Below are 54271 nucleotides of genomic sequence, written 5' to 3'. Positions count from 1 at the left end.
AATGTATGTTTTGACTTGTATTTGGAGTTTGGGCTCTCTAGGTCACTACAATGCACCAAATTATGTGCATGGACTTTTTTTGAAAGGTAGGACACCATAACATATGGTACTGTGCATTGTGGGGTGATAAAATGCTTGTCTGTGGCAAGGCTGGTACATTGGGGTGTTATTAACAATGAATGGCACCACAACGCACAACATGCTAATATACACAGTCCTGGAGCATAAAGGTGTGAACCCAGCCACAAATGAATGGTGAGAACATATTTTTAAAGTGAACATTTGGTTTCTTCATGTAGGGCAAAGTAACAGCTTCACTTTATTGAACGCCCCACCAGCAGCACGCACTCCCCTTTGCTTCACTACTCTGTTATTTCATTTGGCCATCATTTTGCTTTTTATACAATATTTATTGTTTCTCTGTTTTTTTTTTAAATGCTACTTTTAATTTTTTTTTTTTACTTCCATGTGCATTGAACATTCCCAGGGACTTAGACTTTTGAGATATATTAATTAAACTTGGTGCTCAGCAAAAACCAGTGCTGAAGCAAAATTGAAAGGAATACAAATGTTGTACTGTGTAAATAAATTTGATACAAAGGATCATAATAATATCCCAAAATGTGGTATGTGTCCCAAAATCATAAATATACATAAAAATTATTTTTTTTTAAATTCAGAGGGTGACACCACTGTTCCACAGTGACACACCAATAAAGAAAAAACATCAATTCATACATTAATAAACACACCTACAGTTGCAAGAAAAAGTATGTGAACCCCTTGGGATTACGTGGAGTTTTGCATGAATTGGGCATAAAATGTGCTCTGAACGGCATCTAAGTCACAACAATAGAAGAACACAGTCTGCTGAACATAATACTACACAAATATTAGATGTTGCCATGGTTTAATTGCACATAACATGTAAACATTCACAGTGCAGGGAGGAAAAAGTATGTGAAGCCCTAGCTTAATGACTTCTCCCAGAGATAATTGGAGCCAGGAGTGAGCCAACTTTGACTCCAATCAGTGTGATGATATTGGATGTGTTGCTGACAGCTGTCCTGCCCTTAAAAAACACACACCTGTTTTGGGTTTACTGGTTTCAAGAAGCACTGTCTGATGTGAACCATGCCTCGCAGAAAAGAGCTATCAGAAGACCTACGATCAAGAATTGTTGACTTGCATGAAGCTGGAAAGGGTTACAAAAGTATCTCCAAAAGCCTTGATGTTCATGTGTCCACGGTAAGACAGACTGTCTACAAATGGAGAAAGTTTAGCACTGTTGCTACTCTCCCTAGGCGTGGTCGTCCTGTAAAAATGACTGCAAGAGCACAGCGCAGAATGCTGCATGAGGTAAAGAAGAATCCCAGAGTGTCAGCTAAAGACCTACAGAAATCTCTGGCACATGCTAACATTTTTGTTGACACATCTACAATAAGGAAAACATTAAACAAGAATGGAGTACATGGGAGGACACCACGGAGGAAGCCATTGCTGTCCAAAAAGAATATTGCAGCACGTTTGAAGTATGCAAAAGAGCACCTGGATGTTCCACAGCACTACTGGCAAAATATACTGTGGACAGATGAAACCAAGATTGAGTTGTTTGGGAAGAACACACAACACTATGTGTGGAGAAAAAAAGGCACAGCACACCAACATCAAAACCTCATCCCCACTGTAAAACATGGCGGAGGGAGCATCATGGTTTGGGGCTGCTTTGCTGCCTCAGGGCCTGGACGGATTGTTGTCATTGATGGGAAAATGAATTCCGGAGTTTATCAAGACATTTTGCAGGAAAACGTACGACCATCTGTCCGCCAACTGAAGCTCCGCAGAGGATGGGTGATGCAACAGGACAATGACCCAAAGCATACAAGTAATTCAGCAAAACAATGGCTGCAACAGCACAGAATACGCCTTCTGGAGTGGCCCAGTCAGAGTCCTGACCTCAACCCGATTGAAATGCTGTGGCATGACCTTAAGAGAGCGATTCACACCAGACATCCCAAGAATATTGCTACACTGAAACAGTTTTGTGAAGAGGAGTGGTCCAAAATTACTCCAGATCGTTGTGCAGGTCTGATCTGCAACTACAGGAAACGTTTGGTTGAGGTTATTGCTGCCAAAGGAGGGTCAACCAGTTATTAAGTCCAAAGGTTCACATACTTTTTCCTCCCTGCACTGTGAATGTTTACGTGTTATGTGCAATTAAACCATGGCAACATCTAATGTTTGTGTAGTATTATGTTCAGCAGACTGTGTTCTTCTATTGTTGTGACTTAGATGACGTTCAGAGCACATTTTATGCCCAATTCATGCAAAACTCCACGTAATCCCAAGGGGTTCACATACTTTTTCTTGCAACTGTATATGTAAATGTCCAAAAAAAGTAGTTAGATATGTGTAGGAGGGATCCACCATCATTGCAAAGCCTCTTACCAAGCAATAAGGCCCCAAATTATTGATGGTCTTATAGCTGCATGTTGTCAGCAATCATCCATCACCAGCCTTGGAACCACATGGCATATCACAGCAACAGGCTGTTCAATGGCACTCAGGAACTCCAGGGATTCACTGTTTGCCGCTCCATTCCCCCACATACATTAAGCCATGTAAGGGATAAGCAAGCGTTCCATACATTCCATAGTGCAGCCCGCAGATTTTGTGTAATAAATATCTTCCAGAGATAAGTTGTATGGGTTAATGTACATGGCGGAATATAGGTGAAAACAGTCAATCCCTGCTTTGTTTTTTTATCTTTTGGGTGTCACTTTGGAATAGTGGTGTCACCCTCTGATTTTTTTTTTTTTGGGATAATATTTTGATTCTTTGTATTGGGATACATATAGCTAACACAGATCTGATTTAGTAACACAGCACCACATTTGTATTCCATTTGAGATGTATTGCTTGTTACACTGAGCATGCCCAGGGACTTAGGGCTGGTTCACACCACACAGATGCAGTCTACATGCTTGTTGCAATACAGTGGCTAAGTGGTTAGCACTTCTATCTACCAGCACTAAGGTTATCGGTTTGAATCCCAACCACTGCACTACCTGCTTTGAAGTTTGCATGTTCTCCCTGTGCTTGACTGGGCTTCCTCCCACACTCCAGACAGTTGTTTTGGCTCCTGTCTACATTGGCCCTAGTATATGAATGTGAGTTAGGGACCTTAGATTGTACGCTCCTTGAAGGCAGGGCCTGATATGAATGTACAATATATATGTAAAGCGCTGTGTAAATTGACAGTGTTATATAAGTACCTTAAAGTACTAATAAACCCACAACAATAAAATCAGTCTGTATATGCAGTGAAGCATGCTTATTATACTCACTGTGGAACCTAAGGGGTTAGTCCTCCGCATTGTGTAAAAAGGCTGTTTGATCCTTTCTTCTCTGTTCCTCCCATTTTTCAAGCAACCACCACTTATCTCCAGACACTTATTTTTATATTGACCAACCTCACTAAGGCTGTTTTGATGTTTTGTGTCTGCTGTAATTGTGTGTTTTTGTGGGCATAGCTTCAAGATTGTGTGTATTTTTTCAGTCTGACCATACATTTATGGTTTGTCAGCATCTGCTAACCCTATTTGTTGCTAACAAATGCCAATTGTTCTACTTTTACAACTTCTAACATTAATATTTGTTGCATAATTATGCAGAAATGTATGTGTGTGGGGAGTGGTGGTACTATGATGTTGTGTGTGTGTGTGTTTTTTTTTAATACTGTTTTGTTTTTGAGAATATTGTACCTAACAAATTGTGGGTGGGGTGGTGAGATTTGTTGTACAATTACAATGTGTAGCCTGGTTAATATTAGCCTTATATTGTTCCCAGCTGTACACTGTGAAAGTTAAGTTGTGATCCCTTTTAGACTGTAAGCTCCTATGGCCAGGGCCCTTCTAACCCTATTGTAAGGTGCTGTGCAAAATATAGCACCAAAATTACTGTTGATTTTTACACAAGCAAATGAATGTAGCTAATTGTGTTGCTGCTGTCAAAATAAATGTAGAATATGAACTATTTCTGTGTTTGTTGGATTAATAAACCTTTTTTCCTCAAGTGGACTATATTGTTAACATCCATACAAATACCATATTTTTTGCTCCATAAGACACACCTGACTATAAGATGCGCCTAGGTTTTAGAGGAGGAAAACAAAAAAATATTCTGAACCAATGGACTGCAGACATAGTACAGGAGATGACCAGAGACTGCAAATGTAGTACAGGAGATGACCAGAGACTGCAAACGTAGTACAGGAGATGACCAGAGACTGCTAATGTACTACAGGAGATGACCAGAGACTGCGAATGTACTACAGGAGATGACCAGAGACTGCGAATGTACTACAGGAGATGACCAGAGACTGCGAATGTAGTACAGGACATGACCAGAGACTGCAAAGCTAGTACAGGAGATGACCAGAGACTGCGAATGTAGTACAGGAGATGACCAGAGACTGCGAATGTAGTACAGGAGATGACCAGAGACTGCGAATGTACTACAGGAGTTGACCAGAGACTGCGAATGTAGTACAGGAGATGACCAGAGACTGCGAATGTAGTACAGGAGATAACCAGAGACTGCGAATGTACTACAGGAGATGACCAGAGACTGCGAATGTAGTACAGGAGATGACCAGAGACTGCGAATGTACTACAGGAGTTGACCAGAGACTGCGAATGTAGTACAGGAGATGACCAGAGACTGCGAATGTAGTACAGGAGATGACCAGAGACTGCGAATGTAGTACAGGAGATGACTAGAGACTGCAGACTGTTGGGGAGTGGGGTACTCGAATTTGACAGGTACCTACTTCTGCTGCGATCGCCTCTCTCAGCACTTCTCACTCATGCGCAGTGGGCACCTGGCTATAAAGCCGCAAGCAGTCACAGCCAGGTGCCCACACTAGAGATGATGAGGAACAGGTAGGACTGAGGAGCAGGTTCTGCTGCACAGAAGAGCCGAGCGGCCGGCCTGGTATTCGCCGGAAGTGCAGTCAGCGGAAGTTGCATCATCAAACCTTGACACGTTCAATCAAAGATTGTCTTTAGGATCTGCATTTCCTGAAGACGATCTTTGCCGGGCAGATGCGCTATATTTGTAAGTATATACAACAAAATCCTCCTGCGCTAATAAAGGAAGTAACCCCTAATCAATAGCTGCTAACACTCTGAGCTGATGCCAAACCAGTGTATAATTGTTATAAAAAATTAGTGTAGCGCTTCTAAATACAAATGATAAAATAAACATACAATAATGTGCCAAAATAACTAGGTGCCTCAGGCACTTATGTGACTAGTGAAAGTGATAAATAAACATATATCCCCGTGACAAATAAATATTGTGCTAAGGTCATCTAAGTGACCTATACCAGTGACATATACAAAAAAACAATGATCAAGACCCTTATATATGGGAATGCCAACAAATAACGTGATAGTGCCACTTCAAATCACATAAAAGAACATTCCAAACACTCTGGTAGTCCAAAAATATATTGATAAGTGTTTCGTATAAACATGCAACGTGCAATTAGTGCTTAATTCGTGAAAGTGTCAGCACACTTCTTCCACTCCAGCTGCAGTGCCTCCTCACCTCCTTTCTGCGACCCCAAAGGGCCAGAAAGCCTTCAGGATCACCTTGGATCCTTCATAATACTGACTGATATCACTCCACCTTCAGTATCTCTCCAGAAAGTCTTCAGGATCACCTTGGATCCTTCACAGTAACGACTAATATTACTCCAGTATCCCTCCAATATAACCTCCAGAACCCTCTGTATAGGTACTCTGCAGAATATGTATCTCACCATGCCAGTGAGCAATAAAAGAGATACCCCGAGGAAGTCACGAGACAAAGTGACGTAACGCGTAGGTACGCCGATACGCAGCTTCCGGTATGAGGTGACGCACTTCCGGTGTAGGACGCCATCATAGTACACCTAGGAAGTACCGCATGGATGCAGTATACCCACACATCAGGAAGGGGACTGCACTAAATGTGAGTGTACTTTAAATTGAAATAAAGGACTGTTTGCTTATGAAATACTACTCTATGGAGGATCTCTTTTATTGCTCACTGGCATGGTGAGATACATACGGTGGGGCAAAAAAGTATTTAGTCAGCCACCAGCTGTGCAAGTTGTGCAATTGTGCAAGATGCCACAGGCTCCTTCAAATGTAGGAGATGTAAGGCATGTAGGACGGTTAGAGATAGAAGCAAAAGGATTGACAGTTTCGCATCATACGTGACAGAAGAAACATACGCTATAAACAAGCTCATCACGCATGATTCGAGATATGTCAATTATTTACTCACCTTCCCATGCAAATTGCAATACGTGGGCAGAACTAGGAGGAAATTGTCCACACGTATAGGAGAACACATCAAGGATATCAAGAATGATTATAGACAGCATAGTGTCTCTAACCATTTTCGACTGAAACATAATAGAGATCCCAGCCTTTTACAGTTTTGGGGAATAGATAAAGTCTCTAAACACTGGAGGGGTACAAATATGAGTATAAAAGTCTCACAGATGGAAACCCAGTGGATTCATAGATTGCATACACTGGACCCAAAAGGTTTAAATCGGGAGATGGATCTGGAGAGATGCGAAACGTACGTAGAAGCATGATTCTGTCACTTCTGGGTTCCGCTTATGTCACGTCTGGCTCAGCGAAAGCGAGGCTTGGAACACACGCTGCCAATTTTTGGATCACATATGCTATACAGACTGGTGTCGGTTAACAGGGCACCTTTACATGTGAGTGCATAGCTGTATTTTTATCTATCACAAGTTATTCAATAAATACTGCACTTAGAATGCATAAAATCTGATTTATTTTGAGCTGCTTGGAACATTCCTTCAATGGTAAGGAGAGCCTGATATAGAGAATCTAACTACTGTTGGTTCAGCTGGAATTATGATCATTCCCCTGGGGCCATTGTCTGCTGTGTTCCGATGACCGGGAGGAACACCCTAGGACAGTGTTTCTCAACTCCAGTCCTCATGGACCCCCAACAGGTCATGTTTTCAGAATTTCCATTATTTTGCACAGGTGATTTGATCAGTTTCACTGCCTTAGTAATTACCACAGCTGTTTCATCTGAGGGAAATCCTGAAAACATGACCTGTTGGGGGTCCATGAGGACTGGAGTTGAGAAACACTGCCCTAGGATAAGCTAGAGGCGAATCTTTCTGTACCTATTACAACAATGCGCTTTTGACCACCTTAACTGGGGTCAAATAAGTTTGGTGAGTAAGCAATTCACTTAATTTATCTGCATTAGGTGAAAGCACATGGATTTTTGGTTCACAGCATCACATCACAAAAGGACTGACACTTTATTAATATTTAATTCATGTCTATCATTGTTAAAAGGATATTATTGATAAGACATTATTGGGAGGATGTAATATTACACCCAATGATATCTGTCATAAAATGTAGAGAGATGTTTTGTTTATATGTTTTTTTTTTTGTTGCACAGCGCCTATCTATTCACAATTGCATATGTAAAATGAAGGAACGCTATCATCGTGTAAGTATTACAAAGAATATAACAGAATATGCAAAAAGGAAATAAAGGCCGCAAAAATTGATAAACTACAGATTACAAAAGACGGCAGGACAAACCCTCAAAGATTCTTTAAATATTTTAATAGTAAAAAGGTCCAGTCTGAGCATGTAGGCCCTTTACTAAAGTGGGTGACTGGGGACAAAGAGAGGGCAAATTTATTAAATAACTTCTTCAGCTCTGTGTATACAAAAGGAGCATGGGGGAGCTCTTGTCCATAATGGGCATGGTACTGACACAGCTCCAGATGATCCACATTGGCTCACAACTGATATGATCCAGAAATATTTAGACAGAATAAAGGTGAATAAAGCACCTGGACCGAATGGAATACACCCACCGGGCCTTAAAGAATTGAGCTCTGTCATTTCAAAGCCATTGTTTCTCATTTTTAGGGAGTCTTTAATGACTGGCATGGTACCAATGTGTAAGGCCAATGTGGTGCCAATATTTAAAAAGGGGTCAAAATCTTTACCAAGTAATTATAGACCTGTTAATTTAACATCTATAGTTGGGAAGATACTGGAGAGTTTAATAAAACACCACATAGATGTTTTCTTGCTGGAAGAAAATATTTTAAGCAACAGACAGCATGGATTCATGAAAGACAGAAGTTGTCAAACAAATCTGATTTCTTTTTATGAGGAGGTGAGCAAAACCTTAGACAGAGGGTTGGTGGTGGGCGTGGTATACTTGGACAGAGGGGTGGACGTGGTATACTTGGACAGAGGGGTGGCGGTGGACGTGGTATACTTGGACAGAGGGGTGGCGGTGGACGTGGTATACTTGGACAGAGGGGTGGCGGTGGACGTGGTATACTTGGACAGAGGGGTGGCAGAGGACGTGGTATACTTGGACAGAGGGGTGGCGGTGGACGTGGTATACTTGGACAGAGGGTTGGTGGTGGGCGTGGTATACTTGGACAGAGGGGTGGACGTGGTATACTTGGACAGAGGGGTGGCAGTGGACGTGGTATACTTGGACAGAGGGGTGGCGTTGGACGTGGTATACTTGGACAGAGGAGTGGCGGTGGACGTGGTATACTTGGACAGAGGGGTGGCAGAGGACGTGGTATACTTGAACAGAGGGGTGGCAGAGGACGTGGTATACTTGGACAGAGGGGTGGCGGTGGACGTGGTATACTTGAACAGAGGGGTGGCAGAGGACGTGGTATACTTGGACAGAGGGGTGGCGGTGGACGTGGTATACTTGGACAGAGGGGTGGCGGTGGACGTGGTATACTTGGATTTTGCAAAAGCATTTGACACAGTTCCCCACACATGGCTAATGTGTAAGGTAAAGTCTACAGGCTTGGAAAAATCTGCATGTAAATGGATAGAAAACTGGCTAAAAGATGGTATTCAGAGAGTAGAGGTTAATGATTCATACTATGAATGGTCTGGGGGTGTCAGTGGTGTACCCCAGGGTTCAGTGTTGGGACCCTTACTTTTAATATATTTATAAACAATATCGGGTCTGGGATTACAAATCCTATTGCAGTCTTTGCAGATGACACCAAGCTGTGCAGTGGAATACCGTCCTTACAGGATGTCTCCAATTTACAAGCCGACCTCAATGCACTGTTTTATTGGGCAACTATGTGGCAAATGAGGTTTAATGTTGATAAATGTAAGGTTCTGCACTTGGGGGCTAAGAATATGCATCATACATACTAGGGGGGTACAACTGGGGGAATCAATGGTGGAGAAGGATCTGGGGGTTCTGGTAGATCACAAGCTTAATAATGGCATGCAATGCCAAGCTGCGGGTTCTAAAGCGAGCAAAATCCTCTCTTGTATTAAAGAGGTATAGACTCCAGAGAGTGAGAGATCATTCCCCCGGTACAAATCATTAGCAAGACCTCATCTGGAATATGCAGTTCAGTTTTGGGCACCAATTCACAAAAAAGAACATTGGGGAGCTGGAGAAAGTACAGAGAAGGGCAACCAAACTGATAAAAAGAATGGATGAGTTCAGCTATGAGGAAGCATTAGAGGAACTGAATGTATTCTCTCGAGAAGAGGATATTAAGGGGGGATATGATCAACATGTATAATACATAAGGGGGATATGATCAACATGTATAATACATAAGGGGGGGATATGATCTCCATGTATAATACATAAGGGGGGATGTGATCTCCATGTATAATACATAAGGGGGGATATGATCACCATGTATAATACATAAGGGGGGATATGATCTCCATGTAGAATACATAAGGGGGGATGTGATCTCCATGTATAATACATAAGGGGGGATGTGATCTCCATGTATAATACATAAGGGGGGATGTGATCTCCATGTATAATACATAAGGGGGATATGATCTCCATGTATAATACATAAGGGGGGATATGATCACCATGTATAATACATAAGGGGGGATATGATCTCCATGTAGAATACATAAGGGGGGATATGATCTCCATGTATAATACATAAGGGGGGATATGATCTCCATGTATAATACATAAGGGGGGGATATGATCACCATGTATAATACATAAGGGGGATAGGATCTCCATGTATAATACATAAGGGGGGGATATGATCACCATGTATAATACATAAGGGGGGATATGATCACCATGTATAATACATAAGGGGGGATATGATCTCCATGTATAATACATAAGGGGGGATATGATCTCCATGTATAATACATAAGGGGGGATATGATCTCCATGTATAATACATAAGGGGGGATATGATCTCCAGGTATAAATACATCAGTGGTCCATATAGTGAACTCGGTGTAGAGCTAGTCACCCTGAGGCCATCACAGAGGACAAGGGGGCACTCTTTACGTCTGGAGGAAAAAAAAATCTAATCTCCAAACATGGAAAGGTTTCTTCATCGTAAGAGCTGTGAAAATATGGAATAGATTCTCTGAAGAATTGGTTCTGGCCAGCTCAGTGGATTGCTTTAAAAAAGGTCTGGATTCTTTCTTGGATACACATAATATAACTGGTTAATAACATTTATAGGTAAAGTTTATCCAGGGTGGGGATGGTGACTGATGTGCAACATGACAACAATAAGTGATCCTTCAGATTTGTATGGATTTCATGAGGGAACTCCACACAAAAAAACTAGAAAAAACGTGTTTGGTCCCCCCAAAAATCCACGCCAGACCCTTATTCGTGTATGCAACCTGGTTAGCCAGGAAAAGGGGAGAGGAGCATGCAGCACCCCCTCATTCCATCCCTGCCTTCTGATCCATACCAGGCAACACGCTCTCAAAATGGGAAAAGGCCTTTCCAGGGGGGACCCCCCAGCACAGCACCTTGTCACTAGGCTGATGATGTAAAGGGCCTCTTCTCCCCACTCTGGCCAAGTTGTTGTGGGGGTCTGTGAATGGGGGGGGCTTATTGGTATCTGGAAGCCTCCATTAAAAATTCAGGGGCCGCCAGAGCCCCCACCCCTTACCGGAATTATTGACGGGTACATAGTGCCCCTACTCATTCACAAAAAAACCCAAAATGTCCCATGATATAAACCACGGCAATCACATTATCCACATGCAGGGGCAAAATAGGGCACATTATGTGGGGACACAGTAGACACTTGTGATGTAACAATCATGGTGATACCCCCTCAGGGGACAAATGTAATACACCCTTCCGATGTATATAGTAACCCCCTCCCGCCTGCCATATAGTAATATGAGGGACGCAAGGTGGTTCTCTCGTTCTGGATGACGTCATATGACGTCCTCCCATTCTAACCGCGCATGTGCGGCTCCCAGGGCGCTCAGCGGTGCGATCGACGGTGCGCTGTGTCCCTCGGACACAGTGGATCACCGATCCATGGAAAGAGCCAAAGATGTCGGCTCGGTCATGTGATCAGCTGTGTCCAATCACAGCTGATCACATGTAAACAGGGAAATGCCGGTTATCTGCATTTCTCTCTCCACGAGCGGTCACGCTGACAGAGGAGAGGAGAGCCAGTATTCGGCTTTCTTCAGAGGGGACATCTACACAGATCATCAGAGCACTGATGATCAGTGTGCCCTGATGATCTGTGTAGCCCCATCAGTGCCACCTGTCAGTGTCCATCAGTGCCAGCTCTCAGTGCTCATCCATGCCACCTGCCAGTGCCCCTCAGTGCCACATTTCAGTGCCACATCAATGCCACATATCAGTGCCCATCTGAGCTGCCATTCTGTGTCACCCATCAGTGCCACCTATCAATGCTACCACTCAGTGCCACCTATCAGTGCTACCACTCAGTGCCACCTATCAGTGCCAGTCATTGCCGCCTGTCAGTGTGCATCAGTGCCGCCTATCAGTGCCAGTCAGTGCCACCTATCAGTGCCATATATGAGTGCTGCCTTTCAGTGCCCATCAGTGATGCCAGTCAGTGCCCATCAGTGCCTCCTCATCAGTGCCACCTATCAGTGTCCATCAGTGCAGCCTATCAGTGCAGCCTCATTAGCGCACATCAGTGAAGGAGAAAAATCACTTATTTACAAAATTTTATAACAAAAACGAAGAAAAAACGTTTTTTTTTTCAAAATTTTCAGTGGTTTTTGGTTTGTTTAAGAAAAAAATAAAAAACCCAGAGGTGATGAAATACCACCAAAATAAAGCTCTATCTGTCACAAAAAAATGATAAAAATTTCATATGGGTACAGTGTTGCATGACCACGTAATTGTCATTCAAAGTGCAACAGCGCTGAAAGCTGGAAATTGGCCTGGGCAGGAGGGAGTATAAGTGCCCGGTAGGCGAGGGGTTAAGAAAAAAAAAAAAAAAAAACTGACTACCAAATAACAGCAGTACACTCACTGGCCACTTTATTAGGCCCACCTTGCTAGTCCCGGGTTGGATCCCTTTTTGCCTTCAGAACTGCCTTCATTCTTAGTGGCATAGATTCAACAAGGTGTTGGAAACATTCCTAAGATATTTTGGTCCATATCGACATGTTACTGTCGCCTATCATCTCAAACCAGTCTGTCCATTCTCTGACCTCCGACATCAGCAAGGCATTTTTGTCCACACAACTGCCACTCACTGGACATTTTCTCTTTTTTGGACCATTCTCTGTAAACCCTAGAGCTGGTTGTGCGTCCCAGGAGATCAGCAGTGTTTGAAATACTCAGAACATCCCATTTGGCACCAACAGCCATGCCACGTTCAAAGTCACTTCAATCCTCTTTCTTCCCCATTCTGATGCCAATTTTGAACTTCAGCAAGCCGTCTTTACCATGTGTACATGCCTAAGGCTGGCCATACATTATACAATTTTCTTGAAATGTTTGGTTTAGATTTACCAAAAACCATATAATAGGAGGTCAAAACTAGAAAATCTACAATTTCTGGGGAAATTGTGTAAAGTGTTCTTGCAAGTAACCTTTACCAAGTAATGATGAAATGTAAGCAGTGCACATAGCAAGCCTGATAGTGAGAAATGGATTTTAGCTTGTATTTTGCAGCTCACAGTCCAGCCTGGTGACTCAGCTGCCTCTTGAGTGACCTTTGGTTGCTATAGCAACTCACTCAGTCAGGAATGTTAGAAGCTCTGTTCTAAACACACTGCTGCAACTTGCCAACTTCACTGGCGATTGCCATCTTCAAACGCTTGTAGTTTTAAAAGTATAAATGCTACTGCGAAAAGGTTGATATTTGATATAAATTTGATATAAATTTTGATGTATAGTATGTCTCTGAAAGATAAAAAATGAAGGCACAGTCGCAGTTTAAAAACGTCCCTTCAAATTTCAGGTGGCTGTGAGTGAAGTTTCAATGAAAGTCAATGGGAGGGGTGAGTTGCAAACAAATGGTCATATTGTGAAAACTATCAGGAGTATGTCCTAGCCGTGAACATTTTTAGTGACAGCAGGGTTAGCTGAACGTTTTGATATAAGATATGTGTAGGTGGGCTTAAAAATGACAGAGTGATGGCAGTTTACAAATCATGTTCTGATTTTTCCTTCCACCCTGTAGCTGTGCTCTGCTGCCACTCTAGTTGCGCCATTCATTCCTATGGGAAAATTTCGCCACAAAAACCGCGATATTTCTTGAACGATTCGGTGAAACGTTCCACAAAGTAATAGCAATCCGATCGGGAACAATCCGCACGTTTTGATATATTACTTGTCTATGTAGTGTAAAAACTGTGGAGGAGTTAGGGTGGTAAATTTGGCTATAATAATAAAAATAAGAATATATTTGTGAGAAAACAATAAGTGTTCCTGCTATGCAAGAACACTTAACTAATATATTTTCAATTGTATCCAATTAAGCAGGCCCTTGCACTACATAGTTGAAGTTAATCTAAAGGAAATTGGGCAGAAATTGGACAGAAAATTGTATAGTGTATGGCCAGCCTAAATGCATTGAGTTGCTGCCCTGTGATTGGCTAATTAAGTGTTCTTCCATGGCAGACCACTTACTGTTATCTCACATATATATTCTTATTATTATAGCCACATTTACCACCCTAACTCCTCCCACAGTTCTTACACTACATAGACAGTAATATACCGAAACGTGCGGATTGTTCCCGATTGGTGTGCTATTACTTTGTGGAACGTTTCGTCAAATGGTTTACGAAATATCGGCGTTTTTGTGGTGAAATTGGTCCCATAGGAATGAATGGCGGAATGTTCAAAACTAGAGTGGGAGCTGACAAAAGCTAGAGTGTGAGCTGAAAAATCAGGACATGATTTCTAAACTGCCATCACTCCCTCATTTTCAAGCCCACCTACACAAATCTTATATCAAAACGTTCAGCTATCCCCGCTACCACTAAAAATGTCCACGGCTAAGCCATAGTCCTGATAGTTTTCACAATATGACCATTTGTTTGCAACTCATGCTGCCCATTGACATTCATTGAAACTCCACTCTAGCCACCTCAAATTTGAAGGGCAATTTCTAAACTGTGACTGTGCCTTCATTTTTAATATTTCAGAGACATACTATACATCAAAATGTAGGTCTGGGTCTTGTGATTCTCACAATATAAAACTCTTCGGTGTAGGATTTATATTTTTAAACTACAACCGTTTGAAGATGGCAACCGCCAGTGAAGTGAGCAAGTTGGAGCAGTTTGTTTTTAACCGCTCTTCTCTGCCCTATTTGAAATCTTATTTTGAATTCGTGACAGTTTGGCCGGCTTCTGGTTAAAGGTTTGGAAATAAGTTTTCTACAGTAGAGAGTATTTAAGGTGTTTCAACGCCCACTCCAGTTGTAGACTACTGGTGGAGGCAAGAACACTTCACACAATTTCCCCAGAAATTCGAGCTTTTCTAGTTAGCAATTTGTGTTACCAAACAATTGAACAGGTGGACCTAATAAAGAAGCCGGTGAGTGCATATTAGTGATGCAAGGGTGTGGAAATTTTTAAAAAAACTACTTGTCCAGGGACTAAATTGGTGTCCCATTCTACTTGTCCCTCATGGCAATCTACTTGTCCTGATAAAAAAATATAAATTTTAACCAAAACTGTATTTAAATCTGCTTTAAGTCATGTTTGGGGCTTTTAAAAACAAAAGCGGCTTTATGGCGACTTAAACGTTTAATATTTCACCATTATCTCCTCCTCCCCTCCCTGCCTATCTCCAGCAAGGAGGAGAGACACCTTGCAGTGTAATGAACACTGATTGGGTGCTCCTCAGGAAAGGGGAGTGTCGGGCTTATCCTTTACTCATTTTGCTGCCAGAGCTGTTTTTGTTTTTTTTTTTTGCACACGTTTAAAAAATAATTTAAGGCCTGAAGATGACACAACCCCCCCCCCCCCCCCAACATTATATATTTTCTGAAATCAGAGATCCTAGAGAATAAAATACAATCCAATTATTTATTTCACACAATATTATCACAAAGGTCTAGGAAACACAAAGTTTCTGTAAAAAATACACTTAATTTTAGGGCACAAGAAACAATAAATTATCCAATTATAAAAATACGTAAAATATAGTAGACTATAAAAGACGAGGTTGCATCGAGTAAATAGATATCCAATATGTCAGACCTTAAATTTGGGCAACAAACTTTAGTACCCTATATTTTCTACAGGTGGCACTTTTAAAGCCCCTTATAGGTTCATCATTTCAGTGTTCCGGAGGAGGTCTGGTACTAGAATTATTGCTTTCATTCTGGCCTGTGTGGCAATATGTAACATGTGTATCGCAATTGACGTTTTCATGTGTAGGCGCCCCAGCGCGTGCTTTTATGTCTCTGCATGCGTACATATATGGGGGTGGGGGGCCTTGAAAAATTTTGGGGGTGTTATATGCTTGGGTGTAACTTCCATTTAAAAAAAAAAAAATTTAAACTTTTTTTTTTTATGACATAGGGAACAAAGAGTCCCCTATGTGATGATTTTTTGGTGACAGGTTCTCTATGCTCCACTGAATGTAATGCGGTGCACATTGCACCACATTACATTCTTTCCCGGCCTCAATGACCTGGAATCTGCCACACGGAAACCCGGGAAGTGACGTCACATCACTTCCGGGTCAGGACAAGACCAAGGAGCAGATGTGTCCGCTCTCCTCCCTCCCCTCCACCGCATCCCCGCGGCACCAACTGAACAGGTCCCGGGCCCACAGATGGGCAAGTGGAGCCCAGGACATAAGGCGGGGCGGAGGAGAGGCTGGCACTGTGGGCTGTGTGGAAGCAATCAGGCGGCAGCGCTGTCGCCCGAATGCTTCCACCTGACAGATGAGCCCTGCTGCTTGCCCACAGTAGGGATAAAAGGTAGAAAAAAACTACATGTCCCAGGTGATAGGAATTGCACATCCCTGTGATGGCAACATTCCACCAGTTTCTGTTGTTTTACAATATATACAATGCTGTTTATACATAGGAAAAACATTAGAATTTTTCATTATATATACACATTGGAAGGGTGTATTATATCACCATTATTGTTACATCACCAGTGTCATGATAAATTGATGATTTTGGAGGTTTAATTTTATTTTATGTTCAGTATACATACATTAACCACTTCATTACCGGGCAATTTTACCCCCTTCCAGGCCAGGCCATTTTTCAGGTTTCAGCGCTCTCACACTTTGAATGACAATTGCGCGGTCATACAACATTGTACCCAAACTAAAATGTTATCATTTCCTTCACACAACTAGAGCTTTCTTTTGGTGGTATTTAATCACCGCCGGGGTTTTTATTTTTTGATAAATTAACAAAAAAAGACCAAAATGTTTCTTTGTTTCTGTTATAAAAGTTTGCAAATAATGAATTGATCTTCATAAATTTAGGCCGAGATGTATTCTGCTACATGTCTTTGGTGAAAATAACCCAACTTAGTATTATTTAGTTTGTAGGAAAGTTATAGAGATCACAAACTATGGTATAGATCTGAAAATTGATCAATCCTGAAGTACTGACGGCCAATCTAATTTGTTGAGGTCCAAGAATGTCAGAACAGTACAGATATCCCCCAAATGACCACTTTTTGCGACGTACTTCATAAGAGGAATGGCAAGTTTTTTGAAGTTGTAATTTTTTTGTCATAAATTTTTGGAAATGAAGAAATAAAAAAAAAAATATTTTCACTATTTTTTTTTTTTACTCTGTCACCAGTGCAGTACAGCGTCATCATATAACTGGCATGGTGGTGATCAGGGACACTGACTGGTGACAGTACGAAAAAAAAATTTGATAATTAATTTTAAATTTTTTTATTACATTTTTTCTATTGTATAAGATTATTTTTTTGATATATAACTATGACCAAAGTAGTATAATGTTACCATAGTAACATTGTACTACTTTGGGGAAGTGATCAGTATTTTCTTTTTTTTTTATGCAATTTGCCTATTTATTTATTTCAGGTACTTATATAGCGCCATCAATTTACACAGCGCTTTACATATATATTTACATGGACATCAGCCCTAACCCTCAAGGGGTGTACAATCTAAGGTCCCTAACACATTCATTCATACGAATAATAGGTCCAATTTAGACAGGATCCAATTAACCTACCAGCATGTCTTTGGAGTGTGGGAGGAAACCGGAGTACCCGGAGGAAACCCACGCAGGCACAGGGAGAACATGCAAACTCCAGGCAGGTGGTGACGTGGTCGGGATTTGAACCAACAACCCTAGTACTGCCAGGCAGAGGTGCTAACCATTTAGCCACTGTGCTGCTCTACACTCTACACTCTCTAAAACACACTCTGCACTCTACAAAACACTCTCTGCACTCTGCAAAACACTCTCTGCACTCTGCAAAACACTCTACAAAACACACTCTGCACTCTACAAAACACACTCTGCACTCTGCAAAACACTCTACAAAACACACTCTGCACTCTACAAAACACACTCTGCACTCTGCAAAACACTCTACAAAACACACTCTGCACTCTACAAAACACTCTCTGCACTCTACAAAACACTCTCTGCACTCTACAAAACACTCTCTGCACTCTGCAAAACACTCTACAAAACACACTCTGCACTCTACAAAACACACTCTGCACTCTACAAAACACTCTACAAAACACACTCTGCACTCTGCAAAACACTCTCTGCACTCTGCAAAACACTCTACAAAACACACTCTGCACTCTACAAAACACACTCTGCACTCTACAAAACACACTCTGCACTCTACAAAACACTCTACAAAACACACTCTGCACTTTACAAAACACTCTACAAAACACACTCTGCACTCTACAAAACACTCTACAAAACACACTCTGCACTCTACAAAACACTCTACAAAACACACTCTGCACTCTACAAAACACACTCTGCACTCTACAAAACACACTCTGCACTCTACAAAACACACTCTGCACTCTACAAAACACTCTACAAAACACACTCTGCACTCTACAAAACACACTCTGCACTCTACAAAACACACTCTGCACTCTACAAAACACTCTACAAAACACACTCTGCACTCTACAAAACACACTCTGCACTCTACAAAACACACTCTGCACTCTACAAAACACTCTACAAAACACACTCTGCACTCTACAAAACACACTCTGCACTCTACAAAACACTCTACAAAACACACTCTGCACTCTACAAAACACTCTACAAAACACACTCTGCACTCTACAAAACACACTCTGCACTCTACAAAACACACTCTGCACTCTACAAAACACTCTACAAAACACACTCTGCACTCTACAAAACACTCTACAAAACACACTCTGCACTCTGCAAAACACTCTACAAAACACACTACAAAACACACTCTGCACTCTGCAAAACACTCTACAAAACACACTACAAAACACACTCTGCACTCTGCAAAACACTCTACAAAACACACTCTGCACTCTAGAAAACACACTCTGCACTCTAGAAAACACACTCTGCACTCTGCAAAACACTCTACAAAACACACTCTGCACTCTACAAAACACACTACAAAACACACTCTGCACTCTGCAAAACACTCTCCAAAACACACTCTGCACTCTACAAAACACACTACAAAACACACTCTGCACTCTACAAAACACTCTACAAAACACACTCTGCACTCTACAAAACACACTCTGCACTCTACAAAACACTCTACAAAACACACTCTGCACTCTACAAAACACACTCTGCACTCTACAAAACACTCTACAAAACACACTCTGCACTCTACAAAACACTCTACAAAACACACTCTGCACTCTACAAAACACACTCTGCACTCTACAAAACACACTCTGCACTCTACAAAACACTCTACAAAACACACTCTGCACTCTACAAAACACTCTACAAAACACACTCTGCACTCTACAAAACACACTCTGCACTCTACAAAACACACTCTGCACTCTACAAAACACTCTACAAAACACACTCTGCACTCTACAAAACACACTCTGCACTCTACAAAACACTCTACAAAACACACTCTGCACTCTACAAAACACACTCTGCACTCTACAAAACACTCTACACTACTCTCTAAACTCTCTCCTCTCTTTAAAATCCATGCCAGACCGGAAGGGTACTCCGGCAATTCTTTTTTTTTTTTTTTTACATTCAGTGGTTTCTCCACTGACAGCTAATGAGTCCTCGGTTGTTAAGGACGCAGGGCATGCACATGTCTAGTTGTAAATTCTCTCCCCCAAATCCCCTCCCTGCACGAATCTCCAAATTCCCCTTCTAACACAACCCCCATCTCAATCCCCTCCACATCCTCCCTCCTAGCACACAGCTGCAAAACCCTGACTGAAAAACACTGCAATTTTTTTTTCCTATAGTCTACTTTTCTACTCTCTTCCATATTCCATATTCATGGATCTTATATACATTTGGTTGCAGTAATCTTTGCTCTTCTCTTGCCCTCTTTGCTCTCACCCTCCCCTCCCTCGCCTTCTCCTCTGCTCTTGCCCTCCTTTCTCTCTCCCTCTCCCCGTCTTCTTTTGTCTGCTTTTCTTGCTCCATGTCTTCTCTTGCCCTCTCCTCTCTTTCCTCTTTCATTTCTTCCTTTTTCACCTCTTTGTTTTCTTTCATTTTGTCAAATGCCCATGTTATCTGTATCTTCCTTCCTGGACTCATCATGATCTCTTGTTCTCCGCTTTTTCCATTTCTGATGTTACTTTGCTATAAGCAAGCATTTATCTGAATGACATCGATTCATTCAGGTTTGTTTTTTTTTTTTGTGCTTAGCTGTGATTTGACCACAGCTAATCACATGACACGGCTGGGCTGTGATTGGCCCAGCTTGTGCATGTGATCACTGTGACCATTCACAGCTAGACACTCTTGTATACAATGGATGGCATGAAAGGAAACTATCCATTGTATACAACTGTCATGTGACCTGCTGTAATTGGTCACAGTAGGTCACATGGTACTGGCAACGGGACCGATACACAGATCTGTCATCGGCCATGTCCGAATTACACGGCTGGTGACAGATCGCGCTTCTGCGCGGCTCTGCAGGTGTGCAAACTGCGCATGCCTGGAAGGACGCCATATGGCGTCCACCCGGAGGGACAAGGTGTTTTGCCATTTTTCTTGTGGTTACCTATGACCCTAATACTGTCAGGTGGAAGTGCTAATCATTTAGCCACTGTGCTGCCCCAATAGATGTTTTACTGCATTCTAAAACACCTGTCGCCACAAGGGCACACAGAAAACAATTGTGTCCCATTCACACTGCAACGCAGCCCAGAGTGGTGCTGCAAATGTGATTGCAGTGCATTGTACAGAAGCACAGCACATTGCGCTGCTGTACAGCCAAACATATTGGCAATCACATCGTCCAGCGATGTAGATCCTCATCAATTATATCTTCCAGTAATGTAGACGCTCGTCAACTACATCTTCCAGCAATGTAGATCCTCATCAATTATATCTTCCAGCAATGTAGACGCTCGTCAATTATATCTTCCAGTAATGTAGACGCTCGTCAACTACATCTTCCAGCAATGTAGACGCTCGTCAATTATATCTTCCAGTAATGTAGACGCTCGTCAATTATATCTTCCAGCAATGTAGACGCTCGTCAATTATATCTTCCAGTAATGTAGACCCTCGTCAACTACATCTTCCAGTAATGTAGATCCTCGTCAATTATATCTTCCAGCAATGTAGACGCTCGTCAATTATATCTTCCAGTAATGTAGATCCTCGTCAACTACATCTTCCAGCAATGTAGATCCTCGTCAACTACATCTTCCAGTAATGTAGACCCTCATCAATTATATCTTCCAGCAATGTAGACGCTCGTCAATTATATCTTCCAGCAATGTAGATCCTCATCAATTATATCTTCCAGTAATGTAGATCCTCATCAATTATATCTTCCAGTAATGTAGATCCTCGTCAATTATATCTTCCAGCAATGTAGATCCTCATCACCTACATCTTCCAGTAATGTAGATCCTCATCAATTATTTCTTCCAGCAATGTAGATCCTCGTCAACTACATCTTCCAGTAATGTAGATCCTCGTCAGTTATATCTTCCAGTAATGTAGATGCTCGTCAACTACATCTTCCAGCAATGTAGACCCTCATCACCTACATCTTCCGGTAATGTAGATCCTCGTCAATTATATCTTCCAGTAATGTAGATGCTCGTCAACTACATCTTCCAGCAATGTAGTCCCTCATCAACTACATCCTCCTAATCTCAAATTATTTACACACACACACACACACAAACACACACACAAACACACACGTTACCTGCACCCTGCCTCCTCCAAGTCCTGGCAGAAGGAAATGTGTGCAGGTAATTAAACTATATGCAGTCCTAGCTAGCGATCCTGTGTGTGATGTGTGTAGGGAGAGGGCACAGCCCCTCTCCTGAACACAGATCGCTGCACTAGGCTGTGCAATCACATCCCGGGCTGGCCCCAAGTGGGGGAAGGTACTCGGCCGTCAGCCAGGGGGGGCACAACAGATATCTGGGGGGCTCAGCCCACCCCAACACCCCCCTAGATCCGGCCATGTCCTTAAAGTGGAACCATACTCAGCTCCGATCATGCAATGTGCTGTCCCAGAACTCCCTGCTTGGCCGCTGACATCTTTGGGCGGCTAGCGGCCGAGTCATTGGCTGGGCGGGGATGATGTCACTCCCGCACATGCTTTGGAGTTCCGTCTAATTCGGCACTGCCGAATTGGTACAGTGAGCTGCGCCTGCGTGGCTCACTTTACGGAGGTGGACAGGCAGTTAGGTAGCTTTAATGCCTCTGCATTAAAAATCCTGCCTGTCTGCGCATTTTTTTTTTTAACTTAAGTTCCACTTTACCAATCAGCTATTCACTGGTTAAGAACACCAGCGGGTGCTCCTTGACCAGCAACCATGGACTGGCTTTTCCCGGACTGGCTTGCATTGTGGTAATTTGTAGCAGGCTTTTTTGGATGGGTCATTTCTGCTCCTCCCAAACGGTTCCCTACTGCATGTTCCACACCAGGCTGTTCCGGACAAGTCCAGCCAGGTTCTTCCAAACAGTTCCCTACTGCATGTTCCACACCAGGCTGTTCCGGACAAGTCCAGCCAGGTTCTTCCAAACAGTTCCCTACTGCATGTTCCACACCAGGCTGTTCTGGACATGTCCTGCCAGGTTCTCCCGAATAGCCCTCTTCTTCATATTCCACATTAGACTGTTCTGGATAAGTCCCTTCTTGTTCTTCTGGATCACTCCATTCTCCACTTTCCAGGTCAGGCTCTGATTTCATGCGTTTCAGCCGTTGTCTCTGATAAAATGAAAAAAATAGACACAATTAAAATCTGTTTTTTTTAAAGAAATAAGTAGTTCACATATAAAGGTCTATTTCTGCACAAAAAAAAAAATTGGTTGAACGTCACAAGCATTCACCCAGCTGTCAAGAATTCTGACCACATTTTGATGTCCTTTGATCATCAGCTTCATTTAGTGGCTATAATGCTTTTATTTTTCAAATACCTTAAATCTGGAAAATACTGCATTACCACTAGATGAGACTATGAAAATCAGCATAGTAGGCAAAATATGGTCACAATTCTTGATGGTTGGGCAAATGCTTGAAATAATAGCCCCCAAATGTTTTTATAAACAGACAACATGATGGTAGAAATTAATACTTACGAAGTATAAGAGGGTAAACAGTAGAAAGACATTGAAGATCACGTAAAGCGATCCTGATAGCAGAAGTGCATTATTAAGGTAGGATCTGATGTTTTTGGCAACGTTTTCTTCCTTCGAACCAATATCACTCTTGAGCGCATCTGTTAGTGAGGGCTTCTGTTTTGGTCGCACTGTGGAACAATGAAATAAATACAATTAATACAATCTTTCCATGAGATACAATATGTACAAACAGATGTACATAGTAAATACAAATACATTTATATTTATCCAATTGTGCGATTCTTACCAGGCGCTATATTTGAAAATGACGGCCTAATGGGTTCTGTTTCTTCTGTTTCTTCAAATTCCTCAGAAAAGAACTTCTTGATTTTGGAGATAAATCTTGCTTCTGTAAAAGAAAAAAAAAAGTTAGAAAACTGCTTTGTAAGAGGGCAAGATTCAGTTTAATGTGAATTTGTCATCACCCTATTTCCTGCTTTCAGGCCGCTTCACACCAGGAATCGCACAGGAATGCACTCGCGTTTGTGTGATTGCTGTGTGGTTAGAGTGCAGTGTGTTTTCAACCCATTCATTTGAATGGGCTGAAATTGCACTACACCGCACCAAAAGTAGCGCATGATCGAATTTAAAAGGTACACTGCAACCAGATTGCAAGGTACTACATTGTGTGTTTCCCGCACTACATTTAAAATGCACTGTCTTTATGACCTGCAGCGGGTTTCAAAGCAGTGCTTACGACACCCCAAACACTGTGCATTTACCTGCTCCGGATTGCACAGTACAGAGGTGCCATGTAATCCAGTTGCAGTGCGTTTTTTAAATTAGTGCATGTATTACTTTTGGGGCGGTTAATTCAAATGAACGGGCTGAGAAAGTTCCTGTGCGCTTCCTGGTGTGAACCAGCCCTAAAGCTGAACTCCAGAAAAAGTACAAAAAAAAGACCACTTTCAGTGGGCCTGCCTCAGCTCTGCAAGTGTTGAATGCTTTTTGAGGTCTAGGGGAACAAAAGCACTTTTACTTACCCGATCCTCAGCTCCCGCACTGCCAGTCCCCACAGCAGCTTCTTCCCTATATTCCAGCATTCAGATGCCCTCGGACATCATCAAGACCAAAGCATGGCCCATAGCCCTGCACTGGACGTGAAGATGGCGAGGGATAGTCGACTGCCAGAGCATAGTAGAGCGCCGCCTACCAGGGTAGCGGAGAAATGAGTAAGTAAAACTGCTTTTCCTGTCCCCTAGACATAGGCGGAGGAGCCCTTCCACAAATTATAGAATACTCTCAAAAAGCTAAAAGAAAGGGATACTGACTCAACTCCGCCTCCTAATTTTGAAGGCATGATTGAATGTGGAATCCATCCACGGGTTGCAGGAAAGAAAATCACTTGATTCCCCCTTCAATGCAGTCAGTGTTGATGGGGGAATCCCTCCTGTGGAGCCATTGTGTGCTCCCAGCGGGGAGGGGGGGGGGGGGGCACGGTGATTATTGCTAGTTATTATATGCTGGTTGTACTAAAGTCGATCGATGGATTGACTTGGGTAAAATCAGCCTGCCCATACATAGATTGAATTTTGGACGGTCCCTGCTGAACTGGTTGAGATTCGAACCATCTATGGCTGGCTTAAGATATCTCTTTTGTGGCATCAACAACCAGATATGCAATGAAATATTCAATCAAAGGCATTTTGAATTAAATTTTGAATTTTAAACTTACTTTTTGAACGTGCCATCCGCTCTTCAGGTCTCAGAACGTCAGGTGTTGTTGGTTCTATAAAAGAAAACAAAACAAAAAGATTAGAAGCTAGATCATGTAAATGAATTACATTTGAATTGTCAGCATTCATTATTCACTGTGAGCCAGAGGGAGATTTACTAAAACTGGAGCACGCAGAATCTGGTGCAGCTGTGCATGGCAGCCAATCAGCTTCTAACTTCAGCTTGCTCAGTTAAACTTTGACAATAAAACCTGGAAGCTGATTGGGTTCTATGCAGAGCTGCACCAGATTTTGCACCATGCAGTGTTAGTAAATAGCCCCCAGTGTGTCTTTATGGCCTCCTTCATGTGAGCGGTTCAGTCAGGTCTGCCTGTCCATTTTTGGGGTGGACCTGATCGGACCTTCCATTCACCTCTATGGAGTTGTGGATGTAAACAGACTAGTGTCCATTGACACTCGCCTACCTTTGATCCAATCCTGCAAAAACAAACAGAAGGGGATCCGTCCCCCTTTGGCCGAATCGGATCAGAAGGCAGACGGACATAAACAGACAATCAGTCCGTTTACATCTGACTGCTCATAGAGCAGAGTGGGCTGTGTCTGCTCCGCATAAGTGTAGCGGTCACAGGCCTGTCATCTGCCCGCTCTGCTCATCGGGGGATCAATGGATAGATCCCCTACTGAGCAAAACAGATCTGGCCGCAGTGAAAGTGGCCTATTTCAGCACTGAGCTGCCTGCCCTAAGTGATGGTATTAGGAGAGGAAAGGGATGAAGACATTGCACTGACCCCCTATACACCAGACACTTCACACTTTCTTCCTAAAGCTGGCCATAGACAGATAGAATTTTAAATAAAAATCTTGGGAAAAGTCTTAGAAAAATTTGTACGAAAAATGTCAGAACGCTGCAGTTAAAAAGCGAACATCGATTTGATCCGACTTATAGTTAAAAATTAAGAACTTTCTTAGAACCTTCTTTTCCTAATTTTTCATTTGAAATTCTACCCTGGACAGCTTTACAAAGGTAGTTGAAAATAGTCAAATATGAGGAAGGTTAGTTATCAGCGTGAAAGCAACCTTTTAGGGGGCTCAGGACAGTAAAGGCTGGTTTGGGGGGGGCAGTAAAATCCGCCGAGTTGAGACCAGTTTTTACAACACCCCCCCAACCACTGGTGTAGTGCCAGAGGTTGCATTTGCGACCTGTAACACTGCACCAATCTGTTTTACACTTGGACAGGATGGGCGGTGGGGGGGGCGGTATATACAGGTACCTCTCCATTTACCTCCTGCAACTGCTGAAAGCCGGCTTTTCTCCCTCTCTCTTCCACCGGTATTAAGCAGCTGCATGAGCTAAATGTTCATTATGCTATTCAAATTAAAAATGTGAAGTTCTGGACCACTTCATTTCATTTGGACCCATGACTGGTTCTCAGACAGACGTCTTGCCACAGATGTCACCCATAGGATTATTATGGGGCATCCGTTGTTGGCTCCCCTGAATGAAGCCAGCCACTTGGAGCCACATAACTAGACTGAAGGTTAAAAAGGGGGAACCATTCTAAGCTCACTATGATCGAGGCTGGAATTCCACCTTAACCTAGGAAGCTAGAGATGTAACGTCATAGTGATAGGACGCCAAGTGTACATATAGCACCAGTGGTGTGAGCATGATGAAGTCACGCCGTCACTACAGGGTCCTGTAGAAGAAACACACACACTGTGGATTCTCTCGCTCGTACTTCACTGCTGGAAATACATGCCGGCAGATGGAACCACAGCATTTGACCCAGCAGCTAGTGGAGTTTCAACACAAGGACCACTGGAAAGGTAAATCTATAGCCTATTTTACATGCACGGCTTCTTTACAATTTGAGGAAAGTAGAATAAATTAAAATAATATATTTACCATCATCATCATTATAGGAAGCTGTATTAGCTGGTTGCAGCTCTCTCAGGTATGTACCATCCGAGCTGTTGTATTCATTCTCTTCTTTGATGTACTCAAGAACATCTTCGTGGTTTTTCTTCCAAGCTAAATAGAAAAAAGATGCCATTAGTATTACAGTACATTTTGCCATCATATGATAAATAAGTATCTTTTGATTTATTAACTATTAAGGGCTCATTCACATGGCTGTACACCACCCAAAACAGCTTCATTTTGCAGCGGGTACGGCCAGGTGTCTACGTTCAGCCGGTGATAGGAAGCCTGTATAAATCGAATCGATGATGTGGTGTCTCTTGGCAGCTTGTATTTTAATATGGAAATATGTGCCGGCAAATGGTACCACTGCATGGGTTGGGGAGGGATTGGGTACAGGTATTTGACCCGGGGCTAGGGATCGGCAACATGGTGGAGTTTCAACACACCCACCACAGGAATCGATGATGTGGTGTCTCTTGGCAGCTTGTATTTTAATATGGAAATATGTGCCGGCAAATGGTACCACTGCGTGTGTTGGGGAGGGGTTGGGTACAGGTATTTGACCCGGGGCTAGGGATCGGCAACATGGTAGAGTTTCAACACACCCACCACAGGAAAGGTAGGTATACAGCCTCTTCTTTTACAGACATGGCTTCCTTAAAGCAGAACTTCACCCACAACGGGAAGTCCGCTCTTCCCCCTACCCCCCCCCTTCCCCTGCTATATTTGGGATATTTTTTGGGGGGGGAAGTGAGTTGAAACGGGTACCTGGTTTTGACAGGTACCTGCTCCCACTTTTGGTTGGATTGCCGCAATTCCAGCGGAAGTTCTCCTCTACCCCTCCCTGCCTGCAACCTTTTGGTCCCAGGTCTCAGAAGGCTGTAAGACCATTCAAATCGCAGCGCGGTGGGCAGCCAGAAAGCCACAAGCAGTCACAGCTGGCTGCCCACAGATAACATGGGACCTGGGACCCAACGACTGGAAAAGAAATAGCTTGGGTGAGGAGGCTGCTGGTTCTTTGAACAGGTAAGTGTCTGTCTGTTAAAAGTCAGCAGCTACACTTTTTGTAGCTGCTGACTTTTAATTTTTGCAGACCTGATTGAAGCTGCTCTGAGTTTTGTGGGTCATTTTCAGCCTAGTTTCACATATGTGCGGTGCAGGAAACACAAATCCTGTGTGTTTCCCTACACTGTGTTCATGCGATCTTCCCCAACACCCCCCAAACAGGTCGCAAAACACGATTGCCAGAATTGGATCGCATGGGTGTGAACACTCATGCGATCAGATTCCAGTGCGGCAAAAAAAAAAAACTGCCTGTCTGCACCTTTTCTTGTGGGTGCGGTGCAATTGGAGCCATGCAAAATGAATGAGCTCAAATTTCACTGCAAAAAAACGCATGTGATTTGAATAATAATGGGGTGCGATTCCTATCGGAATTACATGCAGTGTCCTGCGCCGTACATGTGTGGACCCAGGCTAAAGAAATGGAAGGTAGAATAAAGAATAAATAATCTTACCATCTGTGTCTTGTTCAGATGCACTATGGTTACCAAAGTTGTCCTCATCTACTCCTAAGGAACGAAGCATCCCACCGAAGAGTTCATTGGGTTCTAAAAGAGAAAAAAAATGCCGTTAGTATTACAGTACATTTTGCCATCATACGCTAAATTAGTATCTTTTTATTTACTGCGGGCTCATTCACTGCCCAAAACAGCGTATTTTTGCGGCAGGTACAGCCAGGTGCTTATAGTCGGGTGTTGCCAGAAGCCTGTATAAATCAATTGCCAGGTATATAGTGCCTGCTGCTGAGTTTCTCTCACCTGCTGCTGTTTTTCTCACCTGGTGGGGGGCAAGCATTTGACCCAGGGACTAGGGATCAGCAAAGTGGTGAGGTTTCAACACAACCACCATGGGAAAGGTAAGTAGATAGCCTCTACTTTGACAGGCATGGCTTCTTTGAGTTGTGAGGAGCACTTTAAAGAAATGAAAAGACAAATAATATCCTTACCATTATTGTAGTCATCCGATTCCTGCTGTCCAGTCTCTTCACGCAAAATGGAACGAAGTAACTCTCGAACAGAATTTTCAGAATCTAAAATAGAAAAAAAGATGCCATTAGTATAACGGTACATTTTGCTACTGTATGCTAAATTTATACATTTTTATTTATTAACTTTTATGGGCTAATTCACATTGCGGTACACCTACGAAAACTATTTTTGTGGCGAGTGTATACTATCTGAAGTTAATGCTAAGACATGTCGTCCTCCTGGAGGAGCCTGCTGAACCCTGTATACTACCAAAGCATGGTAATCTTCCTGGAGGAGTTTATTCAGCTATGTACCCTGTCATACAGGGAATGCCATATATGTAACCCCAACAGTGCAGAGCCTCAGTCTGTAGTACTACCCCCCCCCCAGCTGCAGAAACAGACAGGCCAAGATGACATGTACTTACATAGTTGGACATAATTTCTATTGTGGTGTTCTTCCCCCTTCATACATAACACACTGGGTGCTGCACTACAAACAGTCCAATGGGAAACGCAGTACCAGTTCACGGCTAGCAGGGGGCATCCGTCTGAGGCAGGATGAGTAGGCAGTGCATGGAGAAGGTGGGGATAGTGTGCTGTAAATACAAATCAAGCCTGGCTCACTCATCCGCCGCGTAATCCAACCCCCAACAGGTCATGGACTGGCACCAGTCTGCATCCTGGGGGTTGGGGACTTCTGCATTAATTGGTTTTCTTCCCTGCAACCATGGGTTGCGGGAAAGAAAATCACTCGATTCCCCCATCTACACAGTTAGTATGGATAGGGGAATCCCTCCCGTGGAGCTTTTATATTCTGACATCGGGAGGTTTCCCAGCTGTCAGGAAACAATGATCACTGCTATAGCCATCAACAGTAATGGAACGAAAATCGATCAACTTTGGTACAACCACCCTGACCCAGGGTTCCTGCTGAACCGGATGAATTTTGATCTGTCTCTGGCCAGCTTTATAGGCATGGCTTCTTGAGTTTTGAGGAGAACTTTAAAGAAATGGAAAGTAGAAGAAAGAGAAACAACATTCTTACCTTCTATTTTGGAGAGATCTGCATCTTTAGTCGTTTGTAGCACTCTTTGGGGTGTAACACCCCAAGAAGTATAGAGGTCTTCCTGAGTTGGTCTTGGCTTTTCTTGGGATGTAACACCCAAGCCATAGACTTCCTCGGATTTTCCAAAGTCATCATACTTCAGGTCTTCCATTGGTACACCAAGAACTAAATAGAAAAAAAAAATATTGTTAGCAACAAATTCCTACAGTACATTTTGCTACCATGCATTCAATTCTTACTTTTTCATTCATTAAACTTTTAAGGGCTCATTCACTTGACTGTTTATGACCCTACACCATCCAGATCAGCGTATTCCTACAGTGGGTACAGCCATGCATTTATGCTAAGCTGTGGCAGATCAACCAATACAAATCAATGGCATGCTGAAGGAGCAATTACATGCAGCTAGGGACACATGAGCGGCTTGGTACGCAAACGGTTTGCATCCAGGACCTGTTATTCTCTGCTATCAATGGAAGAATTGCACTTGGCTTCAGTGGGTGACTTAGGCCTCATTCACTCTGCCACTGTCAAATCTGACAATTCTAAATGGATATAAACGCAGGGAATGACTCTGGAGAGGCCAGGAGTGGTAGCAGGGGACTCAAGGAGGATGGGGGCTGCCCCCTATGTAAAACCATTCCACAGACCGGGCAAGTATGACATGTTTGTTATGTTTTTTATGTTTCATTTTTACCCTTAGAATCAGAGTATAACCGCATGCCGCCCAGCCACTGTACATATACGGCGGCAGGGCGGCACTCGCAGGCAAAACCACGTTTTAAAACGTGTGTTTTGTAAACAAATAGGGAGGGTGCGCGAGGCGCGCCGCCGCCCTATTTGTCCCGCGGATCACCGCCCCAGATGTCAGTCGCTGGGTCACAGCCGCTCCTTAGCGGCTATCTCCCGGCGAACGGCGGCAAACAGTGACAGAGAGCACAGCTGCAGTAGCTGTGCTCTCTGTCACTTCCCTGTCAGCTCGAGGATGAGCTGATCGAGAAATAACAGTTTCTCTTTCTCGATCAGCCTTGTCCCGCCCAGTACACACCCCCGCCCCCTAGTAAAACACTCCCCTCACTCCTATAACCCTTCCCTGCAAAATAAAGTTAACCCCTTCCTCCCCATTGCCATTAGTACAGTGTCAGTTTTTGTTTTTTTTGCATTGATCACTGTATTAGTGTTTTTGGGGATGTCAGTGACCCCAAGTCAGTACCCCCCAATGTCAGAATGTCCGCCGCAGTCCCGCCATAATTCGCTGATCGCCGCCATTATTAGTATAACAAAAACCCCTAAAAATCCTAGTATCTTTCCCGCCATTTGTAAACGCTATAACTTTCACGTAAACCAATTAATTTACACGTATTGGGTTTTTTTTTAGCAAAGACATGTCGCAGAATGCATTTTGGCAGAAATTTATGACTAAATTTGATTTTTGCATTTTTTTTTTACTGGACATGTTTTATAGCAAAAAGTCCAAAATATTGTTTTCTTATCCTCAAAATTGTCAGCCTTTTTTTTTTATAGTGCAAAAAATAAAAACCGCACAGGCGATCAAATACCACCAAAAAAAAGCTCAATTTGTGGGGAAAAAAAGGATGTAAATTTCATTTATGTACCATATTGCATGACCGCGCAATTGTCCGTTAAACTAGCGCAGCGCTGTATAGCAGAAAAATGGCGTAAATTACAGTATTTATACCATAGTTTGTAGACGCTATAACTTCCACACAAAGCAATCAATATACACTTATTGGGATTTTTTTTACCAAAAACATGGAGCAGAATACATTTTGGCCTAAATTTATAACCAACATTGAGTTTACTATATATTTTTTATAGCTGAAAATAAAAAATATTGTTTTTCTTCAAAATTTTTGGCCTTTTTTTGTTTATAGCGTGAAAAATAAAAAGCGCACAGGTGATCAAATACCACCGAAAGAAAGCTCTATTTGTGTGAAAAAAAGGACGTAAATTTCGTTTGGGTGCAGCATTGCATGACCGCGCAATTATCAGTTGAATTAGTGCAGCGCCGAGTAGCAAAAAGAGGCCTGGTCATTAAGGGGGGTAAATCCTCTGGAGCTCAAGTGGTTAAAAACAAGATCACCTAGGGGTGTCCTTTTTCCAAAAAAGGGTCATTTTTGGGGGGGGGGGGGGCGGACACTGTACTGTTCTGGTATTATGACAGAAGTTAATGGAATCTTTCTACATTTTTGGCCATTTTTCCTTGAAAATAAAAAACCCAGAATATAGCAAATACCACCAGAAGAAAGCTCTGTTGGTCTCAAATCAATTACTTTGTGTACAGTGCTGCATGACGGAATCATTGTCAGTCAACCTATCACAGCCCTGGAAAATGTCTGTGACGGGACAGGGGGTGTAAAAGGCGGGTAATGAGGTGGTAAAGGGGGGTTTTGCTTTCCTATAGACTTGCATGGGAATGTAAGCAACGCCTGCCATTCACCAACACAGGTTCACAGGCAGCCATAGCAGCTGGCAGTTTGGAAACTAGCAACAGGAGTGGGCAGAGAGGAGTAAACAGTTGGCAGTTGGTAACATATTGAAAGGTCAAGCTGGAGAGGAGCGTATGTCAAAGGAGAGCTCTGGGGGTCCATTGGCAATGGGGGGGGGGGGGGTTTGGTGACCCTGTCAGAGCCCCAGCTTTCCCTTGAAGGAGGTGGATTGGCAGGAAATGGATTGGACTTCATTGCTGCCATAAGGTTGGTTGGGGCTCATTCACATCTGCCCGCTGGCATGTCATGTGACTTTTTTTTTTAATTTAAAGATCTTTATCATGGGATTTTAGCTCTGAGATCTGAATTTATATTCCCGATTCTACCAATCTAACCCGACTAAAGAATTCTTATACCAACATTATAATTCTGTGTAATAATGCTTCATGATGCTTTTCTGTGGCGTTTCATATCAATTTTATAGAAACCGTAACATCTCCATAAAATCTATATGACATTATGTGCCGTAGAAGGGCATTATGAAGATTGATAAACGTAATTATAATGTTGGAAATACAATTTACTAATAAAATTCTAATTGTAAAAAAAACTTACTTGGTCTCCCGTAGGAAGGCTGGAGAAATATCAACGTAGCTAAAAAGAAAATCGTAATTTTCACGTAGCAAGTCATCTTGAATGTGGAGCAAAGCCACTGAACACCTTCACCCTCTCACGCCTACAGATGTTCTGGGGGCAGCTAGAGTAAGCTCCGCCCAGTGCACACTGTGATCACAAGCCCCGCCCACTGCACACTGTGATGTCATAAGCCCCACCCACTTTCCCTCAGCCTGCTCCTATAAGCTCCGCCCACTTCCCCCTGCTCCTATAAGCTCCGCCCACCAGCTGTGTGCTGCAGCCTGATTGGCTGGTTTAAAAATGCTCCCAGAAAGAGGCTGCATGACCGCACACACATCTCATTATACAGTATAAGGAATGGCACACGGCTTTTATTATCACAGGAAATAACGTCGTATATATTTATCTTCATTTCCATATTTCTGTCTCCTAATTAATAGATATTGATCTAGGATTAATCACACTAATCAATATAAAATAGCCTGGAGATTATAGATGTATATCACAGCTTTGGCTGAAGGATTGAATGAGCTAAAAATAACTCATCAAAATAACGGATTTTTTCCTTCAATCTGTGTGTTAGCCGAGTGAATGAGCCCCATATGGGGTCTTATGTGACCTTCCAGCTGAACGCAGGCAGAATGTGAATTCCACAGATGATATACATATAAGGCGGCATTTATACTTCGCATTTCCCTGTGTGTTTTTATTCTGCAATTTTTTTTTTTTATCAATTTAGTGAGTGAAAAACGCACGTAGGTAGTTCCTGTACCCCTTTTTTGGAGCCGGGTCTGGCCCCTTCCTCATGTTTCTACACCTTTTTCGCATGACAAAATGGCCATTATATAAATATGAAATACGGTACCCAATAAATCTACTAAACTATCCCGATATTCATAAAAAAACTTTCACCCTTGAAAGTGTAAGTAATCATATAGCAATGTGAATGAGTCCCCACCTTATAGAATCCCCACCCTATAATTAGTGGCAAACAAATCCTAGGAAATAAATCTCCAAAAATTACAAATACAAAAATAAATAAATAAAATGAAATAAAATAAATGAATGAGATAAAATGAAAAAATGAAGTAAATAAAGTCCTCTTCACACATATAATGAAATTAATACCCAGTGTCATTAACCATTTCAATACCGTGCAATTTTACACCTTCCTGCCCAGGCCAGTTTTCAGGTTTCAGCGCTCTCACACTTTGAATGACAATTGCGCGGTCATACAACATTGTACCCAAACTAAAATTTTATCATTTTCTTCACACAACTAGAGCTTTCTTTTGGTGGTTTTTAATCACCGCTGGGGTTTTTATTTTTTGCTAAATTAACAAAAAAAGACCAAAAATTTTGAAAAAAAAAACACATTTTTCTTTGTTTCTGTTATAAAAGTTTACAAATAAATAATTGTTCTTCATAAATTTAGGCCGAGATGTATTCTGCTACATGTCTTTGGTGAAAATAACCCAAATTAGGATGTATTATTTAGTTTGTAGGAAAGTTATAGAGTTCACAAACTATGGTATAGATCTGAATATTGATCAATCCTGAAGTACTGACAGCCAATCTAATTTCTTGAGGTCCAAGAATGTCAGAACAGTACAGATATCCCCAAATGACCCCTTTTTGCAGAGTAGACAGTCCGACGTACTTCATAAGAGGCATGGCGAGTTTTTTGAAGTTGCATTTTTTTGTCATAATTTTTTGGAAAATGAAAAAATTAAAAAAATTATTTTCACTATTTTTTTTTTTACATACTGTCACCAGTGCAGTACAGCGTCATCACATAACTGGCATGGCGGTTAACAGGGACACTGACTGGTGACAGTATGAAAAAAAAATTTTTTTTTTTTAATTTTTTTTAATTTTTTTATTATTTTTAATTTTTTATTACATTTTTTTTTATTTGTTTTAAGATTTTTTTTCATATTTCACTATGACCAAAGTAGTACAATGTTACCATAGTAACATTGTACTACTTTGGGGAAGTGATCAGTATTTTTTTTTTTTTTTTTTTTACACAATTTGCTTATAGCAAAGAATTACTTTGCTATAAGCAAGCATTTACCTGAATTAAATCGATTCATTCAGGTTTTTTTTTTTTTTGTGCTTAGCTGTGATTTGGTCACAGCTAACCACATGACATGTGCATGTGATTAGCTGTGACCATTCACAGCTAGGCACTAGTATACAATGGATGGCGTGAATGAAGCCATCCATTGTATACAACTGTCATGTGACCTGCTGTGATTGGTCACAGCAGGTCACATGGTACCAGCAACGGGAGCCGGTACTCGGATCTGTCATCGGCCGTGTCCGAGGTGCACGGCCGGTGACAGATCGCGCTGCTGCGCCGCTCTGCATTAGCGCAAACTGTGCATGTGCGGAAGCACGCCAAATGGCGTGCACCCGGAATGCAGGAACACTTTTGAAGCCGCCAAACGGCCATTGGCCGGGCGGCTAATGGTTAAAGATGTTAAGCCCTTCCTCTGGCTCCCACGAAGTTGAAGAATGCCTCAAAGATAAACAAACTCACAATAGTGTATTACCTCAATACCTAGTATATATCAATATTCCATATCACTCTATTTAGTGCAAAAAAAGTGCAAAAAACAAAACATTTTTTGTGAAATAAACCAACACTGTGCAAAATCAGTGATGTGCTTCACTCTGTGCCAAAAACAACTCCAGTGATGTGTCACCTCTACTGAAATCAGCAAATATACCCCTACCAGAAATCATAAGATAAAACGCCTTGTAAAGCAATGGAAGGTATCATCAGAAACGCTTCTTCTCCTCTCCTCTACTCCTGAAGCTTTCCACTTTGATTACCTTCCCATCATGGTCCCACATGAGCCTTGCCCAGATCTCATACAGATTCCTCCAAATCGTATATAGGTGAAAAGCAATAGTATAATAGTATAACACCGTTTGGAAAATGGAACAATACCTTTTAATCAATCTGCTTACATCAGACAAATAAAAACAAGTGTAGTAAGTGTATTCCCAGTTCAAAGGGTTACCAGGCAGCTTCCAGGTGGATTTATCTGCGGTTTCCAAACTCTAAGATGGCCGCCGTACCACTTCCGTTTCCTGCTGTACGTCCGACGTCACTTCCTTTGACGCGTTTCGTCACATCCGGGACTTAGTCATAAAGGATAGCGCATCTGGGGTGCCATTAAAGGAGAAGTACAACCAAAGCTTTTTTGACTGCACTTCCCCTGTGGATCACAGGAGTGCAGTTCGTTCTGCACTCCTGTAACCTAAAGTCCGCTGTCAGCTGACGTCACTCAGCCAGTCCAGGCTGGGGTAAGATCCCGACTTCACAATCGGGATCCATCCCAGAGTCTGGAGCAGCACCTGGCTTAGCCTGACAGCAAAGTGCTGGGAGCCCGAGCCAGCCGCTCCCTCCACAGCCCAGCACTCCAGTGAGCGCGGGGGGGGGGGGCGGGGGGCAGAGCAGACAGTGGTGACTGACAGTCCCAGTCTCCGCTCAGAGCGGCCGTGAGAACTCGGTGATCATGTGATCACTGAGTTCTCATGCTGACGGGGGACAGATGCTGCATCCACCTAGGTAAGTATAATGGGAACACCCCCCTCCCATACTTCTTTTAGGAATGAATGGCTCCCAAAAGGTGTGTTCCCTGTATTTGAGCTTAACCACTTCACGCCAGCCGAACGCAAATGTGCGTCCTCCCGGCGTTTGGGCACATTTGCGTTCTATTAAAAAAGGATATATGTGCCGAGCGTGCACGCCCTGCGCGCTCCCAGCATGCTCCCAGCACACGTCCGGTATTCACGGAAAGGTCCCGATCTTCTCTTTCGATCGGGACCTTTCCCGATCATGTGACTGCCGTGACAACGTGTCATGACGGTCACATGACCCTATACCCCTCCCGGCTTCAGAAACTCTTAAAGGGCCGCGAGGCGCCGGCGTGAAGGGGTTACGAGAAACACGCGGTTTCCCTGCACTCAGGTGTGAACAAGGAGCTTTTTTATGAACAGCCCTTTATAGCACATTGGGGGTGAACGCCACCCAAACGTTTCTTGAGCGCAGCAGAAATGCGTGTTTCTGCTACACTTGGGAGGGGGGAGCCTGAATCTGACTTTGGCCCATTTTTGAACAGCACGTTTTTGCACTTTTTATGTTTTTAATACATTTTGGGTGCATTTTTGTGTGTTTTGTCACATGTTAAACCGCGTTTTTTTTGGTGTGCCATTAAGAACATGCATTCCATGTTTTGTTAATTTTTTTGAGCATATCAGAACAGGTCCGAAAGTGGACTTTGGCACGTTTTTGAACAGCAGTTTGTTGCGCATTTCATGCATGAAAAAAACTTTTTAGCGCGTTTTGGGGTGCCATTAAGGAATAGCATAGAAATGCGCAGTTTGCTGTGTTTTGAGTGTAACAGAAACATGCGCAGAAATGTGTGTTTTTGCGTGTGATTCCGTTAGACTCCGATGTGAAGGGGGCCTTAGGGAATAGTTTTACCTGCCAAAGGACTTGTATTCAGTTCTGAGATTTGTCTGGTGAGGAAGAGGACCTGATTTTTTTTCTTTTGCGTGGGGGGCTGAAAACATGCAACTGAGCTGTGCTTTTACCACTCCCCTTTAAGATGCAAAGACAAGCAGCTTGCAGGGATATACACATTCCCCAATGTTTTGCATCCCAGTGTTGCAAAAATGATCTGTAAGAAAGTGCAGCGCTTAAAAAAGAAAAAAAAAATTGCGGAATGGTAAAATGCAACACATAAAAGTGCAAAAAACATATTTTTTTGCACTTTTATGTGTTACACTTTACCATTCCGCAATATTTTTTTTTTTTTTTTTTTTTTAAGCGCTGCACTTTCTTACATTACTATTGTAAGGGGATTGTTACCTTCACCTTGTGTGCTAGCTGCTCCCCAGATACCGCCAGCGCTCACCTATATATTAGATTCTGTTACATATGCAAAAATGATCTGCCCTGATTTGTTCATGGTCAAATGTGACCCATCCAGCTGAATGGGGCTGCTCCAAAACTGCATGCATTGTGTTGAGGGTTGGGAGTTAAGGGTTAAAGCAGGTGGTAGGGGGCAACATAATGCCCTCTGAAAAGCAATCCACCACACACTGAACGCCTATAATGAAGTTTAAATGGTGTTACCGCTCTGTAAACGCCCCGCAACCGCGTCGCAAACGCCGGCCGGGCGTTTGCGGAGAGGCACCATAGATTAGAATAGGAGGCTTCAGCACCTCCTGACTCGACCAGAGGCGTCCGTTTTGCCGCGTACCATGTGCTGCAATGTGCAGAATTGTCCGAGGCGTTTGGGAAGCGGTAAAAACGCTTCCCAAATGCCTCTCTGCCGCCTGCTGACAACGATAGTGTGAACGTAGCCTAAGGCTGGCCATACTTTATACAATTATCTTCCAATTTTCTGCCCAATTTCCTTTAGATTTACCTTCAACTGTGTAGTACAAGGGCCTGCCTAATTGTATACAACTGAAAGTGTTGTTTAGGTTTGTCCTCCTATTATATGGTTTTTGGTAAATCTAAACCACAAATCTCCAGATAATTGTATAATGTATGGCCAGCCTTAGAGGACATTTTTACATTCATATAGATGCAGACAATTTTTTTTTTATTGGTTCCATTCAAATTGAGTGTAAGGCTGGCCATACATTATACAATTATCTGGAGATTTTTGGTTTAGATTTACCAAAAACCATATAATAGGAGGACAAACCTCCGTCTAGTGAGAATAGAATTCTGTGCATCCGGATCACAATTATAATCTCTAAATGCATGTAAACGCATCTAAGGTCTGGTTCACATCTGTGCGGTGCAGTTTTTCCGCATTACGTTTTTACGTGTGTTTTACAGGCGCTGCCATTAAACTCTATTACAATACGCATTTTCATGAAAGCGCATCAAAATTCTGCATGCTGCCTCTTTCTTTGATGTGCTTTCATAAAATGCATGGACATTCTAATAGAGGTTCATGGCAGGGCACCTAACAAGTGTAAAAAGCGCACAAAAAACGTGACACGGAAAAACCGTACCGCACAGATATGAACCTGGCCTGAAGGTGTCTAAAAGGGCCCAAGCCAGCTTTAACCACTTCCGACCGGCCGTTGCATATAAACCGCTGGACGGTGGCAGTGCAGGGTCGGGTGGCCGTTTATAAACGGCCTCCCCGCACCCTGCTTGTGTGCGCTCCCTGGGAGTGCGCAGCACCGTGATCCGGTGCCCGCTGTGTCCTCCGGACACAGTGAATCACCGATCGTCGGACGGGACCTCTGTGCGAGGTCCCGATCATGTGATCACTGATTGGCCAATCAGTGATCACATGCAAAGTAGTAAGCAAGATGTCACTTGTGACATCATTGCTTACTACGTGTGAAATCTGTGAATGATCACAGAGGTCACATGGTACAAGGCTATTCGCAACAGCCTTGTACCATGTGACAAGCTGTGACCAATCACAGCTCACTCAGTACTTCTCAATGAGTGCAAGAATGCACACAGAGAGAAAGAGAAATGATTGCTTTTACATCCTACATGGGTGTAAAAGCAATCAGTGTAAAAAAAAAAAAAAAATCATCACCCCCACAAGTAGTACAGTGTCACCATGGTGACACTGTACTGCTAGGGTGACAGTATGTAAAAAAATAAAAAATATAAAAAAAATGTAAAAAAAAATGTTTAAAAATTATAATTTTTGGTTATAAACTACTTTGGATTTTTTTTTTTACTAAAGAGATAACGGAATACATTTTGGCCAAGATTTATGATGAAATATTATTTATTTGCAAAATTTTATAAAAAAAACACTAAATGAAAAAGTGTGGAGTGCCAATGTGAATGAGGCCTTCAAAGGAGAAGTAGCAGACTAATGAGCTAATCTCTGTCACTCTGCTCACTCCTCCTATCAGCAAGTTTATTGCAATGCAGCACAGCCTATGGCTTCTTATTCTGCTTTCTTTTTCCCCCAGTCTGAGCTCTGCTGTACAGGGACTGCGAAAGGCTGATCTTGGGTCACATTCAGGTACTTACACTGCTTGCATTGAAAACGATACCAAACGTTTAAATAGATACCCATGCACATCTGGCCTCTTTTTGTTGCTATATTATAGGGGGTGGTGTTTTGTAGTTCAGCATGTGTGAACTGTGGCAGGGATTACCATGCAGCAGAGGCAGCATGGTCATCTCACAACAGGAAGTTTGGAGGCAAAACATGGGGAAATGTGCCCATATTGCAGAGATGTGCTGGATTTTTTTTCTTTGAATGGAACCTGTATGACAATCTGTATAGCCCATGCATGACATAGCAACAGGTTCACATAATTGCCATCATTCCAAGCTGCACATACCCTCACTTCCACGGGCGGATTGAAAACTCATGGGGCCCCTGGGCAATAGGGATCTTGGGGCCCCTGTGTCCTCGTCCACACTCAAACCACACCCAAAAAAGCCTATGAAAGGTACCAGGGGCATCTCATGGGGCCCCCCTACTGACCCTGGGCCCTCGGGCAGTGCCCGAGTTTCCAAATGGTCAGTCCGCCCCTGCTCACTTTTCTCCATTGCCGCACTGTTTGACCATTAGGAGTCAGAACAGAAATACTTTGGGGTTGATTTACTAAAGGCAAATAGACTGTGCACTTTGCAAAGTGCGATTGCTCCAGAGCTTAGTAAATGAGGTAAAGCTCCACTTTGCAAAGAATACCCAATCACATGCAAGGAAAATAAAAAAAAGAGACTCTTTTTTCTTGCACACATTTAGATGCTGAAAATAAGCAGAGCTTCCCCTCATGTACTAAGTTCGGGAGAAAATGCTCTTTGCAAAGTGAACAGTCTGTTTGTCTTTAGTAAATCAACCCCATAACATGGAGGGGCATTTAGAGGCAGAGAGGAAAAAAAAGTCAAAACCCTGTAAACCTGGCATGTTGAGCTGCAGTGAGGATGAGGCCCTACTGTGTTTGCAGTGCTTTAAAGAGACAATACATGGGGAAATCAGCATGTATTGCAGTGATGTACTGAATACACATATATATATATACACACACACACATATATATATACACACACACACACATATATATATATACACACACACACACATATATATACACACACACACACACATATATATATACACACACACACATATATATATACACACACACACACACATATATATATACACACACACACATATATATATACACACACACACATATATATATATACACACATATATAGCAAAATGCTGCTGAAAAAGACATAGGTGTGAACTTAGACTAAGGCTACTTACAAAGTCCTGTTCATTTCTATGGCCCTTGTTTACATATGAGCATTTCCTCGCCTATAGCAAAACGCTTGACGCTCAGAAAAGTACTTGACTCTACTTTTCAGGCACATCTGAGCGTTTTGTCCCCATAGACTTGAATAGGCTTGAATTTTTCAAGCGTTTTTTTCAAGCGTTTTTTTCAAGTGTCTTTTCAGGCATTTTCAGCTCAAACAGCAGCTATTTCTGTTGGCCACAGCAAAAACGCCTAAATGGAAAATGCCTATAATTTGCAAATCTGCTAAAAAAAACTGCTCAAAGACCCCTAAAAAAAAACTCAGCTCAGTGTGAATAGAGCCTAAGGCTACGTTCACACTAGCTTTGTCAGCAGCCCTCACACAGGCGTCTGGGAAGCATTAACGCTTCTCAAATGCTTATGAAAATTCTGCACATGGCAGCACACAGTGCTGTTCACACTGAAGCGTTAGCGTCGCGGCAAAACGGACGCCTCATGTCTAGTCAGGAGGAGTTGAAGCCTCCCATTCAAGTCTATGGTGCCACTCCTCAAACACCTGGCAGGCGTTTGAGACGCGGTTGCGAGACGTTTGCGGAGCGTTAATACCATTTAACTTAATAATAGGCGTTTGTGGTGCGGTTTTAACACTTGGTAAACGCCTATCAACCGCCTCAAGACCGCGCATAGGGCATTTGGGGAGCATTAAAAATGCTTCCCTAACGCCTGTCAAACGCTATAGGGGGCGTTTGGCAAGAGTTAGAAATAAAGTCAAGTGTGAACGAGCTCTTACTATATGTCAGCCTTAACCCCTCACGCCGGCGCCTCCCGGACCTTTAAGGGTTCCAGAAGCGGGGAGGTGGGGCGGGGTTTAGGGTCATGTGACTGCCGTGACGGCGGTCACATGATGAGGAAAGGTCCCGATCGAAAGAGGAGATCGGGACCTTTCTGTGAGTACCGGACATACGTGCTGGCAGCGCGCAGGGCGCGCGCTCTCGGCACATATGGCCTTTTTTAATTGCACGCAAATGCGCGGCTGCTCGGCGTCTAGGCTCAGACGCCGGGAGGTCGCACATTTGTGTGCAGCCGGCGTGAAGAGGTTAAAGGACAAGTTCACCTTTTGGGGCAGAATTTCACTTTTCGTAATATTTAGAAACGTTTTCCAATGCCATTTCTGGCCTAGCCATCCCAATGTGCTTCTCTCTCACCTCATCCACACGCCGTTTCATATTTTTGTCAGTTTCTGTGAGATTTGAACAGATTTTCAGATTGCATCATTTCTTGTCGATGGTCTCTCAGCATTCACTTCCTGTAGGCCTCTTCCCAGAAGCCTTCACTTCCTGGTTGCATCACAGAAGAGGGGTGATAGGGGGTGTTCACCACTCTGGACTTCCTCCCATCAGTTATGTAGTACAAGGGCCTGTGTTTCTGAGACGCATGGCAAAGTGTGTATTTTCTGTGCCGTCTGCCATGCGTTCGGAAACACACAAGATGTGAATGGAGCCTATTCGGTGTAAACGCACCGATTTCACTTTCAGTAGAGGGAGCGAGTTTTTTTGGTATCATTTTTCCTGAGACACACATAGGACAGCCTGTTGATTTCAATGGGCTGTGCTACACACGTGGCAAAGTGGCTCATGGAATATTTTGGCGTGTTGCACATTTTTTTTACTGCGCGTTTTGCTGCATTTGTCACCCGTTTTTTTTAAATGACAAAATGTGTGTTTGGTGTGCTAACAATTAATGACACTGATAACGCAACTAGGTAATTTTAGGTGTATAAATGTGGGCATACACTATACAATGTGATTGTACAATCTCCTTTAGGTTTACCAAAACTATATGATATGAGGACACCGCATCTATCCAATCAAGCAGGCCCTTGCAGTACATCAGTGGGCTGCATGCGGCCTGAGCCCATCTGAAGAGACGCTGGGGTAGCCAAGCAAATGCACGTGGGAAGAGATACCAGGGATGCTGTGAAAAATAGTTGATGGGTGTGCGCTAATGAGGTCAGTGCGGGATGTGCGTGCTAATGATGTCAGTGCGGGATGTGCGCGCTAATGAGGACAGTGCGGGATGTGCGCGCTAATGAGGTCAGTGCGGGATGTGCGCGCTAATGAGGTCAGTGCGGGATGTGCGCGCTGAGGTCAGTGCGGGATGAGCGCGCTAATGAGGTCAGTGCGGGATATGCATGCTAATGAGGTCAGTGCGGGATGTTTGCGCTAATGAGGTCAGTGCAGGATGAGCGCGCTAATGAGGTCAGTGCGGGATGAGCGCGCTAATGAGGTCAGTGCGGGATGTGCGCGCTAATGATAGTGCGGGATGTGCGCGCTAATGAGGTCAGTGCGGGATGTTTGCGCTAATTAGGTCAGTGCAGGATGTGTTTGCTAATGAAGTCAGTGCGGGATGTTTGCGCTAATGAGGTCAGTGCAGGATGTGTGCGCTAATGAGGTCTGTGCAGGATGTGCACGCTAATGAGCTCAGCTGGTAATCTGCTTCTGGGGTCCTACTGGTCCCTCTGTCCTCCGTCTACATTCCAGGAATTGAAAAAGCTTTCTAAGAAATTCACCAAAGGCTAAGGCAAGGCCTTGTTCTCCAGATCAAAGAGAGCTTGAATATTTTTACAACTGAGGTACGATGATGAAATATCGGTGCATGGGGGAGCTGGATTTTATTCCTAAAAAAAAAATTGTGAACTTAGCCTTTAACCGCTTCCTGACTGCCCTATGGCAGAAGTACTGGGGCAGGGATGCGCAAAATCATGTGTATATGTACGTGATTTTGTTTTGCACGCTCCCTACCCACGGCTTCTCGGCATGTCAATCACTGGGTCCCGGCCACCAATTCTTGTCCGGGACTAGGTGATCGTCAGAGGAGCTGACGAGAGAGGTCTGTATGTAAACAACGAACATGCTGCTTTGTATCTCTGCACAGCATGTCTCCCTAGTAAATCGCACACAGTACATAATGTAAAACACACACCGCACACAGTTATCCCTTTGATCGCCCCAGATGTTAACCCCTTCTTGCCCAGTGCAATTAGTACAGTGTCAGTGATTTTTATTAGCACTGATCACTGTATTGGTGTCACTGGGGATGCCAGTGGCAGTTAGTCAGTCCCCCCCCCCCCCCAGTATCAGAATGTCCACCGCAGTCCCACTATAAGTCGCTGAAAATAAAAATCCCAGTATATATACTGCCATTTGTAGACGCTATGACTTTCATGTAAACCAATTAATTTGCACGTATTGGGATTTTGATAACAAAGACATGCAGCAGAATACATTTTGGCCTAAATTTATGAAGTAATTTTATTTTTAACATTTTTTTACTCGACATGTTTAATAGCAAAAAGTCAAAAATATAGGTTTTTTTTTTCAAAATTGTTGTACTTTTTTGTTTATAGCGCAAAAAATAAAAACCGGACAGGCGATCAAATACCACCGAAAGAAAGTACTATTTGTGGGAAAAAAGGACATAAATTTAATTTATGTACAGCGTTGCATGACCGCGCAATTGTCAATTAAGGTAACGCAGCGCCGTATCGCAAAAAATGGCCTGGTCAGGAAAGGAGGGTAAATCCTCTGGAGGGCAAGTAGTTAAAGCAGAACTAAACCCTCCTATCCTGTACAGCCAAGGAAGCTGCTATCTTAGCCTCTGTTTGATCTGAGGTTGCCATGGTGATACACATGTCATCATTTGATGTCTTGACAGTTTGGTTGAGAGCACAAGCAACTTATCATTCGCAGCATACCTCGAATGTAACTTTGTTTTTGGAATACCGTTGAATCAATGGGGTTAGCTCCACTTTAAAGCTGAAGACAGACAGCTAAATACAAAGATGAAATACACAGAGGGCTGATTCACACCAGATGCAGTCCTGTGCGTTTTCAATTTGCATTAAAAAAACGCATGAGCAGTGTTTTCCATGGATTCCAATGACCCTAGTTCACAACAGTGCAGTCAACAAAAAAATTCTGTATAGAATGCAGCAAAAATGAACCAGAACGCATGTCTTTAGATTGTAAGCTCCACGGGCTGGGCCGTCACATTCCTTCTGTACTGAAAGAATTGTAATTGTAATGTCTCCCTTTATATTGTAAAGTGCTGAGCAAACTGTTGGCGCTATATAAATCCTGTATAATAATGTAAATGCACCAAAAACACTCCAGAACGCACATTGTTTGGAATTTTTCAAATGTCAAAATAAAAAAAGAGGAAAATAATGCACTGGACCACATAGAAAACACTTCAGCAGTATCTGTAGATGTGAATGCAAAAACATTAAAATTGCGGTGTGAACCGGCCCACAAGTCCCTGATCACACCGGTGGGACTTGTCATGCAATTTGATAGTTTTAAATCGCATGACAAGCCGCACCGTATTGTCCACAATGGAAGTGATCAAATAGGTGCGACTCTGATTTTGCCAGTTCAAATATCTCTCTGACATCCGACTTTAACCGTTTCAATACCGGGCAATTTTACCCCCTTCCTCCCAGGCCATTTTTCAGGTTTCAGCGCTCTCACACTTTGAATGACAATTGCGCGGTCATACAACATTGTACCCAAACTAAAATTTTTTCATTTTCTTCACACAACTGGAGCTTTCTTTTGGTGGTATTTAATCACCGCTGGGGTTTTTATTTTTTGCTAAATTAACAAAAAAAGACCAACAATTTTGAAAAAAAAACACGTTTTTCTTTGTTTCTGTTATAAAAGTTTACAAATAAATAATTGTTCTTCATAAATTTAGGCCGAGATGTATTCTGCTACATGTCTTTGGTGAAAATAACCCAAATTAGGATGTATTATTTAGTCTGTAGGAAAGTTATAGAGTTCACAAACTATGGTATAGATCTGAAAATTGATCAATCCTGAAGTACTGACAGCCAATTTAATTTCTTGAGGTCCAAGAATGTCAGAATAGTACAGATATCCCCCAAATGTCAGAACAGTACAGATATCCCCCAAATGACCTCTTTTTGCAGAGTAGACAGTCCGACGTACTTCATAAGAGGCATGGCGAGTTTTTTGAAGTTGTATTTTTTTTGTCATAATTTTTCTGAAAATGAATAAATTAAAAAAATTATTTTCACTATTTTTTTTTTACATACTGTCACCAGTGCAGTACAGCGTCATCATATAACTGGCATGGCGCTGAACAGGGACACTGACTGGTGACAGTATGAAAAAATTTTTATATATATATTTTTTTTATTATTTTTTTTTTCATATTTTACTATGATGAAAGTAGTACAATGTTACCATAGTAACATTGTACTACTTTGGGGAAGTGATCAGTATTTTTTTTTTTTACACAATTTGCTTATAGCAAAGAATTACTTTGCTATAAGCAAGCATTTACCTGAATGACAGCGATTCATTCAGGTTTTTTTTTTTTTTTTTTGTGCTTAGCTGTGATTTGGCCACAGCTAATCACATGACATGTGCATGTGACCTGCTGTGACCATTCACAGCTAGGCACTAGTATACAATGGATGGCATGAATGAAGCCATCCATTGTATACAACTTTCATGTGACCTGCTGTGATTGGTCACAGCAGGTCACATGGCACCGGCAACGGGGGCCGGTACTCAGATCTGTCATCGGCCATGTCCGAGGTACACGGCCGGTGACAGATCGCGCCGCTGCGTGGCTCTGCAACCGCGCGGACTCCGCATGTGCGGGAGGACGCCAAATGGCATGCACCAGAAAAGGTAATACATTTTTGCCACTGCCAAACGGCTATAGGCCCGGGCGGCTAATGGTTAAAATCATGCGACTTCAAGTGAATTTGCACGATTTCAAAGTTGGATTCAGTGTGACGGAAGTCTAAGGGCTCGTTCACACTTGACTTTTTTTCCAACTCTTGCCAAACGCCCCTATAGTGTTTGACAAGCGTTGGTTCGGCGTTTGCGGAGCGTTTTTCACTCTCTGCAAATGCTCCAAAAAGCGGAGGTTGCTAGGCGCTTGCCAAGCGTTAAAAACGCCCCACAAAGTTTTTTGTTAACGTTGTGCAAATGCCTCGCAACCGCACCGCAAACGCCAGTCGGGCGTTTGCGGAGCGGCACCATAGACTTGAATAGGAGGCTTCAACTCCTCCTGACTCGACCAGAGGCGTCGGTTTTGACGCGACGCTAACGCTCCTGTGTGAACAGCACTATGTGCTGCAATGTGCAGAATTTTTCGAGGCGTTTGGAAAATGGTAAAAATGCTTCCCAAACGCCTGTCTGCCGCTTGCTGACAAGGCTAGTGTGAACGTAGCCTAAGGGAGCAGTTTTGTATGCAGTTCTGGGATTCGCCCGGTAGGGGAGGGGACATGCTTTTTTCTCTCCTGCAGTTAGGTAAGGCTAGGTTTACACTTGCAGGGGGGTTTTCTGAGGAAACACATGGCACGACCCCATTCAGTTGAATGGGTAACATGGGGGTTTACATATGCTGTGATAGTTTGGCAAAAATGATCCCCCTGTCATGTTTGGTGAGCAGTACTGCCTGTTCTCTGGACGTGCCGCACACAGCTCTCCATTCAGATGGATCAGAACATATGGCTGTGCCTGGCTATAAGCCGAGCTTTGTGTAACGCACGCACATGAATATATGTTCTGAATCAGGGGCGGACTGACCATTTGGAAACTCGAGCGCTGTCCGAGGGCCCGGGGTCAGTAGGGGGCCCCATGAGATACCCCTGGCAGGGGCGGACTGACCATTTGGAAACTCGGGCACTGCCCGAGGGCCCGGGGTCAGTAGGGGGCCCCATGAGATGCCCTTGGTACCTTTTTCATAGGCTTTTTGAAGTTTGGGCAAGGACACAGGGGCCCCATGATCCCCTATTGCCCGGGGACCCCATGAGTTGTCAGTCCGCCCCTGATTGCGACCCATTCAACGAAAAAGGGGCCATGCTGCAACCGCATGCATTGCATGGTGGGGGGTTTTTAGGGGTTAAAAAAAGCAGTGAGGAGGTGACATAATCCCTCCTCACCACCTGTCTAACGCCCTCTGAAAAGCAATCCACTGCCAACCAAACACAGCACCGGCATGCACATGGACGTACGTTCTGAACACAGATAGATTCTCTCTCCGAGCTTTATGTAAAGCACACACATGAACTTATGATTCAGAACAGGGGCGGACTGACAACTCATGGGGCCCCTGGGCAATAGGGGATCATGGGGCCCCTGTGCCCTTGCCCAAACTCAAAAAACCTATGAAAAAGGTACCAGGGGCATCTCATGGGGCCCCCTACTGACCCCGGGCCCTCGGGCAGTGCCTGAGTTTCCAAATGGTCAGTCTGCCCCTGATTCAGAACATATATTCACGTGCGTGCGTTACACAAAGCTCGGCTTATAGCCAGGCACAGCCATATGTTCCAATCCATCTGAATGGAGAGCGGCACGTCCAGAGAGTGATTAGGTGAGCTCTACACATTGTATGACCCCTGTATGTGGATGAAGCCTTCCAGGTCTCCTCTCTACCCTTTCCTGGGCAGTAAGGCCTCATTCCTACCGGCACGGTCAAACCTGCATTTATATGCAATCAGCGGACATTTTTAGATTCAATAAAAGCAGATAATGTTTATTCAGTGGTGTTATTCACACTGAGCGTTTCCCTAAATCTGTTGAGTTCTATCAGTTTAGTTGCATTTAGAGAAAATAGCATTCTTTGCGTCCAGAGTCCTGCACGCTGCATCTGTGATGCACTTTCATAAAGCGCGGGTTCTAATAGAGTTTAGTGGCAGAGCAACTAAAAACAAATGGAAAACACACATAAATACACGATGAAGAAATAACCGCACCGCACAGATGTGACCCGAGCCTAAAGGTGTCTAAATGGGCCTAAACATGGCCAGCCCTGCCTTAAAGGAGAAGTACAGACAAAGCTTTTTTGGCAGCACTTCTCCTGTGGATCACAGTTTGTTCTGCACTCCTGTAAGCTGTTCTCAGCTGACAGCGGACTGAAGTGATCTGTCTGCCGATGTCACTCAGCCAGTCCAGGCTGGGGAGAGACTTCACAGTCGGAATCCATCCCAAAGTGGGGGCACGGGGAGGTAGAGGGGGGCAGAGCACACAGCGGTGACTGATAGTCCCGCTCTCTGCTCAGAGCGGCTGTGAGAACTCGGTGATCATGTGATTGCTGAGTTCTCACACTTAGAGCCAACAGGCTGGAGACAGTAATTGGGGGGTGCTGGGGACTGTAATGTGGGGGGGTCTGAGGACTGTAATGTGGGGGTAGCTGAGGACAGTAATGTGGGGGGGGGTCTGAGGACTGTAATGTGGGGGTAGCTGAGGACTGTAATGTGGGGGGGTCTGAGGACTGTAATGTGGGGGGGTCTGAGGACTGTAATGTGGGGGTAGCTGAGGACAGTAATGTGGGGGGGTCTGAGGACTGTAATGTGAGGGTAGCTTAGGACAGTAATGTGGGGGGTCTGAGGACTGTAATGTGGGGGTAGCTTAGGACAGTAATGTGGGGGTAGCTGAAGACAGTAATGTGGGGGGTCTGAGGACAGTAATGTGAGGGTAGCTTAGGACAGTAATGTGGGGGTCTGAGGACTGTAATGTGGGGGTAGCTGAGGACAGTAATGAGGGTAACTGAGGACAGTAATGGAGGGGTGCTGGAGACAGTAATAGGTGGGGGGGTCTGACGACTGTGATGGGGGTGCTGAGGACTGTAAGAGGGGGAAAGGGGTTCAGGGGACGGTAATGAGCAGTGCTGAGGATTGTAATGGGGGTCTGAGGACAGTAATGGGGGGGGGGTCTGAGGACTGTAACGGGGGGGTGCAGGGGACAGTAATGAGCGGTGCTGAGGACAGTAATGGGGTGGGTCTGAGGACAGTAATGGGGGGGTTTATATTTCACATATTTGGTGGTGGATTTATTTATTTATTTATTGTTTGAGTGCAGCGCTATTATTTGTGGTCATTTTTATATTACAGTTATATATTTTTGTCACATATTAGATATTAAGAGCAATGAATTGTTCAAGTTTCTTCTCAACCAGCACTTCACTCCTTCCAAGATCTTGTTCATACAAAGAGTGGTAAAATTGCCTATTTCTAGCAGAATCAACAGGTATTTTTAGTGTGTTTACAGTGTTTTAAAGGGACAAAGCATGGGGAATGTGCATGTATTGCAGAGATATACTGGACATACAGTCCTGAGCTGCTAGCCAGGCCTTAAGAGTTACTAGCCACCAGCTGCGCCACCCAGCCCCTACCCTGCCCCACCCCTAATTCCGCCCCTAAACGAGCCCTCATAAAAGATCTCATTAAATGTTTTATGCAGTGTCATTTTGGCTGGCAGCTCTTTGTCCTGACTCTCTCCCCTCCTGCTCTCGCTGCTGGGGGGACACCTAATAAAGCCAGGCTGTGCAGGGGATGGAGCAGAGTCTCAGAGGAGTGGAGTTCCCAGGCGGGGGAGCCACCACACATCTGGTGCACAATCCTAAGTTTACATTGCAGTAGACTCTGCCTCCCCTCTGAAAAGTTTTATACAGTAGATCTCTTTTCAGGGGCATTTGGCAGCAATAGGTTGCCTCCTCGTTGCCCGTTTTAGCCCTGTAAAGCCCACCAGGCTACATCCATGACCTCGTTCATGTGAATAAGTTGCAGCTCCTTTCACCTAAATGGGTCAGGTTTGGTTGGCAGTACTGACGCAAGAAGGGGTATAATTTTGTTGTGGCTTGCTTACAACCCCCATTGCATTCAGTTTCAGTGCTGCCACAGCATGCGTACAACTCTTTTTATTGCCATCTGGGGAGACTCGCCCTCTCCATTTCTCCTATTGTCCGTGACTGGCAGTGAGGAAAAAAACTGAAAATTTTGTGGCTGTTCCCAGAACAAGAAGAGAAGAAAAACTTCATATTGGAGAGATCACAGAAGGAAAAAAAAATTGGCTACAGGCTTACTTTAAGGCCGGCCATACATGGGTCGATTTTTCTAACAATTTTTAATTCGAAAATCGGAGCTAAGAATAATCGGCCGATTTCCGCTCTGTTAGTGGGGCAATGGCACCGGCCGATTTTCGTGGTTCCTCCCCATTTAATTTATCGGGCATGCTGGAAAATTCATGAAAAACTACCGATTTTCAAAATCATTGGTGGCACCATCAGATTACAGATCGAAAAATCGTTCAGAATTCGACCCATGTATACTTAAGGGTCCGTTCACACCAGCCATCGCTTTTTATTGCTGGGAACCATAGCACAAGGATTACTACACCTGTGCACAAAAATGATCAAATAGTCCCAGCAGAGTAATCCTTGTGCTGCGGTTCTGACAAATAAATCCACTTCAAGTCAATCTGCCGGGACATGTAATTGCCGGAAACCGCTGCACAAGGATTACTATACCTGTGCCTGAAAATGATCAAATAGTCCTGGCGGAGTAATCCTTGTGCTGTGGTTTCAGGCAATCACATGCCCCAGCGGACTGATATAGAGGAGGAAGCTGGGACTTTAACCACTTCCAGACCGGACACTTTTACCCCCTCCCTGTCCAGGGCAATTTTCAGCTTTCAGCGCTATCACACTTTGAATGACAATTGCGCGGTCATGCAACACTGTACCCATATGAATGTTTTACCATTTTTTTGAGACAGATAAAACTTTATTTTGGTGGTATTTATTCACCGCTAGGATTTTTATTTTTTTTGCTATGTAAATGAAAATGTCCAAAAATTTTGAAAAAAAAGTGTTTTTCTTATAAAATTTTGCAAATAAATAATATTTCATCATAAATCTTGGCCAAAATTTATTCCGTTATCTTTTTAGTAAAAAAAAAATACCGTATTTTTCGCCATATAAGACGCACCTGACAATAAGACGCACCTAGGTTTTAGAGGCAGAAAACAGGAAAAAAAAAATTCTGAACTAATGGACTGCAGACACAGTACAGGAGATGACCAGAGACTGCGGACAGCACAGGGATGACCAGAGACTGCGGACAGCACAGGGATGACCAGAGACTGCGGACAGCACAGGGATGACCAGAGACTGCGGACAGTACAGATGACTGCTGACCTTTGGGGACGTGGGGAGCGGGTATCTGAATTTGACAGGTACCCGCTCTTACTTCCGCAGAGTTTTTTTTTTATCTTACCTGTTCCTTGATCCAGCCGCGCGCTGTCTTCTCGGCTTCTGTAATGGCGCTCGGCATGACAGCCGGGTGCCCAGTGCGCATGAGCGAGAAGCACTTGCGCTTTGTGATTGGTCTGACGGCTTCTGGGATCTGTCATGTGTCCCAGGTACCGCCTTACCATTCACAAAAAGCACCGCTTCTTGCGCATGCGCACTTGGCACCCGGCTGTCATGCCCAGTGCCCACACTACAGAAGCCGGGAAGACAGCGCGCCGCTGGATAGAGGAACAGGTAAGGTCCCGCTGCAGAGCTGAGCGGCCGGCCCGGTATTCTGACACGGCCGCGGTGGAAATACCGGACCGGCCGCTCCATATTCGCCTTATAAGACGCACTGACATTTCCCCCCCCAGTTTTGGGGAAGAAAAAGTGCGTCTTATACGACGAAAAATACGGTAAGCCAAATTAGTTTATAACCAAAAATTATAATTTTTAAACATTTTTTTTTACATTTTTTTTTTATATTATTATTTTTTTTTTTTTTACATACTGTCACCCCAGCAGTACAGTGTCACCATGGTGACACTGTACTACTTTTGGGTGGTGATGAAGATTTTTTTTTTTTACACTGATTGCTTTTGCACCCATATAGGATGTAAAAGCAATCACTTCTCTTTCTCTCTGGCTGCATTCTTGCAGCTATTGAGAACTACTGAGTGAGCTGTGATTGGTCACAGCTTGTCACATGGTACAAGGCTGTTGTGAATAGCCTTGTACCATGTGACCTCTGTGATCTTTCACAGATTTCACACATAGTAAGCAATGATGTCAGAAGTGACATCTTGCTTACTACTTTGCATGTGATCACTGATTGGCCAATCAGTGATCACATGATCGGGACCTCGTACAGAGGTCCCGTCCGACCATCAGTGTTTCACTGTGTCTGGAGAACACAGCGGGCACCGGATTGCTCCCGGGGAGCGCGCACAAGCAGGGTGCGGGGAGGCCGTTTATATACACCGGCTGGGCGGGAAGTGGTTAATTTAATTATCGAGAGCCGCTGCCCAAGAATTGCTGCTGTGCAATGAGCATTAACTGCTTTTGTTCCTCCCTTGGCCCCCAGCTGCTGCCGACAGACTGAAACCTGACACATGATTCAAGTCCTGGACAGGTGGTAACCCTATTTCTATCCTGACGCCCTAAATGAACACACTCGCCCCCACAATATTTACACGTGCCAAATGCGAGCAGGCAAGTGGAAATTTTGAGGCTTGTAATATATATACATACAGTGGGTAAAATAAGTATTTCTAAAGGTGCTATTGACATGAAATTATCACCACATGTTGGTAACAACCTATGTAATCCATATAAACAAAGAAACCAAAATAAGTTAATAAATTAAGTTATGTATAATAAAATGGAATGACACCAGGAAAAAGTATTGAGCACATGAAGAAAGGGAGGCGCAAAAGACATGGAAAGCCAAAACACCAGCTGAAACCGATCAGTAATTAGAAAGCAATCCTGCCCCTTGTCAGTGCAAAATAATAGCTGATTCAGTCTCAACTGATGGCCTATAAAAAGGTGTCTCATTACCAAGAAAAATATCATGATGGATAAAAGCAAAGAGCTCTCTCAAGACCTTCACAACCTTATTGTTGCAAGACACACTGATGGCATTGGTTACAGAACAATTTCTAAACTTCTGAATGTTCCAGTGAGCACTGTTGGGGTCATAATTCGGAAGTGGAAAGAACATAATTTCACCATAAACTGGCCAAGGCCTGGTGCCCCTTGCTAGATTTCTGTCAGAGTGAAAATAATTATCAGAAGAGTTGTCCAAGAGCCAAGGACGACTTGTGGAGAACAGTCACAGTTATCTTGAAGCTGTCATTACCAACAAAGGATTTTGTACAAAGTATTAAATATATTTCAGTTAGCGT

At 43.3% G+C, this 54271-nt stretch overlaps 1 protein-coding gene and 1 long non-coding RNA gene across 2 annotated transcripts; one reads left to right on the top strand and one right to left on the bottom strand.

Annotated features, from left to right (window-relative positions):
* The first annotated feature begins 2382 nt into the window (after nucleotides 1–2382).
* Nucleotides 2383–4035, top strand: LOC149450455 (uncharacterized). Its single transcript, XR_016315240.1, has 2 exons — nucleotides 2383–3716; nucleotides 3792–4035. It is a non-coding gene; the product is annotated as an uncharacterized LOC149450455 (long non-coding RNA).
* Nucleotides 4036–21362: 17327 nt separating this feature from the next.
* LOC149450454 (uncharacterized) lies at nucleotides 21363–33018 on the bottom strand. Its single transcript, XM_089691954.1, has 9 exons — nucleotides 32943–33018; nucleotides 29857–30042; nucleotides 28788–28871; nucleotides 28297–28389; nucleotides 26762–26887; nucleotides 24855–24908; nucleotides 23427–23528; nucleotides 23138–23307; nucleotides 21363–22766 (listed from the first exon to the last, which is right to left on the bottom strand). Exons 1-9 carry the CDS (start codon nucleotides 33016–33018, stop codon nucleotides 22329–22331), a joined length of 1329 nt encoding a protein of 442 aa, XP_089548080.1. The 3' UTR covers nucleotides 21363–22328.
* Between the last annotated feature and the right edge of the window lie 21253 nt (nucleotides 33019–54271).

Source organism: Staurois parvus, unplaced genomic scaffold, assembly GCF_062004578.1.
Source record: "Staurois parvus isolate SC_StPar_1 unplaced genomic scaffold, SC_StPar_1.0 ptg000574l, whole genome shotgun sequence".
Classification (NCBI taxonomy): Eukaryota; Metazoa; Chordata; class Amphibia; order Anura; family Ranidae; genus Staurois; species Staurois parvus.
Note: the sequence above shows the minus strand (reverse complement) of the source record. Positions and strands in the feature narration are given on the sequence as shown.

What these genes read in the sequence shown, in the direction of transcription:
- LOC149450454 (XM_089691954.1), bottom strand. Translation starts at nt 33,018, where the DNA reads ATGACTTGCTACGTGAAAATTACGATTTTCTTTTTAGCTACGTTGATA. An exon ending in GCCTTCCTACGGGAGACCAA is followed by an intron (nt 30,043 to 32,942) that starts GTAAGTTTTTTT and finishes TTTTCTATTTAG; the next exon opens with TTCTTGGTGTACCAATGGAA. An exon ending in ATCGGATGACTACAATAATG is followed by an intron (nt 28,390 to 28,787) that starts GTAAGGATATTA and finishes TTTCTCTTTTAG; the next exon opens with AACCCAATGAACTCTTCGGT.